At 52.2% G+C, this 70,267-nt stretch overlaps 3 protein-coding genes across 3 annotated transcripts; all 3 read left to right on the top strand.

The window, feature by feature from the left end:
• Positions 1-55,113: 55,113 nt before the first annotated feature.
• OTOS (otospiralin) lies at positions 55,114-56,456 on the top strand. The gene is made up of 3 exons (XM_002813063.5): positions 55,114-55,289; positions 55,470-55,496; positions 56,205-56,456. Exons 1-3 carry the CDS (start codon positions 55,157-55,159, stop codon positions 56,387-56,389), a joined length of 345 nt encoding a protein of 114 aa, XP_002813109.1. The 5' UTR covers positions 55,114-55,156; the 3' UTR covers positions 56,390-56,456.
• A 2,739-nt stretch (positions 56,457-59,195) lies between these two features.
• Positions 59,196-64,718, top strand: COPS9 (COP9 signalosome subunit 9). The gene is made up of 3 exons (XM_024243836.3): positions 59,196-59,336; positions 61,556-61,628; positions 64,457-64,718. The coding sequence occupies exons 1-3, from the start codon at positions 59,211-59,213 to the stop codon at positions 64,492-64,494; spliced, it is 237 nt and encodes a 78-aa protein (XP_024099604.1). The 5' UTR covers positions 59,196-59,210; the 3' UTR covers positions 64,495-64,718.
• LOC100442987 (uncharacterized) lies at positions 59,343-61,549 on the top strand. Its single transcript, XM_054550103.1, has 2 exons — positions 59,343-59,688; positions 60,993-61,549. Exons 1-2 carry the CDS (start codon positions 59,447-59,449, stop codon positions 61,012-61,014), a joined length of 264 nt encoding a protein of 87 aa, XP_054406078.1. The 5' UTR covers positions 59,343-59,446; the 3' UTR covers positions 61,015-61,549.
• Positions 64,719-70,267: the final 5,549 nt, after the last annotated feature.

Here is a 70,267-nt window from a genome sequence, read left to right as displayed (position 1 = left end):
GAACAGAGGCAGGCAGGGGCAGGGGAGGTCCTAGAGCGGCCAGCCAGTTCCTATTTCATCCTCCCTGAAGCCCCATCCTCAGTCCCAGCTGGTCCAGCAGAGGACCAGACAGCTGAAGACGTCAGCAAGCTCAAAGCCAGCATGAGTGGAAGGGGCTTCCACACAGGCTCCTCCAACCTTGTGGGCTCTCCCCTGTGGGATCCTTGTGGGATCTCCCTTATGGGATTCTCACCCCTAGGAGTGGCTGATCATTGTTGCAAGGTATTCTGTGCACCTGAACTGCCCAGTGTGAGCCAGATGCCCTGCCCTGCAGTTGACAACATCAGAGGCTGGGAGCAGAGCCAGAACCAGCTCCTGACCCCTGCACTTCAACCTGGAGACAGAGACAGGCAGGTGGGCTGCAGGGGTTCACAGTAGGGTGTGGAAAGCTCCAGAACAGATTCAGGCATTATCCTCCCACCATTCTGGAGGCCACAAGTCCGAAATCAAGGTGCCAGCAGGGCTGTGCTCCCTCCAGAAGCTCTAAGGGAGGAGCTTTCCTGCCTCTTCCAGGTTCTGGTGGCCCCTGGCTTCCTTGGCTTGTGGCTGTGTTGCTCTAAACTCTGCTTCTGTCTTCACATGGCGTCTCCTCTGTGTGTCTGCATCTCTCCCCATCTTATAAGGACACTCGCCATTGGATCTAGGGACCACCCTAAATCTAAGATGATTTTGTCTCAATATTCTTCACTAAGTACATCTACAAAGACCCTATTCCAAATACAGTTGCACCCTGGGGTTCTGGGTAAATGCTGCTATTCAACCCACTTCTGGCCATGCAGAAGAGCATAGGCAGGAGGAATGGCCTGGCCAGGGGCAGGGCTCAGGCCCTATGCTCTCTGCTTATGCCTGAAGAGGCAGCACGCGAAGAGGGAGCTTTTCTCTTCCATCAGAGACAATTTTAAAAAAGAAAATCAGAAGGGATGTGAATAACTTCCGAAATTTATCAAATTAATAGGCACGTGGAAGCCCAGCTTGCAAAAAAATTCATTTCAAATCCCCTAAATCTTAACTGTCACATTCATTGAGTTTCCAGGGGCTAAATGCTGAATGCTAATACCATTTCCAGTATTCGCAATCCAATCTTAATTAAATCTGCACCACACTGAATTACTTTAACTATGATTTTCCAGTGGAAGGTATTGTGAGAAGTGTATTCTCTCTTATTTTAATCAGATTTCATAATTTTCAAGTGGACATGCTGGTGGAAAGACTGTTTGTTTAGAGATTGAGTTGGGAGGAGTCTCTCCAAATCTCATCAGTGGCTTTCATAAAGAAAGAGGAGGGTGTCTTTAATAAGACCGACTCCTACTGGTTAAAAAGTCAACAGTACGCCAAAGTGTGGGAGAAGATATTTGAAATGCACATAATGACAAAAGATATTCAAAGACAAATAATAAACATAAACATAAAGCCAGACAACCCAATGGAAAGATGGGGAAATGCCTGAACAGACACTTCATGGAGAACAAGTCCAAAGGCAGATGGATCATGGGGCATGTGCCCCCTCAATGGCAATCACAGAATTGCACCCTGCAGTAGCTACTGCCATGCTCAGCTCAGATTCACTTAACTGGCTGCCATTTCCACCCCTGGCAGCAGCTTGTACTGGCCAACAACTCACAGCTGACACTCCTGTAAATAATTGCCCTTGGCCCAGCAGAAGCCACTTCATCAAGGGGCTGTGTCCCGCACCCAGGGCAGACCAAGGACAAGGACTAGCTGGCATGAGGATGCTACAGGGCAGCCCCTGCCTCACAGCAGGGCCAAGTCCCGGGTGCGTTCACACTCCAGAGCTCCCATGGAATTGGGCTTGAGGTGAACTCCAGCTGAGGTCAGTTTCTGCCCCTTATTGCTTAATTCATCTGCTGTCTCCTGAGAGTCACTTGAATAAGAACCCTCATCTCAGGTTTTGCTTACAGGGACACCAGTCCCGGGACACCGATTAGGATGACTACTGTTAAAAACAATAACAACAACAACAAACCCTCAAAAACAAACAAGCCCAGAAAGTAACAAGCATTGGCAAGAATGTGGAGACATGGGAACCCAGTACACTGTGGGCGAGAATGTAAAATGGTGCAGCAACTGTAAAAAAAGTTCCTCAAACAATTAATCAGAGAACTACCATATGACCATCAGTCCCACTTCTGGACACATACTAAAAAATATGAAACAGGAGCTCAAACAGATATTTGTACACCCATGTTCACAGCAGCGTTACTCACAGCACCCAAAAGATGAAAGTAACCCGCTTGTCCACTGAGGAATGAGTGGATAGATGTGGAGCACTCATACAATGCTGTCCCAGTCCGTTTTGTATTGCCATCACAAAATACCCGAGGCTGGGTAATTTACAAAGAACAGAGGTTTATTTGGCTCATGATTCTGGTGGCTCCAAAGCCTAAAATTAGGCAGATGCATCTGGTAGGGGCTCATGCTGCTTCCTCTCATGATGGAAAGTGGAAAGAGGGGTGAGCAAAGAGATCACCTGGTGAGAGAGGAAGCAAGAGGGAGCTGAGGAAGCCAGACTCGCTTTGACCACAGCCCGCTCTCTGGTAACTAATCCAGTTTTGGAAGGGCAAGCACTCACACACTCCTGAGAGAGAGCGTTAATCTATTTATGCGAGATCTGCCCCCATGACCTAAACACCCCCCACTACGCTCCACCTCCTAACACTGCCTCACAGTGGATGCAGTTTCAACACTACGCTCCACCTCCCAACACTGCCCCACAGCAGATTAAATTTCAACATGACTTTTGGTGGAAACAAGCCACATCCAAGCCATAGCAAATGGGGTATTCGTCAGCCTGCAAAAGGATGGAAATTCACACAACATGGATGAAACTTGAAGAATTACGCTAAATGAAATAAGCCATTTATAAAAGGACATTTACCGCTGCATGGTTTCGTTGATGATATTCCTAGAGTAGTTACATTCATGGAGAAAGAAAGTGGAATGGTGAGTGCCAGGGGCTGTGTTTAGTGGCTGCAGAGTTTCAGCTTTTCAAGATGAAGAGTTCTGGAGATGGAGGGTGATGGCTGCACAGCACTGTGAATGTACTTAGTGCCACCAAAGTGTACACTTAAAAATGGTTAAAATGAGGCTGGGTGTGGTGGCTCATGCCTGTAATCCCAGCACTTTGGGAGGCTGAGGCAGGCAGATCACAAGGTCAGGAGATCAAGACCATCCTGGCTAACACAGTGAAACCCCATCTCTACTAAAAATACAAAAATTAGCCAGGCGTGGTGGCACGCAACTGTAATCCCAGCTACTCGGGAGGTTGAGACAGGAGAATCGCTTGAACCAGGGAGTCAGAGGTTGCAGAGAGCCAAGATCGCCCCACTGCACTCCAGCCTGGTGACAGAGCGAGACTCCTCAAAAAAAAAAAAAAAAAAAAAAAAAAGGTTAAAATGGTAAATTTTATTTTAGGTGCATTTTACCTCAATGGAAAATGTTTTAAATGAAAACAAAACAAAAATTCACCTCCAGCCAATCTACTGAATGGCTAGAATTTGAAAGGCCAACACATGAGCTGCTGCAAGGCTGGAGAAAGGAAGTTTCAGACACCACGGGTGAGGGCACATCACTTTGGCTTTATCTAGAAAATTGAGGTTACACCGGCTCTATGGCCCTGTAATGGCACTGCTGACCATCCACCTACAGAGACACATGCCCTGAGCCCGGGGTACATTTACAGGAATGCTTGCGGCTGTACTGTGTGCAATTATCAAAAATGGGAATCTCAAACAGAGTGAATATCCAGTTCTGGTAAGGTGGGCGCATATTCAATTGAATATTATACTGCAGTAAAAACAAACAGCTATAATCACATGCTTCCACATAGACACATCTCCCAAACGTATCTATGAGAGTAAGAAGAAAGACACAAAAGATTAAATAAGGAAAGAAGCTTTTTTTTTTTTTCTTGAGACAGAGTCTCGCTCTGTCACCCAGGCTGGAGTGCCGTGGTAAAATCTCGGCTCATTGCAACCTCCGCCTCCCGGGTTCAAACAATTTTCATGCCTCAGCCTCCTGAGTAGCTGGGATTACAGGCGTGTGCCACCATGCCCAGCTAATTTTTGTGTTTTTAGTAGAGACGGGGTTTCACCATGTTGGTCAGCCTGTTCTCAAACTCCTGACCTAGTGATCCACCCACCTTAGCCTCCCAAAGTGCTGGGATGACAGATGTGAGGAAATGAAGCTTTTCATATAAAGTTTCTGCCACATTGTTTCAGGATGCACATAGAAGTGGAAAAACTTTAGAAAAACAATGACGTGGTTGTTCCAAAAGTTAAAGGACAGCTGCCGCCAGGCACAGGGTGCGGCTGTGAATTGAGAGAGGCAGGCAGTGGAGAAGGAGGGCATCTGGGGAGATGGACCGGCGGATTCTGAGATTCTGGCCATGTTCCAGGACTTGACCTGGGAGGTAGGCTCGTGGGTGTTTATTTATAATCATTGTGTACAATTATGCAATATAAACTTCTCAGTGTTTGTCAACAACAATAAACAATGATCAATTTTATTCCAAACCATTTCCCTTGTTTACAGCTTATCTTTTACAAATAGTTTCCATTAAAGAAATCCATGCAGATCCTTCTTAGTCGGCTGTGTCATATGAGAACAAATATTCAGACGATTGCTCCAATCTGATGCTAGTTTGCCACACGGTGCAAAGCACACACGCCCGTGTGGTCCATAAAGGATGCACAGGTGGTGCCTGAAGGTCATTCGCAGTCTTGAGTGTTGGCCACTCCGATGTCTTGGCTTTGAGGAAAAGGATCATGATTGTATTCGTCAGTTCTTGCACTGCTATAAATAAATACCTCTGACTGGGTAATTTATAAAGAAAAGAAGTGTAACTGGATCAGAGTTCTGCAGGCTGTAAGGAAGCATGACAGCTTCTGGGGAGGCCTCAGGAAACTTTCAATCATGGTAGAAGGCAAAGAGAAAGCAGGCACGTCTTACGTGGCCAGAGCAGGAGGTGGTCGAGGGTGGATGCCACACACATTTAAATGACCAGATCTCATGAGAACTCATTCACTGTGATGGGAACGCACCCAAGGGCATGGTGTTAAACCATTAGAAACCACCCCTCTAATCCAATCACCTCCCACCACACCCCATCTCCAGCACTGAGGATTACAACTGAACACAAGGTTTGGGTGGACGCAGAGCCAAACTGTATCAGCTACTGAATCCTCACCATTGTCCATTTAAAAAATAGTCTATTTCCAGTAAAACAGGCATAAGATAAAACTAGAATTTGCAAGGAAATAAAATAACATCATTCTCCAAACTTGTTTCTAGGAGAAAGCAGAAGACTTTGGCAGCTGGTGGAGAGACACGTGTAGACATGCAGTGGCTTCCGGGTCTCTCCTCAAAGGACAACAGGTGCAGAGGGGCCGGCACTTGGGAACTTTGCCTTCGCATTGACCTGGGCAAAGGGCTGCCCACAGCCCTATTCTGATGCCTGCTGTGCATGACAGAGATGGAGAAAGAAGGAAGAAGGGGAAGGGGAGAAAGGGGAGAAAGTGTTTTCTGTTGACAAATTCTGTTCACAGGTGGGAAAAGAGGAGAGAGGAGCTTCGATGCGGCTGCCGTCATGAGTGATAGATACAGGGATGACCAGGGCTGGAATAAACTGAGATGAGAATGACAAATAACAGAGGTGGCTGTGCACAGGTACCTCTGGAAAGGAGAAAGGGCTTGGTGTGGAGCAGGCCTATCAGCTATGGCTTCGGACTTCGGCGAGGGGAGGTCTTTGCAGGTCTGTTTCCTCCTCTGGGCCCTTCTCCCGCATCCTCTTCCCTCTCCTCTCTTTGCTGAATTCCACTCCAGCTCTCAGCTTGGACACCACCCCTTAGGGAGCCTTTCTTACCTTCCCCATGGCACCCATGCTTGACACGCTAATTTCTATCTTCCCTGAAGCTGCCTTCTTGTCCCTGCTGCTCTGCAGGCCGCTAGCAACCAGCATGGACTGGAACCACTGCTCCAACGCCAAGGCGGTGCTCAGCAAGTATCAGCTGAATGAGGGGATGAGGAATGGTGTGCTTGAATGACTGTGGGTCCTGGGTGGGCCGCCAGCGATCCAATAAACCTAGAATCCCTGGGTGACCCCTCCTATGTTGGGTGGGCTGGTCCCAGAGCCACCCAGATGCCCCAGGCCCCAACCCCTGACTTTGGGGGATGGGAGGGAATGGGAAGGGTGGGGAATGGGGGCCGTGGACTCCACCTTATATCCATGGGTAAAATGTTCTCAAGGAACAGTTTGTTCTCATTTCAAAGGCTCATCCAATATATCGGGTCAAGGTTTGTCAGAAAAGTTTCCGAGATCTTACTGTTTTCCCTATATCGGAAAGAATTTCCAAAAAATATTGTTTTAAAGATGTGTAATTGTTACTGGAGTGAGGTGGAGTCATGTCCAGGAGGGCGGGTGGCAGTTTCCAGGCAGAAGTCAGGGCCTCAGCCTGGATGCATTCTTGCCTTCCCCAAGATGCTGAAATGCCTGCCCATTCCACAGGACTCCAGCCTCCGAAGGAAAACAGGAGACCCACAGGAAGGGTGGCTCCCCGCCTGCCCTCCAACACCTCCCTGCTATAAACAAAAAGGTCTCAATCAATTTAGGAAGTTTATTTTGCCAAGGTTAGGGACACGCCTGTGACACAGCCTCAGGAGATCCTGACGACATGCACCCAAGTTGATGGGGCACAGCTTGGTTTGATGCATTTTAGGGAGATGTGAGACATCAATCAACATATGTAAGATGAACATTGGTTTAGTCTGGAAAGGTGGGACAACTCAAAACAGGGAGGAGGCTTCCAGGTCATAGGAAGATAAAGAGAAACGGTTGCATTCTTTTGAATTTCTGATCAGCCTTTCTAAAGGAAGCAATCAGATACGCATTTGTCTCAGTGAGCAGAGGGGTGACTTTTGAGTTCTGTCTATCCTCTGTCTGCAAGGAACTTCCTTGTGGACAAATTGTGAGGGAGGTGCGTAGCTTTTTTATCTTAGTAGCTATCTTTTTTAGGAATAGAACGGGAGGCAGGTTTGCCTTAACCAGTTCCCATCTTGACCTTTCCCTTTGGCTTAGTGATTTGGGGAGTCCCAAGATTTATTTTCCTTTCACACTGGCCTGCCCTGTCTTCCTCAGAACTGGCCTGCCTCCACCCCCAACCCAGCACACCTGTCTCCTCTCCTCTTCTGGCCAGAGGGTATGGTGGGAATGTGAACCCTGGCCCAGGTCAGGCCCAACCAGGCCCTGGTGGCCTCTCCAGGGACAGGTTCCCTGTACAGGGAACTGGGGAATGCTGGCCCGGCAGACAAGCCCGTCCGTGCTGTGCACTTTTATGGAGCATTGAAGGAGCTAGCTCTGAGTGAAGCTCTCCCTGGCCCCAGCCATCCCTACCACCTGTCCTACCACCCCTGAACTGCCCACATTCCCAAGCCCTGATCCTCCACCCTGGACTTGGCCTTGACTGGTGAATAAATCGCAGGCTGTGCAGAGTCTGCCTGACCACCATACCCTGAGATGGAGGAGTTGGACTGCTCTCACAGGCTTTGCACGACAAAGATTCTACTCCTCTTTGATTTTATTGAGAAGATTGTGAGCTGAGATTTAAGTTAGAAATGGGTTGAGAAAACTGTATCCCATCAGTAGTTAAAAAAAGAAAAGCAATGTAAGAGTGGTAGGTGCCAAAAGACATTTGCAAAAAAATCAACATTTATTTTGAATAAACAAATATATAAAGAAAAAAAACTTACTAAACCAGGAAGAGAAAGAACATCGTGTTGGGGTGTGAGGCACGAGAGAGCCCCTCCCAGAGCCATTTCGGAAGATAATTTTTTCAAATCTGCTGGAAAACATTAGTTCTCCAAAGATCTGGGAAAAAATGGGGCAAATGGGAAAAACAGTATCAAGACCAGTGAACGTGAAAAAAAGGTTTTAAGACAACAATGGCGTAGGTTTCTGTCTCTCATGTACAGCCAGAGTATAAGGTGCACTCAGAAATGGTCGTCACGTGCTGCTCCTAGGAGGAAAAGTTGGCACATGCTTTCTGGAAGACCACCTGACAGTACAAGAGGAAAAAATAAAAGTGGCTTTTCTCAGCCATTTCTCTTTTAAGAAATCATAAAAGAGAATCACTCAGACAATGGTCAAAGATAGACATAGCGTTGTTCACTACAACCAAAGCTTGAAAACAACCTAAATGAGGAATGAAATGAACCATGGACTAATCAATGAATAAATCCAAGGATGCCCAAAAACCCAAGGACTGTGGATGGGAAGGGGGACTCATTGACTTAGGATGTTGTTCACAATCTATCCTAAGAGGAAAGAAAGGCTATTTCAAAACAAAATATGGGGTAAGTAATTGAAGTGTATGGAGTATCTATGAACAATTTGTAAAAAAAGAATATAAATAAAAGCCTGGGTAAATACACATGAAAAATCATTGGGGATTATCTCTGGCAGATGGGATTACAGGTGTTGTATTATCATTTTATTCTTTTTTCCTTATGTATTATTCTAATTTTCCCACCATGATCATGTTATGTTGTAATTAAAATATAGATATTGCAATTTTACTTATACTGGAAGTTCTTGGCATTGGCACATTTCGTGAGCAAACACATTTTCCAAAACTGATTCAGCAGGAAATTTCAGCTCTGACCAGACAGGAATGGAGGAAGAACAAGCCCCTACTTGGAGGTTGCAGTGGCGATTTTCAGAATCAATTTGCGTGGCAAACAGACAGAGCATCCTTTACCCCCACCACGTGCTCCTGGCACTTCCACTGCGAGACAGACGTGAGGGGACAGGGCCGCCTGTTCTCACAGTGCAGGTCCATCTCCAGCACACACAAAGTGGAGGACTGCCCAGCCCAAGCCAAGGAAAGAGAGTTAGATGAAGACTGTATTAGTCTGTTTTCATGTTGCTGATAAAGACATACCCGAGACCCAGTAATTTATAAAGAAAAAGAGGCTTAAAGGGCTCACAGTTCCGCGTGGCTGGGGATGCCTCACAGTCATGGCAGAAGGCTAAAGGCAAGTCTTACATGGTGGCAGACAAGAGAGAACTTGTGCAGGGAAACTCCCCTTTATAAAACCAGCAGATCTTGTGAGACCCATTCACTAACCTAAGAACAGCACAGGAAAGACCTGCCCCCATGATTCAACCACCTCCCACTGGGTCCCTCACATGACACACAGGAGCTGTGGGAGCTACAGTTCAAGATGAGATTTGGGTGGGGACACAGTCAAACCACATCGAGGACTGAGACAAATCTCATGCATGAACTTAGGTGAAGAGTTTAAATTATGAACTAGGGATCCAAAAATCAGATGTTCAACCTCACCAATATCCAGAACAAAACAAAATGAAACCCAGCGGTGACCACCACCCATCAACTGATATGGCCCCAGAACCACCACCCACCCATCAAAGTGGCCCTGTAAAATGTCCAGCAGCAAACCCCAGCTGGTGAGATGAGTGTGGAACAGCGGGGACTGGCAGTGTGGCATCACTGGCATGGCCACTGGGAAAACCTTTCAGCCACATCTATAAGCCTAATAAATGTAAATCCTCAATCCAGGAACCCCATGCCTAGGAACTCGGACAACGATAATGTGTTCATGCACGAACCAAGGACATTCAGAATTCAACAGTACAGCGGGGAGTGACTTCCCTCCCATTGAAGCAGGGATTATTCCTTACAAAAGAGTCACAGGGCACTTGCCTCACGTGCAAAAGACATCAGGAATATCACTTTTTCTCCAAGTTTTGTTTTTTGTGCACATTGATTTGAGTACTTGATACGTTTTTTAAAAGTTCCTCTTCTCGGTGTCATGTTTTCTGTAAGTATTTGTCTCCAGGCCTCATTTGGGACTAATAAATGAGAAATACATTTTATTGCCACCAACCAGTCTGCTACCCTGCAGTAATTGCAGGCGCGTGTCTCCTTTTGAAGGTCTGCCTGCCTTCCCTCCTTCCTCCCAGTTTCCTCCCTCCCACCCTGCTTCCTCCACCTTGGGCATGCCCTGGAACCCTTCCTTTGGTAGCTAGGTTGACTGTATTTTTTCTTCTGCTTTTTTTTCCCTGCAAAACTCTGTGAGGGGAAGGAAATCTAATTTCAAATTTTGTTTCCAACAATTAACCAGTCGTCTCAGTAACATTTATTGACTAAATCTCTGCCCCATTGATTTGTGGTGCCTTCCATACCAGAAGTTCAGTGTCGGCTTCCAGTCGGCTCCTGGACTGTCTACCACATCCTGCTGGTCTCGCAGTTAATCACATACAAACGCTACACACGTCTAATTACTGCATTATGAAAATGCTCCAATATCTACTGGGGCTGGTGCTTCCTCACGACCCTTTTCAAAGAAGGAATTGTGGTTTCATAACACGCCTGCTTACGCTTCACAACATTGCTTAGAAGTCCACCTGAAAGTTCACTGGAATTACAGTAGAATTTTATTAAAATGCCATAAATTAATTCAGAAAAGAGTTTATATTTTTATTCATTTTGCTATTTCAACTTGGAACATCCCATGCCTCTATGTTTATCTAAGATGTCTTCCATATCTCCAGACTGTTCTGTACCTTTTTGCATATGATCTTGTTTCTCCTGACGGTTCCTGGGGGCATCAGGACCTGGGGTGCTGGGAGCTCCCGGCCTCTGCACCCTCAAGGCTGTTCCTCCCACAGTAGGCAGCGGGCTGCCCTGGGAGGCTGTTGCGGGCTGGGGACCTGATCTAACCTGCATCCCAGGTCACTCTAGGATGAGGCTGCATGAGAACAGACTGCAAAGCCAACTGAGACTAAGACCTCTTTCCACTGCCTCACCTGCCTGAGCAGAGACCCTGCCTACTGCCAACACTGCATGGTGTATCTGCTTCTAATATAGGAGGCTGGAGTGTAAAGGACCCTCCACCAGCCCCTCCGTGCTGTGGATGGAGAGAAGAAATGCCCAGGCCACAAGGCCCCACTTCCTTCCAGTCTGCAGCCTGTGAGCAGTGGGCCCCAGGACCCCGTGAGCCAGGTCATCACTGTGCGGCCATATCTCCAACCCCCTTCTCCTCCACCAACTCCCATGAGGCCCTGCTTACTTCTCACAGCTCCAACCCACTGCACCCCTCAACCTTTGCACTTTCCTTCTGCAGCCCCACATGAACAGCCAAAACCCACAGTCTCATCAGGGGTGCCACCCTGAGTAGTAGGAGGAAGGAGCCAAGTGCCAGTCATTTCTGGAAAGGCAGTTTGGGCTTCATCTAAGAATGGACTGGGTAACCGTGCAACTCACCCTTCATCTAGGAAAGGACTGGGTAACCTTGCAACTCACCCTTCACCCAGGAATGGACTGGGTAAATGTGCAACCCACCTTCCATTTAGGAAAGGACTGGGTAAATGTGCAACTTCACCCACCCTTCACCTAGGAGTGGACTGGGTAAACTTGCAACTCACTCTTCCTCTAGGAAAGAGCTGGGTAACCATGCAATTCACCCTTCATCTAGGAAAGGACTGGGTAACCATGCAACCCACCCTTCATCTTAGAATGGACTGGGTAACCTTGCAACTCACCCTTCCTCTAGGAAAGAACTAGGTAACTGTGCAACTCACCCTTCATCTAGGAAAGGACTGGGTAACCTTGCAACTCACCCTTCATCTAGGAAAGGACTGGGTAACCTTGCAACTCACCTTTCCTCTAGGAAAGAACTAGGTAACCGTGCAACTCACCCTTCATCTAGGAAAGGACTGGGTAACCTTGCAACTCATCCTTCCTCTAGGAAGAAACTAGGTAACTGTGCAACTCACCCTTCATCTAGGAAAGGACTGGGCAACCTTGCAACTGACCCTTCCTCTAGGACAGGACTGGGTAACCTTGCAACTCACCTTTCCTCTAGGAAAGAACTAGGTAACTGTGCAACTCACCCTTCATCTAGGAAAGGACTGGGTAACCTTGCAACTCACCCTTTCTCTAGGAAAGAACTAGGTAACTGTGCAACTCACCCTTCATCTAGGAAAGGACTGGGCAACCTTGCAACTCACCCTTCCTCTAGGAAAGAACTAGGTAACTGTGCACCTCACCCTTCATCTAGGAAAGGACTGGGCAACCTTGCAACTCACCCTTCCTCTAGGAAAGGACTGGGTAACCTTGCAACTCACCCTTCATCTAGGAAAGAACTAGGTAACCATGCACTCACCCTTCATCTAGGAAAGGACTTGGCAACCTTGCAACTCACCCTTCATCTAGGAAAGGACTGGGTAACCATGCAACTCACACTTCATGTAGGAAAGGACTGGGTAACTTTGCAACTCACCCTTTATCCAGTAAAGGACTGGGTAACAGTGCAACCTCCCTTCTATTTAGGAATGGACTGGGTAAATGTGCAACTCACTCTTCCTCTAGGAAAGGACTGGATAACAACGAAACTCACCCTCCATGGAGCAGTTGCTCCCTGGGCACTGGGGCCAAGGTGTCCCTAAGGGAGTGTCTATGTTAAGAGACCTGGAAATACAGGGCTTGAAGCCTCTCACATCCATCCACACCATGTCTCCCTCACTCAAGGGGGCTCCCTGACACCCTTCCCCATTTTCAGGTCTCAGAATCTATGTATTTATTTCTACATAATAAAGTGTTCCAAAATGTGGCAGCATAAAATGATAAGCATCTCTTACCTTGCTGCCTCTGCGGGGTGAGGATCTGGACACAGCTGTGTGGGTGCCTTTGGCTCCAGGGCCCTCCTCAGGCTTCAGTGGAGTTGTTGGCCAGGGCTATGCTCTCATCAGAAAGCTCAACCGGGAGGTAATGACTTCCAAGTTCACACATGGTTCTCAGCAGGAATTTGTTCTTTGTGAGCTGTTGGTTGGAGTCCTCCTCCATTTCCCCACCTGTGGGTCTCTCCATGGGGCAGCTCACAGCATGGCAGCAGCACCATTAGAATGAACAAGGAAAAGCACTAACAAGGGCAAATGGGACAGAACCCAGGGTCGTTAAATGTATCTTGGAAGTGGCATCCCATCGCCATGGCCAAACTGTCTTGCTAGAGGCAAGTCCCAGGTCCAGACACGCTAGGGAAGAAGGTAGGGGATGGACACCGGGAAGGCATCATCAGGGGCCTTTGTCACTTGGTCACCCTCTCAAACAAGTGGCTCCTCCAGGCAGTAAACCCCGGCACGGGCATCGTTCCAGAGGTGCTACCACAGGGGTCCTTCATCTGGGGAAGCGGACAGGATGGGCAAATGCTTTCCCCTCGGTCCTCAGCATGACTCAGTCAAGGCAGGCCCCGCATGCCCTCCCATCTTCAGGGTCGGCACTGTTTCAAGGCCTGCTGCCTACGGGGCTGTCTGAGATGTGACTTTGGGGAATTGGGGCGGAAAGATTTCCGGGGCTCTCATCCCTTACAAAGGCAAGGCAGGTGTGGAGATTTTCAATTTTCTTTTTAATCAGGGTGGCACCCACTGGAAAATACCTGCCCGGTTATTCTGCAGAGCACTTGCCAAAGCTGAGTCCTGGGGAGACTTCGTTAAACCTGTGAAAGCTGCCAGGGCCCACAGAGTAGCAGCTCCCTGACCAGGACCACTCAGCACAGTGTCTCAGCCACAGCAGCCATGTATCCCCTCCCGGCTCCCCTTTCTTCCCTCTTCGTTCTCCCTTCCCTCACACACCCTACTCTCCTACCCACCCAAGGACCCTCCATTCTAGCCCTGCTCCCCCAACCCCCTTCCTGGCTGGGCAGTTGGCCCTCTTCTTCCTGGCAGCTTCTTCCAGGTTTGGAAATTGTCTTTGCTCCGTCACCTCTGAAGGCCAAGGACACATGCTCGGGGCTCTTGTTGGCTGCACCCAGGCAGAGCTTGACTTAGAATGGCCCGGGATGCAGTGAGAGAGAGGATGTGCCTGGTCTGCCCAGGGCAGAGAGGTGGGCAAGGGCTGCATGGTACAGCCCAGGTGCTGGGCTGGTACGAGAAGCTGGAGGGGAGTGCGTGGGGAAGGTTGGCTGGGCAGGATTAGGCAGCAGAGGTGGGGAGGGCAGCCCCGGGAGAGGCTGCGGGCAGAAGTACTCACTGGAGGCACCATATGGTCCAAATGGAGCCAGAGCACTGACTCTGCAGTCACCAGCAAAGACTTCGGTGTGGCCCTCGGGAACATTGTTTCTCGAAGGAGTCGGGAGGAGAAGAAAGTCACGTTTTCCAGTGTTTGCTGAGAACCTCCCAGGCTCCCATCCTGCAGAAGCTGGAGGAGCTGCTGTGTCTGTGATTAAAGAGCTCAGGGCTCCTCTGGGAGGTGACAGTAGGGACACGTGGCCAGGCTTGATTACTTTCCAGGATGGCGTGGAGGCCCAGGCCTTGTCCTCGGCCAGAGAGGGAGAAGTGTACCAGTACCCACAGCCACCGAGCCACTGCTGCCCTCTGATTCCCTCCTGGGTCCTCAGGTTGCTTAGCATTGCTGCCCAATAGAAGCCCAGTGTCCTGCAGGGAGGCCAGTCACAGATTATTTCCACCCAACTGCTAACCACAGCCCATGTGGGAAGCCACTGGAAATCATGCATGGTGAGAAGCATACAGTATTCCCAGGGCAGCCCCAGATTGGAGAAGAAAACTAGAAATCTCAGCTCCACAGTGCACAGCACCTGCCCCCTCAGGGCCTCCCAGGTGAGGCTGTGACATGAATCCCACTGGGCTTCAGACCCTGCCTAGACCTGGCCCTTCCTTCTCCCAGGAGAGTCCCCATCCAGCCCCAGCCAGGCCCTTCCCTCCGTGAAGCCTGTTTTCTGGAAGGAGTTGCAACTCACTCCCATCTCAGTGAGATCTGGGCCTGCAGTTTAGATGGGAGATAGGCTCATGGCAGAGTATGGGGCACTGGCTGAGCCCCTGAAGCCCCCAGACACTCAGCAGTGCTGTGGCAGAGAAGCTCCAGCTGTTGATGTGTGGGGTCTTCCCAGGTGACCTGGCACTTCACAGACTGAGTCCCCTAAGCCTGTGGAAAGACCCCAGCCCAGGTCAGATGGCCAGGGAGGAATCTGATTATTCCCACATGACAGGCATGGAAACTGAGAGTCAGGGAGAAGAGCCGGCCTTCCCACAGTCACAGTGATGACAGGGAGAGGAGAAGGGATGTGAGCGCCAACATTCTCAGACCCAGACCAGGATGCTCTCCACCGTGGCATCCCTCTGCATGTCTTTCCCTTCCAGCAGGAATTCCACCTGTACCTCCAGGGTGGGCATCGGGGTCTACTCACAAGTCACATTATCACACTGCACTTCTGCCCACTCTCAGTGAGCACAGCAGGGGAGACAGTCAAGAAGGAAAACCATAACAGGGACAGATGCTCTCAGGATGCAAGGTTGGGGGCCCTTGAGGGAGAACACATGGGCCCTCCAGAGGCGTAGGAGATGCTAGGAGAGGCTGGCATTGGGGCTGGATGTGGAAGAAGAGTGCACTTTCGAACAGCAAGAAAGTACAATGTGCTGGGGCCAAGCAGGCCATCTCCCCAGGGGTCAGGTCATGGGGCACACCTGAAGGCAGGGTAATGACAGAAGATAAAGGCAGGCTGAACAGGGCCCCGTGATTGGTCCCTGAATGCTGTACTGGGTTGAATGTCCCTCAAATTTATGTCTACCTGGATCCTGTGACCATAACCTCATCTGGAAACAGGGTCTGATATGGTTTGGCTTTGTGTCCCCACCCAAATCTCAGTGTTGGAGGAGGGGCCTGGTGGGAGGTGATTGGAGCAGTGGGGTGGATTTCTCCCTTGCTGTTCTTTTGATAGTGAGTGAGTTCTCATGAGATCTGGTTGTTTAAGTATGTGGCACCTTCCCCTTTGCTGTCTTCCTCCTGCTCCAGCCATGTAAGACATGCCTGCTTCCCCTTCACTTTCTGCCATGATTGTAAGTTTCCTGAGGCCTCCCTCAGCCATGCTTTGTGTACAGTCTGCAGAATTGTGTCAGTTGAACCTCTTTCCTTTACAAGTTACCGAATTTCAGGTATTTCTTCATAGCAGTGTGAGAACAGACTAACACAGGGCCATTGCAGATATAATTAGTTAACATGAGGTCATACTGAATTAGTGTGGCCCATTAGTGTGGTGTCCTTGTAAACAGGGAAATTTGGACACAGGCATACAGAGGGAAGACAGCCATGTGAAGACGGAGGCAGAGATTGGAGTGATGCTGCCACAAACCAAGGAACACTGAAAACTGCTGGGAATCACCAGAAGCTGGAAGAATCAAGGAAAGATTCTCCCCTAGAGCCGCTGGTGGGAGCATGTCAATGTTCCATTAGTATCAGAAAGAAGAGGAGCAGGTGTGCAGTGGCTGCATGGTCCTCGGGGATCTTCCAGAGGAGAGTTTCAGGAGGGAAGCAGGAGGACATGGCCAGGTTGAAGGTGATCAAGGAGGGTGGATGGAGGGAAATCAAGGCAGCAAAACAGACTTCTCTGAAGTGTGAAGGAATGATGTAAAACACAGCAGAGTTAGGGAAGTTTCATTTTGTGTATTAGTTATCTATGGCTGTGTAACAAATTACCCCAAAATGTAGCAGCTTAAAACTTTGTTCTTTGAGATAGGGTCTTGCACTGTTGCCAAGGCTGCAGTGCAGTAGCCTGATCTCAGCTCACTACAACCTCAGCCTCCAGGGCTCAAGCCATCCTCCCACCTCAGCCTCCTGAGTAGCTGGGACCACAAGCAAGCACCATCATGCCTGGCTATTTTTTGTATTTTTTGTAGAGGTGGGGTTTTGCCATGTTATCTAGGCTGGTCTCAGACTCCTGGGCTCAAGCAATCTATCTGCCTTGGCCACCCAAAGTGCTGAGATTACAGGCATGAGCCACTGTGCCAGACCCAGCACATACCCATAAGCTTAGAGTTCCTGTGGGTCTGGAATCTGAGCGCAGCTTAGCTTGGTGCCTCTTGCTGTCTGTCAAGGCTGTAATCCAGGCATCGGCTGCTGCTGCAGTCATCACAGGGCTGGTATGGGGGCATCTGCTTCTGAGCTCACATCCATGGCTGCTGCCAGGATCTGGATTCTTGCGGGCTGTGGCCAGAGGCACCTGTTCCTTTCCGTGTGGACCTCTCCATAAGGCTGCTCACAATGTGGCTACTGGCTACCGTCAGAGGGAGTGAGGGAGAAAGAGGGAGAGGAGAGGATAAGAGAGCACTTGGAGGGCCAGCAAGACAGAACCTGTCTTCTTGTAACCTAATCCAGGAAGTGACATATTCTGCTCTTTAGAAGTGAGTTACTAGGTCCAGCTCACACCCCAGGGGTGGGGATTACACGAGGGCCTGGGATACCACAGGGCAGGGGCTTAAGACCCCATCTCAGTGGTGGGCTCAGGAGGCTCTGGGGAGTTGGGGAGGTGGGGAAGGGAGGAGAAGCACAGGCCTGGATGGGAGGGGGTGCCTTTAGGGAGGAGGAGACGTTCGGCTTCTTGGATAGGAATCAAAAAATGAGAACATGCGCATGGAAAAGAGAATCGATGTAAATCTGTCTGCAATCTTATTTTTTCACTCAATATTTTATGGATCCTGTTTTTATGTGGTCTTCACTGGTGGAAACAGCTTTTCATAAATCTCTGTCTGGGCTTCCCAACAGACTGTCAGCAGTTCCATCCTAGGGCTGGCACGGGTGGGGCCAAGACAAATCTTCCCCTGGGCTGGAGTGCAGCAGGAGCCCTCCCAGGGCACGGGGCTGGGAGAGATCTTTCTCATCCTGCACTGGATCCTCCTGGGCTGCAGGGGGCGCCACAGAAAGTCAGGTGGGGTGGGTGCTCCTGTGTCCATCTGCGCTTCGGTTTCTGGTGTGTGCGGCTGTTTCCAGAGCGCTCCCGCCCTTGTGCTGGCCCAGGGCCCCTGGCCAGAAGGACCCCTCCTTGCCATGGAGCGCTGATGCGGGGTCTGGGCCTGCATCACCCAGCCAAGGGCCCTGGGGCCAGTAGCCTTGGGAAGATGCCTGGGCCTCGAGACCCACCTGGACGTGGGAGTTGTTTCGTGGCCTGGTCCAAGCCTGACTCCAAGTCTAAACCGGATCTAAACCTTTGCCAAGAGCTGGCGAGATGGAACATCCCAGTATTTACCCAGCCTTCTCCTAGAGCTCCATCCCGTGGCCCCATCACCATGACAGCCTCCTAACAAAGGAGGAAACACTTCCAGGGGGTCCCACCTCCTCTCACGGCTGCCGAGTTGGCCTCGTGATTTGAAGAACACAGTGCATTTTATTCTAAGGTTGGGTCTTATTACCCAGGGAAGCTGCTGGACATACAGAGCTATTTTAAAGGAGCAGAAATAGAACAGAAGAAACAGTCTTCCTGCACATTTCTTGCTATTCATAATATTACCCTCTGCGAAGCTTTGATGGTGGAAAGGTTGAAGATGCTGGCTGGTTTGAAATACTGGACCTCCCTGGAGGGACCCTCTGACCCCATGTGTTGATTAATCTTATTCTGGAACATCCATGGCGCTGACTCCACTCCCCTTGGTGGATGTGGCCACACAGGCTCCCATACCCAGTTTTCTCTCAGAATGTAGTTTCTTTGCCCAGAGTTGCTTCTCTCTCTCCTTGAGGCTTCTGCAGTGAAAATGGACATCTCCCTGGCCACTCACTCGAGCCCTACTGCAGTGGCTGAAAACACTTTCAAGGAACCAGCCAACAGCCCCAAGAGAGGAGCCACTTGCGGCCATCAGCAGGGATTAGGAAGCTCACACCTGGACAAGTCAAGCGCTCCCCAGTGGTTGCAGAGAGACAAGAGCTCTTGGGCCATTTTTGTCACAGCTCACTACTCACACAGAGAGATGTGAAACCATGACCTTCCAGAAGACTCTGCCTAGTCATTGATGGAGGCTTGGGCACTGTGAACACATCTGTTATATATTTCCATCCAACAGCTGGTGAGAAAAGGAGAGATTTGTTTTATTCCAACATATAGACTCTTCCCAGGGAAGATTAGGGATCTTCTAATCCCTGCTGATGGCTGCAAGTGCCTCCTCTCTTGGGGCTGTTAGCTGGTGCCTTCATCTGTGCCCTCATCTGCCCCTCCAGGCTTCTTAATTGCAAGGCCAGGCTGTCACATCCTCAGCCTCTAGACCATGAGCTCCTGGCGTTCCTCTTCATGATGCCTGCAGAGAGGGTCCCAGACACTGACAGACACCAGGGGAGCATTGTGAGTACAGGATGCATTGAAAGCTGAAGAAGCTGCTCTCTAAAGGGGAGAGTAGAGCTGGAGACCTTCCACATGTCTGATTTGCTCTTCTGCCCATAAGGGGATGTGAGATAAGAAGGCAGGACAGAGTAAGGATGAGAATCAATGAGCCAGGATGGGATCGATGTCATGGAAGAGCATCCATAAGACCCAGCAGAAGCTTTGTAACGGGAATGCCTCATCTCCCCTGAAGGTGCCCAGACCAGGTTACTCAGCCCAGCATTTCGGCAACTCTAAAGCAGAGGGATTCCTATTCAGAGACCTCACAATCTGGAGATACTGGAAAGGTGGAGAATAAAGAGGTGCCCAGAATAGAGATTGTTCAAGGCAGCACATAATACGGACAGAAAACATGAGCTTTCCTGGTGGGATGTTAAAGGGGGAGAGGTCGGGGAGATGGCATGCTCACACACTGTTGGCAGAAACATGAAGTGAAACAAGCTTTCTGGAAGATAAGCTCTGTAACAAAGTGGAAGGGCTTATAGAAATGCACCTGAGTGAAATAGATGCCAGGCAAATGTATGAAGATGGTCACTGCAGCATTGTTCAGAATACTGATATAAGTGAAAATGTCTAATAGGCATTTCAGTGCTCCCTTCCCTAAAAAAAAATAAAAAATAAACATAAATAAAAAACTACAAGTAAACAGAAAACCAGTAAGGACATAGAAGACTTGAATACACTTATCAAAAAACCTGACAACTAACATTTGGAGACCCCTCCACCCAACAACAGCAGAATGCATATTCTTTTCAAGTGCACATTTTAACCAATATAGGCCATATTCTGAACTGTAAGAAAATGGCATGAATTTGAAAGCATTCAAGGAATACAAAGCATGTTCCTTAGCAAAAATGGAATTAAAATATAATTCAATAACAGAAGGATATCTGGAAATTCACAAGTATTTGGAAACTAAATAACATACCTTTTAATACCCCATGATTCAAAGATGAAATCAAAGGAAAACAACAAAAAAGTCTGAACTAAGTGAAAGTGAAAACACAGCATGTCAAATTGTGTAGGTGCTGCTAATGTAGTATTTATATAGCACTAAATGCCTGTATTAGAAAAGAAGAAAGGTTTCAGATCAATGACCTAATCTTCCACTTTAAAAAACTAGAAAAGAAGACTGAACTAACCCAGTGTAAATAGAAGAAAAAGACTCATGATTATAGTGGAAATCAATGAAATAGAAAACAGAAAAAAATAGAGAAAAATCGATGAAACCAAAAGCTAGTTCTTAGAGTAGGTCAGTAAAAATGACAAATCTCTGGCCAGATTTATCAGGAAAAAAGAGAGAAGACACAAATTACCAATATCAGGAATGAGGAGATGACGTCATGACAGATTCTACAGATACCAAAAGGATAATAAGGGAATTTGATGAAAAGCTTTATGCTAATAAATCTGACACCTTAGATAAAATGAACAAATTCCCGAAATTACAAAAGCTCACTCAAACAGAAATACGTACCTTTATAACCATATATCTGTTAAAGAAATTGAATTTATAGTTAAAAGCCTCCCTACCAACATAACTTCAGGTCCAGAAGTCTTCACCGAAGAATTCAACCAAATATGAAAAGAGGAACTCAAGCCTTTCTACACCAACTCCCCAGAATATTGAAAAGGAGAGAGCATTTCCCCACTCATCCTATGAAACCAACATTACCCTGTTACTAAAATCTGACAAAGACAGATACAGTGGCTCACATCTGTAATCCCAGCACTTTGGGAGGCCAAGGCAAGCTAATCACTTGGGCCCAGGAATTCAAGACCAGCCTGGACAACGTGGCAAAACCTTGCCTCTACAAAAAACACAAAAAAATTATCCTGGCATGGTGGTGCATATCTGTAGTCCCAGCTACTTGGAAGGCAGAGGTGGAAGGGTCACCTGGGCCTGGGAAGTTGAGGCTGTAGTGAACCAGAGGTGGCACCGCTGCACTCCAGCCTGGGCCACAGAGTAAGACCCTGTCTCAAAAAAAAAAAAAAAACAACAACAACAAAAAAGAAAACGAAAACAAAACAAGAAAACTACAAACTGCTATCTACAAACTGCTAGGTCATTATAGACGTCACAGTTCTTAGCCAAATTTTAGTCAACTGGACTCAATAATATATAAAAAGGATAACTCATTATTACCAAGTATGGTTTACCCCAGGCATGCTAGTTTGGTTTAACATTTGAAAATTAATATTAAACTAAAAAAGGGAAAAAAACAAACCATATGACTACCTTAATAGATGCTGAAAATGCATTTGACGGAATTCAATATTCATCTCTGATTAAAAAAAAAAGCTCTGAGCAAGTTAGTAGTGAAATAGAACGCTCACAACCTATAAAGCACATCTATGAACAACCCATAGCTAACATCACACTTAGATAGGGAAGAACAATGTTTTCTCTATAAAATCAGAAAAAAGGCAAGGACACCTGCTCTCATTCTGTCTATTCAACATTACACTGGAGGTTCTTGTCTGTCTAATAAGTCAAGAAAGAGAAATTAAAGGGATCTAGATTGGAAAAGAAGTTAAACTGTCTTTCTTTGTAGACAACCTGATCATCTCTGTAGAAAATCCAAGGGAGACTATGAAAAAGTCACTATAACAAGTAATTAAGTCATCAAAGTTGCAGGATAGAAAATCGACATATCAAAATTAACTGGATTTCTATATCCTGGAAACAAATAATTGGAACTTGAAATTTTAAAATTTCATTTTCAATAGCGTCAAAATATGAAATGTTTAGGGACAAATCTGACAAACAATGTATAAAACCTGTACTCTGAAACCACAAAACATTGCTGAGAGACATTTGAAAACTAAAAAATGGAGTGAGACCCCATGTTCATGGGCCAGAAGACTCAGTATTGTCAAGATGCTGATCCTCCTCATTTAGATATGTATTGTCAGTGCAATCTTAATCAGAGGTCCCATCGGGATCATTTGAAGAAGTTGACAAGCTGATTCATTTGGAAGCATAAAGGGACCAGGATGGCCAAAACAACATAGAAAAAGAAGAATGAAATTGGAGGACCAACACTACCTGGCTTCAAGACTTATTATAAAGCTACAGTAACCAAGACTGTGATATTACTGTAAAGATAGACAAACAGATCGATAAAACCGAATAGTGTAAAAAATAAACCCACATATATATGATCAGCTGACTTATGACAAAGATGCAGAGATCATTCAGTTTATCAGGTTTATCAGTTTATCAGAATTTAGTTATTCAATTTTGAGAGAAAAGCTTAAAATGATGCTGGAATTAATTGATATTTATTTGAATTTTTAAAAATCTATTTCAGGCAGGAAGGGTGGGAGGAAAGGGTTACTAAACACAAGGAAACTTATGGTGGTAACAGACACATCCGTCGTCTTGTTTGTGGTGCTGACTTTATGGGTCGTGCGTGGGTCAAACATCATCAAGGTATTTTTAAATACGAGCAGTTCATTGTATGTCAAAAATTGCCTTTAAGACCCTAATGGATCACTCCTCCATTTACCCCCTGACCTTAATGCCTATGACTCTGTCGCTTGCTCAGTCCGCTGGATCAGAGAGGACTCTTTGCTGTGTGTTGACCATGCCCTCACCTCAGGGCCTTTGTGTGTGCTGTTCCCTGTGCCTGGAATGCTTTTCTCCTAACATTTGCTTCAGGGGTTCTCTCCCCAACACCTCCTTAGGTCTTGCCTCACATATGACCACTCAGAAGGTTTTTCTGACCACCATCCTATTTAAAATCCCTATTCACCTTCCCAAAACACACACACACGCACGCACACACAGTCACTCCTGATTCACTTTTCTGCTTTATTTTCATCCATGGCACCCACTAATGTTCTACGTGTTATATTCATTCCTTAGCTGTCATCCCCTACACACACACGCACACATGCACACACACACACACTCATAAAAGCTCCACAAGGTGAAACACCTTCATCCTGTTTGTTCCCTCTGCATTCCTAACACCTGAAACAGAGCTTATCACCTTTTAGACATCTGGTATACATGTGTTGAATGAGTGAACAGAATAACTGACTAAATGCTTCTTGACCATCCTTAAAGATGTACCTTGACGCAGGGGGATATTATATAACTGTTAAGAAAGGATGAAATGGGTTTATTTATATTGACCTTCCTGTCAGCATGAATGAGGCTCAAGGTTGTCTTTATTTCAACGTCTGCTGGACTCCATGCATGGGTTCCCATGGCCCCATCCTAGGGAGGCCTCATGAAGGACAGGGCATCCTACTGACAGGTCGAAATGTCTGCACCTGCAGCAGCCCCAGTCTGTCCCGGGGCCTTGAGCAGACAGGAAGCAGAACACCAGCAGTGCCTCCCCATGTGTGAGCCTGAAGCAGAGCCCACCCTTTATCCCATTGCCCCTTCCTTTCTTCCAAAGCTGTTAGGTCAGAAATGGAGGTGGCGAGTGAAGCATGGGAAGGGGCCCATTAATCATTATATTAGTTTCCACTAGTCTTTAAAATTTAATCAGAAAATTTAATATATCAGAAATTTTTCTGGCTCACTGGTGATGCATTTTTAGTAAAACTGTACTCTCTCTCCAAACCTGAACGTTAGTAAGAGGGAAAAAAAATCAAAAGGAAAGAATTTACTCAATCAGGTTAAAAATCCACTTTCCTAAATTTATTTCAACCCCAAGTTTAGTTGAGGCCAAAACAAACCCTAAAATGCTGTCTCTACACATGTGAAGATATCTAAGGTGTACTAAGTAAATTATACAGGTTAGAGAGCAAATACAGACAGCAGGTTTCAGGTACATAAAATAAATTGTACAAGCACAAAAGAACACATTGATAATTGTAATAGTGATTAACTAGATGAGAGTGGAAATTGTGGAGGACTTTCTTTTTTATGATATACACCTCTGTAAAGTTTGAACGTTTAACTTCAAACATGTATTACATTTATAATCGCTGAATAGTAACAGTATTTCCATCTTGGGGGAAAACCCCACACACCAAATTGGGGAAGGAAACATTTGCAGTTATTCTGGGCCTACTGAATATTCCAAGTAGGCAACTGATAAGGTTTGGCTGTGTCCCTACCCAAATCTCATCTTGAATTATAGCTCCCATAATTCCCATGTGTGATGGGCGGGAACTGGTGGGAGATACTTGAATCATGGAGGCAGTTTCCCCCACACTGTCCTCGTGGTAGTGAATAAGTCTAAAGAGACCTGATGTTTTTATAAGGGGTTTCCTCTTTGACTTGTCTCTCATTCTCTTTTGCCTGCCACCATGTAAGGCATGCCTTTCACCTTCCACCATGATTGTGAGGCCTCCCCAGCCACGTGGAACTGTGAGTTCATTAAACTTCTTTTTCCTTATAAATTACCTAGTCTTGGGTGTGTCTTTATCAGGAGCATGAAAACGGACTAATACAGCAGCTTATCTGAATAAACTAAGAACTAGAAGATTACTTTGTTGTTGTTTCTCAGACCTCTGTTATTTTAAGAATGCTTGAAAACTAAGTGTTCAAATTATCTCAGTCTCCCCTGAACATCCCATTTGGCAGGTATTCTCTCCCTCTTGGCAAACACTAGTTTGCACAGTGCTAGCCAGGACAGGACAAACACGTGTGCCAAAGACAAGCTCAGAATCAGAAAGAACGCCTGTTCTTCCACAGGGCACCCAGGAGAGAAGTGTGAAAATTCCAGAGCCCTCCTCCCAGCGTGGCCTTGTAACCACAGGATGCTTTGTTTAACGGAAGTTGTCCTTGCAGGTAACGCCAGCCCAGGGGGAGCCAGGAGTCCAAGGCAGCTGACTGTGGTGTGATGGAAATTTCTGGAAGCCCCATTCACCTAAACACTTCCACGGCAGGGATGCTTGAAATTCTATGACAGAAGCCTCACTTGGGCAAATGAAAAGGCTCTATGCCAGAAGGGCTAGGATGTGCAGCTGCCACAGCCTGCTCAGCTCATTCTCCCTAAGGTTTGGACCACTCGGAGAATTTGAAGCCATAGGCACTGCCACAACATGATTACCCAAGGAAGTGGCCAGGCCAGGACGCTGGTGAGAACTGTCCAGTGGATGTCAGGCCGCTGCACGGGCCTGACTGGAGATGGGGCAGGGGTGGGGACTACCCTTTAGAGGTTCTATAAGCTGACGAAAGTCAAGGGGTCAGCCCGGTCCCATTATCCACCTACCTACATGTCAATATTCAAATAAAAAAAGCAACTTCAGAAACAATGATTGTCTCCCACTGTTTATAACATCAAGTCAAAATTCCTTTACCTTGAGCTTTCAGCTCTGCTCACCACTGCCCTCCAGACCCCTCTCCCTCCACCTCCCAGCCACTTTTTTCATGGCTGGTGTTAAATTCTGCCTGTCCTTCCTGGCTAAAAATGCCTCTTTATTTTAATCACTGCATGTCACACAGCCTAAAGTGACCCCCAGTGAGTGATAACTTGTATAATATGCTCCTCTTGAGAGTGGTGGAGACTGTGACTTGCTTCTAGGTCACACAATATGACATGGGTGCTGGGCGTCACTCTGCAATTGTGTTGTGTAAGACTCCAGAGTCTTAGCAGAGTAGAGTGAGAGATTCTCCTGTGGCTTTAAAAGAGCAGCTTCCAGGAAGTCCACAGTACAGGAGGTGAATCCTGTTGACAACCCGCAGGAGTTGGAAGCACGTCCTTCCTGAGTTGAGCCTGCAGATGAGAACACAGCCCAGGTGACCCCAGACTGCATCCTGTGAGACCCTCCACAGAGGACCTTGCTAAGCCGTGCCTGGAATGTCTACTTACAGAAATGAAGAGAATAAGTGGTGTTGTTATAAGTACCACATTTGTGGTCATTTGTTTACAGCATGGAAAGCTGACCCCTCTTGCCTCCCATGGGGGCTGTTAAGGGCACAACCCAACTCAAATAAGCCCAGGGTACAGTGGAGCCAGGGACTCAGTCCCCAGCAGTCTCCCACAGTGCTGGAACCTCAGCCAAGGCTTGGTCAGCTGATGTGTCCTACAGAACAGACTCTCCTACAAGAGGACATCACAGGAAGGGATGGAAGAAATATATTTAAGATGCAAGAAGATTGGTAGGTAAAGACTGAAATGGTCAATGCCTGTGTTAGGGGAGCAGCCCTTATCTTCCTATCATGAAAGTTTGTTCTCTGAAACAGACATCGATTCCATGGCAGCCTGGCCCGTGGAAAACACACAGAGGTCTCCACAAACTCAACCTTGGATCAAGCAGCCGGTCTGTTCTCTGCACAGGATAGAGGCCCCTGGCAGCCACCCTTTGCTAAGTCAAAGAGGACTTCTTATTTCCTGCACAATCCAATTAACAGCATAGTTTTCTTTTAATAATCTAATTGAGGCACCAGTATTTGAAATAATGTGGCATGATTAAAGGAACTACTACCAAAACCCAAGCCAGCAACAAGAAAGTAATTTGATCATAGTGGCGTCTTTAATCTTTTAAAAAAACTAAGTTAAAATATATTAACCACTGATTCATTTTTTCATGATTTTCTTAGTTGTATAAACAAGCTTTTGCATCAGCCCTGAAAATCAAATTCTCAATGGACTCAATCATGTTGACTTAATAAACTGGTAAAATAAATCTCAACTTAATAAACAACCTTGTAATCGCATCTTTAACCACTGGCCACTTGAGACTAAGGGAAACAAAACACTGCCTCCCCAGAAGATCTCTTCAATCTCCCTGCATTTCTGTGAGAGCAGGAGAGAGAAAACAGGCACTTGGTCCCTGGCTGACATGCCCACCGGTAGAGCTTGTCCAAGAGGCAGAAAGTCCCCATGCCTACCCACTTGGGTCCTGATGGATCCTTTCAGAAACTGGAGCTTGCTTCCCAGGAGGATGGAGTCTGGAACTCTGCACTGAGGAAGGAGAGTGAAGGGACAGCTGGCTGTGTCGAGCTTCCTGGCCTCTCCCCTAAATTCCACATCCCACCCACTAGGGACACCTTTAACTGATCACCTGCCCCCCACACTTCCGAAAGTGAAAGGGGCTGTTAGTAAACGTGTAGGGCCACAGGCCTGCACGTGCTGCCTCACACAGGGGGATGCAGAGCCACCCTTCCCTGCCAGCCAAGGGATCCCTGTTTCCACGGCGCCCCCCCACCTTTGTTCTTGTGTCCCCTGACCCCTGTTCCCTGACCCCTGGGCTCCTGACCCTGGACCACCTTCGTTCCTATGTCTCAAGCCAGCAGCTGGCAGGGACTGGTCTCATGGCTGGGGCAGAGGTGGGAGATGGGAGTGGGTCCTCCTTCACTCAGGGCCCCAGGAAGCCTCCGAGATCAGCCACAGCAGGGGTTTCAGGGCCCAGCGTGGATGTGTTCTTGATGGCAGCTGGAGCTCCCTGTTTCCAGGTCACTGTGCCCAAATCCTCTGGCTACAGGTGGTGAATCCCCGAACAGACAGGAGTGAGTGTGCCCAGGCCCCAGGAGGGCACAGGCCACACACTTCACAGGCCAGGGTGGTGGGCCCAGACCCGCAACCCCATTATGTGGCCACAGCGCACTGTGGCCAGGTGGACTCGTGTCCTGGGGAAGCCCTGGGGTCTCTCCAGGAACTTGGACTAACCTAAGTGAGATCAGTCATCTTTCAGCCACAGAGCTGGGAGGCCTCATAAAGTCACCACCCCAGGGCTGGTCACTGCTGTGCCCTGCTCAGTGGCAGAGACAAAGCTTGGGGCAGGGCAGCGGGTTTCAGGGAAGAGGGGAGAGGAGGCACAGAGAAGCAGAGGCCAGAGATGGAGCCCAGGGGTGTCTTAGAAACAGCTGATGTTTCTAAAGTGCTCACCGAAGGCTCCAGGAGCACCACCATTGCACACTCCCATGGCACTTCAGGGGCCACCTCCTTACCTGGGGTCAGGGGAGGACAGGCTCAGAGACGGCCAATAACCTGCCAGAGGTCGCAACACTGACCGATAGAGGAGGCTGGACTGCAGCTCCGGCTGCCCTTCCAGAGGGAGCCCACACCTCGGCCAGGAGCCCTCTGGGCCTGACCCTCCTGCCCAGGCAGGTCACCAGCGGGCCCTTCAGCCAGTCTCCACAGGGTCAGCTTCTGCTGCACCCCAGCTGTGCCAGTGACTCATTCCCCAAAATCGCTGCATCCACAGGACCCCATCAGAGGTCCAGACCATGCCCAGGAGGCCATGCTGGGAGCTGCTTATGTGAGAGACCAGGCCTGATGGGGGGTGCCAGGACCACGTGTGGAGCCACAGCCGGTCCTGGGGTGCCTACATCACGGTACCCCTGTGGGTCTTAAGGGTCACCTTGGCCCCAAGCTACTCCTGACCCCAAGGCCCCCACAGCTGGAGAAGTAATTAGGAGAGCCCTGCTCGGGCCCCTGGGACTGTGCTCTGGGCTCCAAGGACCAGATGGGGTGGGGCTGGCTAAGCACTTGATCCTGTAAACCAGGGGTTTGGGCTGAGGACCAGTGTGGGTCCATGGCCTGTTAAGAACCCAGCCTGAGCTCCGCCTCCTGTCAGATCAGCAGCAGCATTAGATTCTCAGAGGAGTGCGAATCCTGTTGAGAACTGATCAGGTAAGGATCTCAGTTGCCCGCTCCTTATGGGAATCTAACTAATGCCTGATGATCTGAGGTGGAACACTTTTATCCTAAAACCTTTCCCACTCCACCATCCATGGAAAAATTGTCTTCCATGAAACCAGTCCCTGGTGCCAAAAAGGTTGGGGACCCGTGCTGTAAATCGTTTGGCAGCTTCTCGCCTGGGGACTGCACGATTCACACTAGGAGAGATCGTCTTCATGGAGGCCACTATCTGTTGGATGTTGTCAACAAGGGACAGGCGGAAGTCGAGAAGCCACCCTGACTGGCTATGAGATGCTGGACATACCCCTCTGGCTGTTCTGTGACCAGTTCTGGGGCTGCAGCCTCAGACCCTGGGCAAGGTCGTGCAGGCCGCCCCGTGCAGGCCCCTTCCTTGCCGGCCATGGCCCGGCCTTGCCCTATTTGCCACCCCTGTGCAATGGGTCAGCAGGGACTGACCCTGTGGGAACAGCCTCGGTCCCAGGAGGTCACTGAGGAGGGGGCCTTGCTGACCACGGTGGCCCCGAGTGCCTCAGTGCACTGTGGCCTCTGCTTGCGTCCTTGTGAGTGGTGCAGTTTCGAGGCTCATTCAGATTGAGTGAGTAATGAATTGAGAAAAGCAGGATCATATTCGGTGGGGTTTGGTGCCATCTGTTTTAGAAGCACCTGCTTGATGCATCCTTGGTCTCTCACCCCTCAGCCTGGGCATCACAGCCGCCTGGAGTGGCACATGCCATGCAGCCACTCAGCTATTAGCAGAGAGCAGTCTTCAGTCCTCATCCCTCTGCAGAGCCTCCTGCCCCTGAACTCTGGATTTATGGGCTTCATCCCTGCGCTGGACCAGGGCCACGAGAGCAATTTCACCCTGGCGGTGTTTGTTGAGACTGGAGGAAGCTTTGGAGACATGCACCCTCAGCCCCAGTGTGTTCCTCAGCTGCTGCAGAGGCCGCCCCAGGGGCTCTAGAATTGTGGGGGAAGGGGTCAGCCCAGGGCCAACTGAGGCCCACGGAGACTGGGACTGCCTCTGGCCACACAGCTGGGGCACCCTCATCGGCTTCCTGCAGCCTGCAGCCACCAGGCAAGGCGTGGAGGCCGCCACTGCCCAGGGCGAGGAAGTCCAGGATGAGGATTTCCTGAGACTCCAGGAGTCCAAGGAGGGACCCAGAGGGGCTGTCCCTGAGAGAACCTGGTCACCCTCCCCTCCCAGAGAGGTCTCAGTGGGGCGACTGGAGCCAGGAGCCGACAGGAGGGTTCTGGGGCTGAATTTCCACCTGCCTTGGGGTCAGGGGATGGCGGCAGATGTCTGTACAGCTCAGGGTCCACCAGGCGGCTGCGCCTGCACACACTAACTGTTGGAAAGGCTGTGAGGGCCGAGAACCTCCCAAGTCCCCACCAGGCATCTCTGTGAATGTTTCCCCCTCCAGGAAAAATGTAGTCACTGTGAGAGTCCCTGCAGATCCATGAAGCTCTCCAGATGCTGCGGCTGTGCACTCCTGGGACAGCGGCGCGTGTTTCCGGGAGCTTTTGGGGACAGCCCTTCCCTCGGCTGTGCCCAGAGGTTCCAACTCTCATGGTCTGAAGCCCAGCTACAGACCCCTCTGGCTTCATCCTCCCTCCCAGCCCCCAGACTGGACTCAGTGTTTGGCTGTCTGTGACACATCGCGGTGAGGGTGGGGGGTGGCAACGCCCACAGCATCGCTGGGCTGATGGCAGCCCAGGCAAAGGACCTTTGCGTGGACGCCCTGGTCTGCCCTCTTCTCCACCCCTGCCTGGCCTCCCCAGGAGGAGGCTTGGCATCACGCTTCATCAGGAAATGAGAGTGCCAGCCACTGGGCCACCCAGCAACTCCAGGCAAATCCTCCAAAAATCCATGCCTAGAAAGCCAGTCTGCTGAGACCCCCTCAGAACCTCCCCTGAGACCCTGCTCTGTTATTGCATGGAAGGGGGTGGGGGATACAAGGCAGAGGAAGATGAGAGGCAGAAAGCTGGCTGCAGACAGAGCCCGCCCACCACATACCGGCAGGGAGAATTGGGGGCACTGGCGTGCAGTAGGTGGGCCTCCACACGGTGAGCCTGGCTGAGAAAAACCACAGGGCCATGAAGAGGCTGCCTTTAGAGGCCTGGGAATTTCAGCCCTTCAGCAAAGAGGCACCTGGATGCAGGAGGCAGATTTGCAGGAAACCCCGTCCCCACCTGCCCCTGCCTGGAGCTTCTCTCAGTAAGAGGCAGAGCAGGGGGTGGCTCACCCCACCCTCACTTCCTCCAGCCCAGCCCGAGCTCCGGCCACATGCCTTCCCATCCTGTCCCCAGGCCCCCTCCAGGAATCCCCCATGTCAGCGTCTACCCCCCGTGTTAGTCCATTTTCACGCTGCTATAAAGAAATACCTGAGTGGGTATTTTAGAAAGTGGGTAATTTATAAAGGACAGAGGTTTAATTGACTCACAGTTCCACAAGGCTGGGGAAGCCTCAGGAGACATGATCAGGGCAGAAGGCAAAAGGGAAGCAGGCACCTTCTTCACAAGGCAGCAGGAAGGAGAAGGGCTAGCAAGTGAGGAAGTGCCACATTTTTTAAACCATCAGATCTCGTGAGAACTTCCTCATTATCACGAGACCAGCATGGGAAAACCACCCCCATGATCCAGTCACCTCCCTCCCTCCACACATGGGGATTATGGGTCCCTTCCTTGACACATGGGAATTACAATTTGAGATGGGATTTGGGTGGGGACACTGAGCCAAACCATATTATCACCCACACCCTGTGACACAAACACATGCCACCTCCTGCCTGGACTCAGGCACCCTGTCTCCCACATGTCCACCTCCCAACTCCCACCCTCCCCTCCACCCCCTCATTCGGAAGGGGGGATCCTGGGGTCTTCCTGCAGCCTCACCTCTGGAGCACTCTGCCCTGCCTGCTGCCTGCTGTGCTCCTTGAAACTGGTCCTAGAGCTGAGGGCCCCTCCCTGGACACTCCCTTCCTTTCCCCACCCCAGCCGCTTCCTTTCCCCACTCCAGCCCCTTCCTTTCCCCTCACTGCACCCTCAAGGCTGCTTCCTCAAGGACCCCTCCTTAGCCTGGCCCTGCTCTTTCCATCCTCCTTCCGCTTCCCAGGAAAGCTCTCCATAAAGGCTGACACCCCCAGTCTCCCCTAAGCCTGGGACTCCCACCCAGTTTCTTCTGCAGTGAGCTGAGTTCCAGTGGCAGCACCTTCCCAACCGAGGCCGGTGTTCCAATAGCTGACCCCGCTCTGTGATCCAGCACCGACAAGATGAGAGGGCCTGGGCATCTCCCTCCTGGCTGCACAGGCTGGGCATCAGCTGCTCCACCCAGCAGGCAGCAGGGCTGGCCTGGGCCAAATGCACAGCCCTGATGCAGGGTCTGTGGGCTAGAGGCCCAGGCTGCCACACCTGCAGGCAGGTGTGGATGGGGTGGAGGGTTGGCAGAGGGGCACGCAGAGGCCTTAGTACCCTGACCCTAAGCCACCCGGATCCACCCTGGTCCCTGCCTAGCTCCACCACTGTCCCACCCTTCCAGCTGAGACCTTCCTCGGTGCTGAGACCCACGTGCCACTCTGCCTGAGGACCCAGGACCCAAGCACCGCATCAGCTGAGCATCTGCACTAGTGAGGGTGCATGGGGTGGTGCTGAGGGTGTGCACAGGCTCAAAGACTGCAGATTTTTTTTCTTTCTTTAAACTTGACTCCGTCTTTGACCCACGGCTCCCTTCTTCCTCTGTCCAGGGAACCCCAGGTCATTTGTCCATTCATGGAACCAGAGCTGAGTGAGCCACCCTGCTCTGTGCCCTGTGCCCAGCCCTGTGCTGGGGAGGCCCTGCAGGCCCGAGTGGGCTGTGCTCACACTGGGGGCTGTAGCTGAGACCATGCCTGGCTCCCACTGCATGGAAAAGCAGAGCCTTTGTTTTGTTCTTTGCTTAAAAAGATGGCCAGGCACATTGTGGGTGATGGATGAATGTTTCAGAGTCACCCAATAAATGAATCAACAGATGCAGGAAAATGGTCAGCTCACCTTGAGGGACATGTGGGATGAGGGCATGTGTGTGTATGTGCATGTGTGTGTGTATGTGTATGCATGTATGTGTGTGTGCATATGTGTGCATGTATATGTGTGTATATGTGTGTATGTGTATGCATGTATATGTGTGCATGTGTGTGCATGCATGTGTGTGCATGTGTGTATATGTATGTGCCTGTGCATGTGTGCATGTGTGTGTGTGTTCATGTGCATGTGTGCATATGTGTATGTGTGTGTTCATGTGCATGTGTGCATATGTGTGTATGTGTGTGTTCATGTGCATGTGTGCATATGTGTGCATATGTGTGTATATGTGCATGTGTATGTGTGCATGTGTATATGTATGTTATGTGCATGCATGCATGCATAAGTGCACGTGTGTGCTAATGTGCACATGTGCACAAAAGTGTAGGTGTGCACATGTGTATGTGTGTGTGGTTGTGTATGTGTGTATGCATGTGTGTGTGCACATGCAGGCACATCAATGTGTAGGTGTGTGCATGTGTGCATGTATAAATCTCTGCATGTATGTGTGTGGCTGTGCACATGTATGTGGGTACATATGCACCCCAGGCCAGGCCTCTGGAGGGCAGGCTGGTTCCCTGCAGCAGAGATCTCCAGCCATGGCCACTGAGGACTTCTCCTTTCCTTGTCCTGTGTGAGCCCCTTCTCTGAAAGAGTCCATCATCTGAGAACACACCCGATAGTGATGACTGCAGTGTTCTCCCTTTACTTCTCAAAGGCCCGCACAAGTGCTCATCCCATCAGTGTGGCTGCCAGGAGCTCATCTTTTCCTTCTGAAGATTAAGAAATGGCCCCTTGGGTTGGCCTGCGTGGCCATAGCTCATGCATGTAGCATTTCTTGAATGTTTGGGTGCATGGGTGTTACTGACCAGAGGAGCACAGAGAAAGCCTGTGGTGCAGAAGGCAGTAGTGTTTCTTTCCTTAGCTGTGAACACTGGGTTCCCACCCCAGCTGCCCTGGAGGTATGAGATGGGAGGAGGCGAGAGAGAGAGGTGCTGGCTTTCACTAAGGCACAGGAAACTTTATCCTCACAACAGTAACAAGATGAAGAGTCAAAGCCATCCATCCTGCAGAGCCCTGGCTCGGGAATGTGCCTGGTGGTTTTCTGTTGCTTCCTTGCTAACCTTGTCATTTTCTGTGACCTGCACTTGCTTCCCCCACCCCCAAGGGAAGGAAAAAATGATGTGTCTGAGAAGTAAACAGTCATTACCCAGAGGTCCCATTTAGAATGGGATGGAAGGCTGGCGACCCCCACACTGCACAGCCCTATGCTGGGGCTCTGGGGATGTGGGAGAGAGACAAGGCTGGCTCCCTCACTGTGACCCCCTCCCACAGCTGTGCCAGCCCCTACCCCACCCACTGGGGGCACATACTCAAGGAGGGGATGACAAGGGAGGGAGAAGTGAGGGATGCCTGGCAGAGGAAGGATTTCTCTGGGCCTGGAATGATGGATGTGGTATGGATGGACAGGAAGGTGGGGAGGGGGATTCTTGGGAGAGGAGCAGCCAATTCTGGAGTGGAGGCAGGCACCTGCCTGGCACAGGAGAGGAGCGGGGAGGGGAGGAGGCAGCTGGAGGAGGAGGCCGCTGGGTCACATCACAGTGAGGCCCTGGAGTATGGGAGGAAGTACATCGCTCCAGCAGGAGCCTGGGGACATTGAGAGATGGGCAGCACCCTCCATAGACACCTCCATGTGAGTCCAGAGTGGCTCCAGAAGCCAGGGCCGGCACAAAGCAGGTGCTCAGGGAGTAATGGCTAGGAGGCGCTTCTGGGAAGGAGCCGCGGGCAGAGGACTCTGGGTGCTGCCGCCCACCTCCCTCCACCTGCCCTGAGACACTGCCTGTCCCCCCTAAGTCATGAGTTCATCTTGGTATTTCCAATTCAAATTGTTGATGGCATGTATGTCCTTCTATGCCAGAGTCTCTTTTATCCTTTGTGGAAAATCTTGGTTCCAAACAACGTTAACATAATTTTAAAATTGCATTGTCCCACAACATACATATAATAATGTCAAAATAGTAATGCCAATATTATCACTAATGTTACTAATAGTTACCCACGCTCTTTATCCTCTTCCCCATGCCCTCCAGGCCAGCAGGCTGAGTAAGGTGCCTGCAGGGCCACGCTCGCCGCAGAGGCTCCAGGGAGAGTCCTTTCTGCCTCCTCCAGGGTCAGGGGGTGGCTAGTCCTTGGCTTGTGGCTGCATCGCCCTGACCCCAGCCTCTGCAGCAGGTGGTCTCCTGTATATCCACTCTCCCTCTGCCTCTCTCCTACAGGAACACCCATGATGGCATCCAGAGCCCACCCAACTAATCCACGGTCACCTCCTGTCTCAAAATCCTTAATGCAATAACATCTGCAAAGTCCCCTTTGCCATCTAAAGTGGCATTCACAGGGTCCAAACATTAGGACGTGGACCTCGGGGCTGTGATCACATGAGGAAAATCACATGAGGCAAGGGAGAGAAAGCACTCTGCCTTCAGACGTGGGAGCCTGTTACTCTGCACCTCGCAAGGCAGGATGGATGCTGTTTTCTGGGCTGACTTGTGTCCCCAAAATTCACATGCTGAAGTCCTAATGCCCAGCGCTTCTCCTAGTGACCTTATTTGGAGATGGGGTCTTTACACAAGTAATGAGGTTAAGATGAGGTCACTGGGGTGAACCCTAATCCAAATGTCCCCTTTTTGGACACAGAGAAAAGCACCAAGGGAAGACGATGTGAAGAGACACAGGGAGAAGACAGCCATCTACAAGCCGAGGAGAGGGACCTGGGACAGTTCCTTCCCACAGCCACAGAAGGAGCCAGCCCTGCCCACACCTTGATTCCAGACTTGCAGCCTCCAGAACTGTGAGGGAGTCATTCTGTTGTCTAAGCTGCCCAGCCTGCATGCCTTTGCAGTGGCAGCCGGGACAGGAATTAAGATGCATTCCTTGGCAGCACTAAGGTGGTTTTCAGGGGGCAAGGGTGAAGAGTAGACCCCTCCCTCTGATGTGCATACAGGCAGCAGAGGCAGCTGGCATTCAAGTTCCCATGAGGCCCAGGGGTCACAGCTCCCATGTCCTTGCGGTGCCTGAGGGTCTGGCCTCCTGAGAAGCCTGGTGGTGGGGCATGGGCCACGGCCCTCCTCTCTCACGCAGGGATGACATCAAACCACGGGGGCCACAGCCCTCCTCTCTCACACAGGGATGACGTCACACCACACTACGGGGGTCACGGCCCTCCTCTCTCGCGCAGGGATGACGTCACACCACAGGGGCCACGGCCCTCCTGTCTCACGCAGGGATGATGTCACACCACGGGAGCCAGAGGCCCGGGTCAAGATGTCCAGGAGGTGGCAAGGCCAAGAAGGCCACAGAGCAATGCCTCGCTACACCTGCCGGGCCCACACCAAGGTTGCCTGCTGCTCCTGTGTCCCATCACCCTAGGTCCACCCAGGCCACCATCTCTGCTGCAATCCATCCACTCACTCCACCCTGCCCCCTGGTCACTGTGATGAGCTGGGTGCCAGGTCAAACATGGGACACAGTGGGGGACAAGCCAGACCCGGTCCTGCTCCCAGAGCAGACACTCTAGTTGGGGGTCAGACAGTGGACAAATGTGAACACGGAGAACCAGAGACAAGCTGTGAGCTAACACTACAGGACCACTAGGCAGTATAGGACCATGAGGCCACACAGGACCATGAGGCTGCACAGGACCACGAGGTGGTATAGGACCACGAGGCCACACAAGACCATGAGGCCGCACAGGACCATGAGGCCACACAGGACCACGAGGCCGCACAGGACCACGAGGCCACACAGGACCACAAGGCCATACAGGACCATGAGGTGGTATAGGACCACGAGGCCACACAGGACCATGAGGCTGCACAGGACCACGAGGCCACACAGGACCACAAGGTGGTATAGGACCACGAGGCCACACAAGACCATGAGGCCGCACAGGACCACGAGGCCGCACAGGACCACAAGGCCATACAGGACCATGAGGTGGTATAGGACCACGAGGCCACACAGGACCATGAGACCACACAGGACCACGAGGCCTCACAGGACCACGAGGCCACACAGGACCACGAGGCCACACAGGACCACGAGGCCACACAGGACCACAAGGCTGCATAGAACCACGAGGCTGCACAGGACCACAAGGCTGCACAGGACCACAAGGCTGCACAGGACCATGAGGCCACATAGGACCACGCATGGACCACGAGGCCACAGAGGACCATGAGGCTGCACAGGACCACAAGGCTGCACAGGACCACGAGGCCACACAGGACCGCGGGGATGCACAGGACCACAAGGTGGTACAGGGCCCCAAGGCCACACAGAACCATGAGGCCACACAGGACCACGAGACCATGCAGAATGATGAGGTTGCACAGGACCACGAGGTGGTGCAGGGCCACGAGGCCACACAGGACTACAAGGCCTCAAAGGACCAGGCACAGGACCACAAGGCTGCACAGGGCCAAGAGACCGCACAGGACCACAAGGCAGTGCAGCAGGTGGCCAGAGCCTGGGCGGGAGGCAGGGGTCCTTGGTGAACACTGCACTTTTGTGGCTGTCCATGGTCTCTGCACAGTGGAAGGGTTGGTGGTCTCTCCTGGCTTGAACTGAACAGGAGCTGGCCCACGTTCCCGAAAAACAGCAGAAGCGACGGTTACCGTGGTGCCCTATGAACGTTATCTCTAAAGCGGCCAATGAAGGGTGAGTTTCAGTGCCCAGTGGCGTGAACTTCAACTACCATGGCCTTCAGCTTCGTGCAAAAGGGAAGGAAAAACAAAACAAAACAAAATCCAGTGACCAAAAGCAAGCAGAGGCTGGGCACAGTGGCTCATGCCTGTATTCCCAGCATTTTGGGAGGCTGAGAGGGCGGATCACCTGAGGTCAGGAGTTCGAGACCAGCCTGGCCAACATGACCAAACCCCATCTCTACTAAAAAATACAAAAATTAGTCAGGTGTGGTGATGCATGCCTGTAATCCCAGCTGCTCGGGAGGGTGAGGCAAGAGAATCGTTTGAACGTGGGGAGGCGAGGTTGCAGTAAGCCAAGATTGCGCCATGGCACTCCAGCCTGGGCGATAGAGTGAGACTTTGTGTCAAAAAACATAATAATAATAATAAATAAAAATAAAAATAAAAAAGCAAGCAGAGCCGGCAGACCTGATATTACCCCTAGGTTTCTGATGCTTCAGCTGAGATATCGGGCAGGTGGGCATCAGGCAGGGGCAGGCAGAGGAGTGTCCGGCAGAGGGAACTGCTGGACAAAGGCTGGGGATCAGGAAAGGACCCTGGTGCTGAGGGACTGAGGGAAGACCAGCGAGGCCCTAGAGGCAGGCAGGGCTGAGGTTCGGGGTTTTGTCCCAGGCCGTCAGAAGCCCCATCAGAAGCCCTGCAGGGGTTTGGGGAAGGGTAGGAGTGTCTGAGTGTCACTCAGCGGCTGCTGGGTAAATTGATCTGGGGTGCTCCCAGGGTGGGCATGGGGTGGGGCGGCAGCAGGAGGGCCATGAGCCGACTGGGTTGGGGAATATCCTGGGGGTAGAAGTGTGAGGCTTGACTGAGTGACTCTCCAAGAAGCCTCACAGATTCTCCAACGGGGTATGCCTCGTGTGGCTTGATCAGTGACCTCACATCACTCTATGAACTTTGCTTCTCTTGTGTCTGGAAGCCCCAGACCTATTCAGGCCAAGATGCGTCAGGATGTGGTACCGTTGGGGGGCTGCGTGTGACGTGTACCTCACATTCAGGTGCGTCAGGATGTGGTACCGTGGGGGGCTGTGTGTGACGTGTACCCCACATTCAGGTGTCCTGGACTTTGCCATGTCACTGCAGGTTTCTGCCCTACAAACACAGGGATTCTATTTTCCCCATTTGTCATTTTTTGAAAAGGTGGGGAAAAGCGTATTGTGAGTTTCTAATTGTGCACCTGGCCTGTGGCAGAAGACAACTGCCTTTTGCTAATGTACTGATAAGAACTGCACCCTCCCTCCACTGCAGACCCTTTCCCAGAGTGGCTTCCAGCTCCTTGTGTGCACAGCCAGCCCTCCTTACGCGGACACTTCTGGTACCGCGAGCTGCGGAACACCTTCATTGCGTGATGTGACCTCAGGCCCGCTCCTTCATGTCACCATCCCCAGCCAGCCAGCATAGTGGGTGGGACCTGGGACAGCTTACAGTGGCTTGGCTCTGCCCAGAAGTGATTGCAAACCTCATAAAGATGTTCCACCAAACCCACAGTAAAGAGCCCCACACAGTCAGCCCACCACACAGCCATGCCAGGGAGGGCAGAGCAAAGACAATGGGCTTAAATGGCTGCCTGAAAACATTAAGGTTTGGTCTGATTTGTTTTGCAAAAATCTATCAAACCACGTGACTGTGAACACACTGCTGGGCTTTCCAGATCACGGGGGCAGCTTTGCACAAGTCCTGCAGCTTAGGCGTTGTGACAAGGTAAGTCTGCCTTTCCGCAGCAGGTTGACTGGGAGGGATCAATTGTATGAAAGTAAAATCATGAATGTCAGGTATATTTCAAGATGTTTCCAGCATCGTCGCTTACAGCTGCGAAGTCCTGGAAGTAACCTGGGCCCTCACTTGCAGAGATTCACCGCTTAGAGCTGCGAGGTCCTGGAAGCCTGGGCACGCACCCACAGAGATTCGCTGAATGCATGTGGGTGTGTGCACACAATTGAGCAGGGCCCCAGGGGGGTGTGACGCTGTCTGGAGACCATTTGGGTTGTCTAGACTGGAGAGTGCTCCTGGACATCGTGGGCGGAGGCCGGAGATGCTGTTGAACGCCCCGCAGGGCACAGGACGGCCCCACCACAGAGACTTGGTCCACCCCAAGTGTCTACAGTGCTGAGGCCGAGAAGCCCTGTACTAATGTTTATCAGCTGTCAGAAATATCAGGAGACAAAATGACAACACATCTGCTTATAGATCTAATTGGCTTTTATTCACTCTTCATGAATCGGGGCAGAGCTCCGATTCTGTTTCTACAAAACAGAATGAGAACTCCCACCGGGCAATGGCAGAACAGCAGGTTTTGTAAGGTGGGAACAAAGAATCAGAACAAGAGGCAGACGGTGATGGCTTTTTGTGTAAGGGGTAGAGCGGAGGACACGTACTTGTCACCTGACTCAGGCTTAGACTGGAATCTCCTGTTTTCAGGAAATACTGGTCTGCTTGGGACCTATCTGCTTCTTTAAAGTTTCAGTTTCATTATGTGGCATTTAGTTTGAGTGCCTTCGTTTTGGTTTGATCTGGTCTGTTGGGGCCTCATGCGGGAGCTCTATCCACAATGATGACCAACCTCACCCCAATTTTCTTCCTAACAAAATGAATGGATGAGTCTAATATATATTGACCTGGCAGATGTCCAGAATGTATCCTTGAATGAGAAAATGCAGCTGTGGATGAATGTGTGTGGTCTGATCTGCCTGCAGTGCCCAGCCCGGCCCAGGAGGGAAGGGGACAGGGTCTGTCCACACTGGGCCATTAGCACTGAGCGTTTGCTCAGAGAGGGGACCTGGAGGGGAAATGAGAAGCAATTGTCTTTTTCTCATTAAAAAAAAAAAAATCTCTCCTTTTGCAATGTGTTCAATCATTTGGCCTGCCTGTGGGGTAAGTGGCTGGCATCTCCCTGGGAACAGAGCAGGGGTCAAGGTTCTGCCTTCAAGGCCAGTGGGCTGGAGAGCTGCCTCCCAGCTATCCAGAGTGATTCAGCACACATTTCAAAGGCATCTCCATCCCTTTAATTCCGAGATGCGGTTCTTGGCCCAGCAAGCGCCTCTGACTCCCCACCCTGTGGGCTCACAATACCTGCTTCTGGGATGAATCAACGAATCTAGGACAAGCAGCCAGAAGCGAAACAGGCAACCTGCTCTTTTATCTCCCCGTTTCCAACAACATCAGGGAGGGGAGAGCCAAAAAGTCAGAGGGAGGAGGGCGATGGGCTGGTGCCCGACTCCCAGCAGAGACCCTCAAAGGCTGCAGAGCCCAGGGGGGCCCCAACGGCGGCATGATGGGGCCACATCGCCCGGATGCCTCAGCCAGGCTGAGAAACACACTGAGCCCTGGTTCCCATAAATTCGGCTTTTATGTGGCGGTGAATAGGGGTGAACAATGGATCTATTGCAGGCTGCACAGAATTGGCCCAGCCTGGGTCTCCCTCCCGCAATTAGGAGGCTTGGCAAGGCAGGGTTCTGGAGCCCCTGGCCTGCCTGTAAGCCTCATAAACGCCACCGGCTGCTTGAATTTGGGGGAGGAGATTCCACCATCCCCTGGGGTCTGTTGCTGGCCAGACCCCCTCCCTGGCACAGGAGGAAGTTCTCTGGCATCCCCAGCTGCCTGCAACCCAGATGGTGGCTGCTGCACCATTCCCATTGCCGTGGGCTCAGGCTCGGCCCGCAGCTTTCGGTCATGTCTTCTGGTTTCCCTCAGGATGGGACCCCCTACTCCCCTTCCACACCGTAGCTCCCGCTCTTCAAACCCTTTTCCTCCTGCTGGCATCTGGGGCATCACCTCCAGCAGGGGCTGGGCGTCCAGAAGAATCTCAGCCCCACCCTGCACTTCCTGAGCCCAGGGCCTCACCGGCTCATCTGTGCCCGCTCAGCCCCCAGCGCTCTGCACCTACAGCACAGGGTCAATGCTGTGGTCCCACCCTCCACAATGCCCACCCCACCTCCTGAAAGCACCCACTCTCACCTCTGCTAGCTGTTCTCCTAGTTTTCACCTACATGCAGTATTTCCAAACAACACCTTTAATGGCATTAATTTTATGTGTCAACTGGGCAAGTCTGTGGTACCCAGTTGTTTGGCCAAACCCATGTCTGGATGTCAACGCAAAGGCATTTTAAAAATGAGATTGTCCAGGTGCGGTGGCTCACGCGTGTAATCCCAGCACTTTGGGAGGCTGAGGTGGGCGGATCACGAGGCCAGGAGATCAAGACCAGCCTGGCCAACATGGCCAAATTCCGTCTCTACTAAAAATACAAAAATTACCTGGGCGTGGTGGCACATGCCTGTAATCCCAGCTACTCGGTAGGCTGAGGCAGGAGAATCTCTTGAATCAGGGAGTCAGAGGTTGCAGCGAGCCGAGATCGCGCCACTGCACTCCAGCCTGGGTGAGAGAGCGAGACTCCGTCTAAAAAAAAAAAATGAGATTAACATTCACATCAGTTGACTGATTAAAACAGATCACTCTTTATAATAGGAGTGGCCCTCATCCAATTAGTTGAAGGCTTTAAGAGAAAAGACTGAGTCTCCCCAAAGAAGGAATTCTGCCTCCAAACAGTCTTTAGACCCAAGATGGCAACATCAGCTCTTCCCTGGGTCTCCAGCCTGCTGCCTGCTCTATGGACTTTGAGTTTGCCAGCCTCACAGTTGCAGGGATTAGTTCCTTAAATAAGTCTCTCTCTCTCCACACACACACACATATCCTACTGATATTCTATTTGTTCTGTTTCTCTGGAAAACCCTGACCAATACACATCTCCAGTGAAGGGAACCTTTGCAATGGTCCCCACTGATCTCTGGCTCCTGGTGTCCACACCCTTGTATAGTTCTCTCCCCTTGAGTGAGAGCAAGGCGTCATGATGGGTCAATTGTGTGGAGTATGGCAAATGTAACGGGTTACAAAAAGACTTCCATCTTGCTCTCCCTCTCTTGTCTCTCTCTGAAGTCAGAACCCTCACTCTGGGAGAGGCCAGTGGCCCTGGTGGGAGCTGCCCTATGGCGAAGCCGTGTGGCAAGGAGGCCACCAGGCATTAGGGATCTGAATCCTGGTGACAGGCATGTAAGTGAAATGGATCTTTCCCCAGTCGTGCCTTCAGGTGACTGTCCTCCAGCTGATAACTTGCAAGAGACACTGAGTCAGAAGACCCAGTGGTCTTGCGCCTGGATTCCTGACCCACTCATGAAATAATAAACATTTGTGATTTGGGGTCTGTTATCTTGAGCCAATGTGTTTTGGGAGTAATTTGTTACTCTGAAATAGGTAACTAATGCACCGCTCTCTCTTTGTCATCTTAGACCTTATCTATTGAATTGTTGCTGTCTCACAATAATTTTCCTTTCATCTTCCTCCCAAAATAGCCATATCATGGTTTGGGTTAAATCAATATTCATGCCTCATGGGATCTTGATCATGTAAGTAAAACATAACACTGAGCTAGGTAGTGCATTCTAATGGTATTTCTTTCTCAGCACATTTTTATTTTCCTGGAGTTAGTTATTGCCTTGCTTTTATTTAAAAACAAAAAGTTAGCTTTCTATATGCCTATTAATATTCCAGATGTTCTAACAGAATTCTCAAATGCCAGGAATACATTTTCAAACGCTGAAATACACCAGATAATCCATAGTTTCCATTTTCCTTTTCTCCTGGCGATTTCCCTCTTCAGACCTTTGCCCTTTCCTCTGGAGTCTTGATTCTCTGGACCCGAGTTGTACCTGCCACTCTGGGGGACTCCCTTCACCTCTCTTCTGAGTTGTGCAACCTGTTTTCTGTATCCTATAGTTTCTCTGTACACTACATCACCCAAACATAGTTCTAGTAGAGTCTTAAGAAAGGGAACATGGGAAATAAAATGTTGAGTCCCAGGAGGTCTGAAAATACCCTTTTCAATCCTAATGGTGGACTGGTCACTTTTTAGGTGTGATATTCTAGGTTCTCTCCGAAGTACTCAGGGCATCTTGTCGTATGTCCCAGCTTCCAGTGTAACCATAGAGGGATCTGATGCTTTTTGAGTTCCTGCCCTTTTTATATGATCTGCGCTTGTAGGTTGGATCCCTGTAAGCTTTTATTTGGTCTCCAGTGTCCTGAAATGTCCAAAGCTGTGCCTTCTTGTGGGTTTTTTCCTCTTCTGGCCTCTCCCAGAGTGAGGGTTCTGACTTCAGAGACAGAGCAAGAGAGAAAGGAAGAGAGGAAAAGGGCAGAGAGTGAGCCTGGGCATCAGAGACAGTCTTCTCCTTCACCGGAAGGAGACTTGCTATATTTTCATGATTGCTGTGGACATCGGCTCTGCTGAGTTGAGCCTCTAATGTTTCTACTTTTCTCAGCAATTTTCCATATTTTGTCTTTTTGTTCTATTTTAGGAGAGACTTTTGCTGTCTTCTTACCTTTCTGCTAATTTTTAAAATTTAGATTATTGCATTTTCAATGGCCAGTAATGTTCCTTGTTTCAGAATGCAGCTCTCATTGTGGCCTCCAATTTTGTTCCATGGACACAACGTCTGTCTAACCCCAGTGCCGTCTCAGCCGACGCTGTCTAACCCCAGTGCCGTCTCAGCCGACGCTGTCTAACCCCAGTGCCGTCTCAGCCGATGCTGTCTAACCCCAGTGCCGTCTCAGCCGATGCTGTCTAACGCCAGGGCTTTCTAACCCCGATCCTGCCACCGTGTTTCCCCCGTCCTCCCTAAATGCAGGGTCGTACCTTGAACCTTGTGGATATCACTGAGAGCTAATGCCACATGCCAGGAACTTCCTGGACACAATCGTATCGTTTTACTCTTCTCAGATATGGAAGCTGAGGTATGGAGATGGTGAGTGTCCTGCCCAGTCGCACAGCCTGTCACAGCCTGGGCCAGACTCACCGGTAGGGATCCCTTCCAAGCCTGGGGCATGAGCCAGCCTAGGAGGCTCAGCCCCTCCCTCCCTGCACGTCCGCCTGGTGTCTCTCACACGTCTTCTTGGTGGGGTGGAAGAACCGTCGCATTTCTCCCTGCAAGGATCCTTCTGAGGCCCCCTCTCCTCGAGGCTCATGCCCCACCCCATCGGAGTACAAGTCACAAGTCCTTCTACCCACCCCAGCTAGGGGCAGACCCCGAGCTGTGACCCAGTGGAGTGTCCCCCGCCTCTGAGAGGTGGCAGTGACTCCTCTCAGAAGCATCATAGGGCTGGGAAGAACCCCAAGTCCCAGTCTCCACTGGCCACTGCAGGGCCTCGTGTGTCACTGCCTGGGAAGTGGAGGTGATATGAGCTGCACATGGTGAGCTCTGACAACAATGAGGCTAATCTTTGTTGAGGGCTTCTTGTGTGCCAGGGACCCCTCCTCTTTAGTTTCCTTCACAACCCAGGGTCACTACCATTTAACACATGGGGAAACTGAGGCACGGAGGTGTTAAGTAACTTGCCCAGGGTCCCACAGCTAGTAAGAGGCAGGCCCAGAAGCCAAGATGCTCTCACATGAGACACCTGTGGCCTCAGCGCAGCTCAGGGGCTGAAGTGGCAGCAGCTGGGAAGGAGCTGGCCAGATGTGGGAGGGTGCTCTGGCAAAGTCCCAGCCCAGGGCTCCTTCCACCCCTGCATTTCGAGGCCTCAGAGTCAGGCGCAGAGGGCTCCTGCCACCCCTGTGTTCTAGGGACTCAGAGTCAGGCGCAGAGGGCTCCTGCCACCCCTGTGTTCTAGGGACTCAGAGTCAGGTGCAGAGGGTTCCTGCCACCCCTGTGTTCTAGGGACTCAGAGTCAGGTGCAGAGGGCTCCTGCCACCCCTGTGTTCTGGAGACTCAGAGTCAGGTGCAGAGGGCTCCTGCCACCCCTGTGTTCTGGAGACTCAGAGACAGGTGCGGTTTTCCAGGGTGTGAGCTCTGGGTGGGCAGGAGTGATGCAGCCTGGGTAGGATGAGCCTGGCCATTTGTTACCTGCTTGCCAGACCCCAGGAACTGGCCTGAGATCTCACAAGAAACCAGGGCACTCCAAGATCCTGAACTGGAAATGGTTTAGAGCACTTCTTTGGGTCTGGCTGAGTTACCCCAGTGGGAAAATGGCCTGGAAGGGCTGGGTTTGAGGGGCTGGGGTCAAAGTTGGAGAGTGCCTCTCCCAGAGGAGGGACCTAGCCGGGGGGACCTCCAGAGCTCTCGTCCATCGGGTTTTCACCCCTCTGAGCCTCCATTCTCATCTGCAAGGTGGGACCAGTTAGTGCACGGCCCCAGGAGCTGGGCAACAGACCTGGATAGGGACGCCTGGACCCCCACCCCTTACCTGCAGGCAGCGCAGCACCACAAGTGCCCCAGGGAGCTTGCAGCCCCCCCTCCCCACCTCACCTGCCCACCCACTGGGACCTGTGGCCTTGGGCAGAGGCTGCCTGCCCAGGGCTGCCCTCTCCTGGTTCTGGTGTGCCGGTGCACTTCCATCCCCATTCAGGACTTTCTGTTTCCTGAAAGCCCAGATAATCAGAACCTGGAAAGACCTTAGCAGGGGTTTGACCCAGCCCCTCCTTCCCCCAGGGGAGACAGGGATGGGTGGAAGAGGTCTCGTTCGGTCCAGGTGTCCGCTGACTGCGAGTCCGCTGAGCTCTCTCCAAAGGCAGACATGGATGTCACCAGGCGGGGGCCACCTGCCCTGCTCCCCTGGTTTTCTATGTCTCCAGGCATCCTGCCCCGGACTGGGACCCACATCGGCAGGTTCAGGAGGGGATGGCAGGAGCCAGTGGGCACACAGGGCGGCTGTGGGGATGGTCAGGGGATGCGTGTCCAGTGACAGAGGATGACAGTCCTTCCAGGCTGGGTCTGGAACTAGCCCTTCCTCACCTGTGTCCCTCGGGAATCTTTTTCCAGGTGGTAAACTAACTCAGGGAGAAAAGTTTGTCTTAGACAAATCCATATGGGTTGTGCGATAGGAATTTCTCCTTTTTTGGAGATCCCAAATGCCCATTTGCTAAATGTCCAGGGATGGGTGATCCCACCCCAAGGGCTGCCCATGAGCTTTGGCCTTATGCTTGGCCAGCTGTGAAGGAGGCAAGGAGCTGGGATGAGAGCACCTCCCTTCCCTTCCAACCGAGTCCTTACGGGCTCCTCTGCCTTCCCCTCTTCCTGGAAGTGGGCGTCCTGGCCCCATGGTCGAGGACCCAGAGTGTGAGCAAATTTAGAATCGAGTATCCCTGGTAAGCTGCTGCAGTTGTCTTGCCACTGTTTATCTTCAAGAGCCAGGGCTTAGAGAGCCCCCCAGACATTCTTATGGACAGACACCTGGACGGACAGAGCCCCAGACCCCTGCACCGCAGTGAGGAAGCAGCAGCACTCGCAGAGTTGGCCTCACAGGATGGGCCGCACAGTTCCGTCTGGGAGGCCTCGGGAGACATCAGCAACCTGCAGTCCCAGGGCTCTCAGAGGACCAGGGCATCTGTGCAGAAGCTCGGGCCCCGCCCAGGGCTCTCAGAGGACCAGGGCATCCGTGCAGAAACTCAGGCCCTGCCCAGGCCTTCTGAGTGGGCCTCTGTGCAGGTGACAGAGGGGCACACCTGGAGTGTCTTGGAAGAGGCAGGAAGGGTGGTCTGACCTTACCTGCTGGGGCCGTCCTGAGACTGGGCTTATTATCCCACTCCAGTCTTTGCTGTGCACTCTGGGCTGGTGCCTCCCCTTGCAGACCCTGTTTCCTCTCCATGGAGATGCAGACGATAAGAACAGCGCTGACCCTGTTGGGAGCTGATGATTTCCATGGAGGGGTGTGGCACAGAGCAGCTGCTGGGGACGTGAGCTGGAATGGCGCAGACCTTTCTCACCAAGCAGTGATGCTGTTGTGGGAAGAGACCCACCTCCCGCCTCCTGCCCAGGGGTGGGTCACCTGAAGCAAGTATCTGCCTATTTGATCAAACAAGGAGGTAACTGATGGCCTTCTGAGGGTCACGCTCTGCCTTCTGGCAGGCAAGTCTCTTGTGCTCTATCTTTGGCTTGGCTCTGGGTCCCCATTGGAGCTGGCCCCTGTGTCCCCAGAGACCCGTATGTCAGGAGGACGGAGGGATGCACGGATCGGGGTACCTCCTCGTCCACCTCACTCCTCATGGTCCCTCTAACTCCAGCCTCAGCTGCAGCAACGCGCTCTGCCCAGGCCTCACCTGCCCTGCGGCACAGTCCTAACCTCACCTGCAGCTCCTGCTCCTACTTCCTGCTTCCTCTCTGACTTCTCTGAGATCACTGCTCTGGAAGCCTGCAGGGGCCCAGTGGGCAGCCCCAACATGAAGTGGGGGAATTTATCCCATGGGGCAGCCCCCAGCCAGTGGAGATGGGAGACAGTGGAGTGGATACACATGCCTCTTTCTAGGCTGAGGATCAGAAGCCCCGGGGCGTGCCCCCACTGCCCGCAGCAGCACCAAAACCGCGACTCACCCTGTTTCTCCTTCCCTGCTGTCTTGCTCCCAGTACTACATTCCCACTGCCTGGGTCACTTCCCAGGTAGAGCACATGCCCATGCACACAAACCACACACGCCACACACATGCACACGGGCACACACATGCACACGGACACACACATGCTCACACACACCACACACACATAGCACACACCACACACATGCACAGGAACACACACACGCACACAAACACAGTACACACACATAGCACACACCACACACATGCACAGGAACACACACATGCACACAAACACAGTACACACACACCCCACACCCACCCGCTTAACACACACCACACACATGCACACAGACACAGTACACACACAACCCCCCCCACACACAACCTACACCCCACCCACAGAGCACATAGCACACACATGGACACAGTACACATGCATGCACACATACACACACTCCACCCATGTGTGCACAGAGCACACATATGCAGGCCCCCACACACACACAATACACAGACATACACCCATGCACATGCCACACTCACATACCCCACACATGCATCCAAGCACACAAACACAAATACACATGCACACACGTGTGCACAGACATACACCACCCCACACATGCACACGCACACGCACACACACACACGCACACACACACACATCCTTTAGGCTAAGACAACACTGGCTAAATCTTGATGCAGTGTCTGGTGTGGCTGTTGGAAGCTCTGGGTCCTCTGGAAAGAGGAAGATGAGTGGGCGTCTCCCACCTTCTGTTGCTCCAAGGGTGTGGGGGCCATGGGCCTTTCCCTTTCCCAGGTCCCTTTCCTCTGGTGCAGCCAGGCCAGGCCACCCCAGCCCAGCCCTGTGCCCATGGAGATTCTTCCTGCTTCACCAAGGCGCTGGGGCCCTGGCTGGCCTCTCAGGTGATGTTTCCACCAAGAAGCGCCGGGCCCTTAGGTGCCTGTATCATGGCATGTGGAATATAGGTCCTGTCATGGGATTCAGGCACCTGTCACAGCCCACCTGGAAAGCTGGTGCTTCTCTCCCTGAGTCATGGGAGGGCTCCCTCTGCCCTGTGTCCCCATCCCTGGCTCCAAGCCTGAGAGAAGGAGGCTCTGCCTGAGAGAGGCAGTGACCTGCCTGCCTCTCTGGCTCTATCAGCTTCTCTCTGTGATGAGCCCAGCCCAGGCCAGCTCCAGACAGCCATAAGTCCCTGGGCCAGGGGCCTCAGCTGACAGGGAGGTTCAGGGCTGCAGCCCATCTGCTCACATCGTGTAATGACCATGACCCTAGAGTTCCAAGAGGAAGAATCTCAGAAAAGACCCTCGTGGGCGTGGGGAGCTGCTTGCCTTGCCCCCAGGGCTAAGGCCACGCTGGTTGTCGGGAGCCTGGAGCCCCTTTTCCCCTCCAGCCTGTGTTCGAAGCCTTGGCTTTTGGCCAGACTTGAGCATGGAGCCAGGGGCCAGGCGGGTCCACATGCTTCTGTCCTGCACAGGGTTACCAGATTTGGCAAAAAAAAATGAAAAGAAAAGGAAAGAAAAACAGGTAAAATTGGAATTTCAGTTAAACAAGGATGCTTATCAGTATAAATATGTCCCTGGCAATATTTGGGACACACTTATACTAAAAAAAGTATTCATTGATTATTTGAAATTTACATCTAACATGGCATCCTGTATTTTTTTTCAGGACAACTAGGGTCCCAAGGGTCCCCCACAACCCCAGCCCTACTGGACCCCAGGCCAGGTTCCACTTTATTTCAGGAGAAGCCTCTCAGGCCCTGAACTGGGACCTGGTCAGGAATTCTGAGTTGGTTAGAGGAAGGAATTATATCTTTTTTTAAAAGAAGAAGCAAATGGGCCTTAAACAGTTTAGCTTTCAAATCTGCCACCTTTACGGGACAGTCTTGTGACTTGGTGGGGGCTTTTCTCTGACTGTCTCCTGCCATACATGGTACCCAGGAGGCCCAGCCGTGCAGAATCCGGCGACAACAGTGCCCCTGGGGTGCACCTCTGCCACGCCCCCTCCTCATTCCCAGCTTGGTTTCCTGAGAACGGAGCCTTCGGATGCCCGTGATCTGCAATCCAAAGTCAGGTCCAGCTGGATTTTCACTACTTTGGTTCTAATCTTTTAAAGCCATCACACCTGCATCTAATTTGACAGTTTTTAGTGATTTTCACTGTAAGTAGGCCTCTCCAAATCAACTTAGTTTTAATCCAAAAGCTCTTTCTTTTCGTGTTCATTAGAATTCAAGACATTTAGTTATTTTATTTAAATAACAAGGACAATCAGCACCGGTGGGGTTGGGAACCCACGTAGGTGACTGTCAGAGGGCGCCCTTATCCTCACTTCTTGGGTACCTGGGCTCTGTCCTCGGGTTTATGGAGGGGACAGAAGACAGCAGCTGAGAAGCAAGTGGGCAGTAAGGGTGGGGAGGGCCATGTTCCCTGTGGCTCAGTGAGGACAGCAGGGTGGCCGGCCTGCAGGCATTGTGGGCTCTGACACTGATTGGCTGGGTGGACCTGGACCAGGCACTAACACAGGCTCGGAGAGGAGGCAGGCAGGACACAGCCAGGCAGGAGGCTGCATCCCTTGCTGAGACCAAGGACACCAAGGACACGGGCCAGGGGGATGGGGGTGAGGTGGGCTGTGAGGAGGCCACGTCCCCCACTGAGACCGAGGATGCCAAGGACATGGGACAGGGTGACAGGAGCTGGGATGGGCTGTGAGGAGGCTGTGTCCCCTCCTGGGACTGAGGACATGGGACAGGGTGATGGGGGCAGGGGTGGGCTGTGAGGAGGTTGTGTTCCCTGCTGGGACTGAGGACAACGAGGACAGGGACAGAGGGATGGGGGCTGGGGTGGGCTGCCGAGGAGGCTGCCTGAGGGTCCTGGGCTCTGGGAGGGGTGGACAGGTTCCAGGCAGCGAGCAGAGCCCCAGTGACGAAGCAGGGGGCACGTTCCTGGGGCCCTGACCGCAGGCTGGCGAGAGAGGAGCTGGGAAGCCAGTCAGCAGCAGGAGCCTGGGCTCTGAGGCCAGATGTGGGAGCAGCATGGACTTTCCAGATGCCTCCCTGGCAGCCGAGGGGAGAGTGGTTTGAATATGGCCTGTCTGCTCTGGAACACAGGTCCAAATCTGGTCACCATTATGGTGGTGTCATGATGGGGCCTTTGGGAGGGGTTTGTCGGTGAAGAGGGTCTGGTGCTTCCTGTCGGGAGTGGGTCGACCCTCTCGGGAGCACCGCCGTTATAAAGGCAAGCTCAGCTTCCTCTCGCCACTGGGCCCCTTTGATTCCCAGCCATGCTGTGGAGCAGCACGAGGCCCTCCGCCGAGGTGGCTGCCCAGGCTTGGACGCTCTAGACTCCAGAAGCGTGAGCTGAACAAACCCCTGTCCTTTATAAATGCCCAGTCTGTGGCATTCAGTGAAGACCAAGACAAGGGGACAGGGAGGAGCACGCAGGAGGCACAGCCCTCCAGAGCCCATGTCCAGGGAGACTGTGTCTTTAGGACTTTAAATCATGAACAGGTGTCTGTGCTTGGCCTGTTCCTCCAGGAAACAGAGGTGGGCTGGGCACAGGCCTGGGCACCCCAGGCTCAGTGACATCCGCAATAGCCCAGGTTTGGTGTTCCCAGGCTGGACAGCAGGGGGCACCAGAGACCGCCCGATCTCTGCACCGCCAGCGGCGCCCGCAGCCTGGCTCTGCCTGGTTGGCTTGGGACCCACCAGTGCCCACCAAGATAGTCTTGGCATGTGAGCATGTTCTCGCCCCAGGCAGACGAGACTTCCAGAGGCCTCCGATGCATCCACGATGGGTGGGGACTGTGCGGGGCAGGAGCAGGGGCTGGGGCCGGGGAGCAGAGACCCTGCAGAGTAACCTGGAGAAATTTCAAAACCACCGAGACCTGGACCCATTAAATCAGAATCTCACGTTAGGAGGCTGGAAATCCTGACTATTCAAAAGCTCCCAGGTGGTCCCAATGTGCCGCCAGGGTTAAGAGCCACTGCTTGAGATGGTGGCCCTGGACCTGCCCAGCACCACCTAGAGACGTGTTGGAAATGCAGATTCCCAGGTCCCTCAAGCGTGTGAATCAGAAGTCTGAGTGGGAGGGGGCCAGAAAGAGACCTGCATTTTAACAAGCACTCCAGGGACTCTGAGGTCAGGCCCCCAGGGGACTCTGACCCCCTCAGGCTGAGAACCGCTGCCTGTGCCTCGCTGCCTAAAGTGTGCTGGGGGACCAGTAGTATCCTCAGCTCTTGGGAGCTGGTTAGGGATGCAGAGTCCCAGGCCCCCCACCTGTTGAATTAAACCTGCATTTTAACAGGACCCCTGGGGAATTCTTACAGTTTGAGAACCATTGCTCTAGGGGCTGTCACTGAACAAGAACAATATACACAATATACACGGCTCGGTGTGCAAACCCCTACAGAGGGCATTCCGGGTGGGCTGCAAGACAGCAGGTGAGAGAGGAATGATGAGTGGGTGGCCAGGGTGGCGCCCTCCAGGGTGCAGGGGAGCCGGGGCCCTCCGGGTAGGGCCAGGGAAGGCTGTGTCCTGGCCAGCGAGGGACAGTGACCCTGCAGGACCCAGGAAGCGTCTTCTCAAGAGAGTGGCCCTGCAGGACCTGGGAAGCGGGACTGTGCATGGCGGTGGGGCAGTGCGAGTGGCAAGATGGACCAGGACAGCCTGAGTGATCAGCAGCTATTGGTGGTGCTGGGTGGTTTCTTTTCAAGATTTTTTTCCTTACATAAAAATAATACATTAAGGAACATACATATACCCAGAATGAAGAAAAACCACATATATACGCCCATAGGTCCACCGTCCAACACCATCACTGCTTACTACTTCTAGAGTTTTTCCACGTATAGTCTTTTATTCAGTCATTATAAAGATACAGTACATGCTATCATATCTCATCTTTCCTAACACCATAGGCGTATTTTCACGTCATCTTCAGACATGTGGTTATTAACAGAAGGATGATGGGCCCATCCTCTCTGGCGGCCCAATCGCGGTAAGAGGCTGCAGCAGGGCCTGGCCCACCCTCACCCTCCTCCCCTCTGCATCTAGCTCCCACCTTCCCTGCTGGACATGGAGGTCCTGGGTCCACCGCCGATGCTGGGCTGTGCATTTTCAGACAGGGCCTCCCAGACTGTTTCCCGGCTCGCCCTCCCAGGCCCTCCCTTCTTCAGCACCTCCCACAGTCGCAGAAGGCCCATGCCTGTAGCAAGCTCACTCCGTGTCTGTCCACACTCCCCCCAACCCAGCTGGACACAGTATTGGTGCTGGGAGAAGGACCCAGGGATGGGAATGCTCAGGGTGGAATCTGGAATTGGATCTCTGGCTTGACTAGATCAAAGACTAGTTCCATTTCCCATGGAAAAGAAGGCACTGTCACCCACCCGGTGCAAAACAGAACTGTAGAGGGCAGGACTTTGGGTGACCGAGCAGCTGATGCTGCCATGGAAATAAGGACCGTGGGCTTGGTTGGTAACTGGAAAAGTGTGCTGCCGAATCTGGGAAAAGACAGTGATGAGCGCAGAGCTTAAATTCCCAGCTCAGCGGGCAGGTAAGGAACCAGAAATCTTCTGTGCTGTGCAGGGAAGGGCGACAAGCAGGCCTGGGTGCTCACCTTGGCACCTGGACTTCAGAGGGGCCACTGCCCGTAAGCTCTACGTGCAAACAAATCGTTGTGCTGAGCACCTGCTTCCTCCTGGGGGTCGGAGATCTGCACATGCATGAGGCAGAAGGGGCTGCACGACCAGCCCTGGGCTCTGAGGTTCTGAAGGGCTCCCCTCGTGGGGAGATTTCACAGGTGTCACCACAACGCGGTGCTGGGGAATGGAGTGCATCCCGTGGGGTCCTCGAGAGGATGCTGAGTCCCATGAGTCCTCCTAGGGCATCTTCCTAGTGAATCATTGACCTGGGTGCTCTTGGGGACCCCGAATACAACTGCCCTGAAAGAATCCATTGCCTCCTGTAGCCACAGGCTCCAGATTTCTGAAAAGGAAACCCAAAATCTAATCTGTGGGCAGCTGCCTTACAATCTGAATTAAATTAACCACCTCTCTGGGTAGCTTTGGTTAAATGTATGGCATTGTGTGGGAAAAAATGAGCCCTTAATCATTTGGATGGGGACATGTGGGCAGACTGTGATGAACTCCAGAACCATGGGACACATGGGTGAGGAGCTTCCCAGAGTCCTTAAACAGCCCCCAGGGTAACCAGGAATGACAGGGGAGACTGCCACAGCAAATTCGGCCCCTGATTCAGTGGTGTGGTGGGACCCCAAGGAGCAGGACCAGGAGGAGGCTGTACTTACTGGAGAGAAAGGTGAGCACAGGAACTGATGTGGTCAGTGGGGCAGCTGTGTAGTCAGAACGGCCTGACCCACAGAGACCCTTGGTGCTGGCTGCTGGTGTCCCAGGGTGGGGACAGCCTCCTGCCCACCTACAGACTGACACTTTGGATCGAAGGGAAGCTCCCACCTGGAGACGGAAGTCCATCTTGACCCCACACTTCCTGCTGTGACTCTGCTCAATGGACGTCCTGCAGGCAGGTCCTGCTGACCTGGGGCTCCTCCTGCCTGCTGGTTTAAGTGGAAGCAGCACTGGAATTATTCAGCTCCTTCTCACGAGGGAGGAAATCTCAGCCAGCCCCAGTATTGGATGTAGAATCTCCCCTTGCGGAGAGGAAATTGGGTTTGTTTCAATTACCAATGTTGAATTCAGTCCTAACAATTTCAGAAATGGCCTAGCCAAGATGTTTTTCTCTCAGTTTGAACTTTGGATCAGATTCCCAGAAGCTGACACCCTGATTCCGCCTGCCAGCAGGGCGACAGGAGCCCACAGTCCTCTGGTGGGGATGAAATATTCAGTATGACTGTTCAGGCAGGTGACGTGTCCTTCCTCATCTGCAGCCCTTCTATAAAGAGGACCCTTGAGCTGGCAGCAGAGCCAATCCAGGCAGCACGGCCGGCTGAGCAGAGACAAGGTAAGCTCTGGAGAGGCCAGGCAGAGTGGAGGGGTGTGCGATTTCTTAGGTCATGGAAATTGAGGCCAGTTGAGGCAGGGATTTCACCTCCAAATAGTGGTTTGAAACCACTGAAATGGAAATTGCTAGGAAAACAGTAAGAATTTTTTTTTTTTAAATCCATGTCATTTTCCCCAGGGCTGCCCACACTGGGGCTGGTAGAGGAAGCCGGCCCTGACGGATGGGTGGTCTCGCCCTTCCTGGGTTCATCCTGCTGCAGGTGGGCCTGAGTCGCAGATCAGGAAGCACCGGGAAGATGCAGGCCTGCATGGTGCCGGGGCTGGCCCTCTGCCTCCTGCTGGGGCCTCTCGCAGGTGAGGGGCCGCTCTGGAGGGAGGCAGCCACCAGGACCCCCAACAGCCCTCCTGTTCTCTCCCCTCCTGCATGCATCCCCAGGCTGCTGGGAAACCTCAGAGCCCTGCAGCTGGTGTCGGGTGGGCCCAACTGGCACCTGGGTGGTCCTCCTGGGTGACAGCTCTTCTCTTCCTTTGCAGGGGCCAAGCCTGTGCAGGAGGAAGGAGGTACCGTTCTCCGATTTCTTTCCTTTCACTTGCATAAGTAACTAGTGTGCAGCGGGGAGAAACTGCTGGGGAGGGCAGCAGCTTCTTATCCCAAGCAGACGCATCAGGGGCCCTGGCTCAGCTCAGGCCCAAGCATGGAAAACATGGCCCTCGAGAGCCAGCTTGGAGCTGTGCAAGCAGAGGGTCTATGAGCTCCTTCCAGCTGGGACCCTGCCCTCCAGCTACCAGGGAACACACTGGGCAGGGGGAGCCAGGGCCCTATGACCCCTGACATTCTCACCCTCAGACCTGGGTTCCAGCCCCCAGGCCCTCCCAACTCTGAGCCCTAGCTCAGTCCAGTATCTTCATGGCTGCCCTTGCCCAAGCTTTAGGACAGGTTATACCGGGGGTAGCGGAGGGGGGTGTCTGTGCTCCGTTCTGAAATCCCAGCAGGTGGCTGCTGGTGCCCCACACCATCCCTACACAACTCCTTCCTCAAACAGGACAGGCCTTCCCCTCCCTCTCTTCCCCTTCTTCTTCTTCCTCTGTCTCCCAGACCAGATATCCCCAAGGACCTAAGAGGGGACGGGCTCAGGCCCCCACTCTGGGAAGGTTGTATCACTGTGGGCACAGCTGGGAACCATCCACTTGCCTTGAGACCTCTGAGGATGGTGTCTCCAGGCAGGACCATGGGGACAGCCCCCAAGGCAGGTGTCATGTGTCTTTCAGACCCTTACGCGGAGCTGCCGGCCATGCCCTACTGGCCTTTCTCCACCTCTGACTTCTGGAACTATGTGCAGCACTTCCAGGCCCTGGGGGCCTACCCCCAGATCGAGGACATGGCCCGCACCTTCTTTGCGCACTTCCCCCTGGGGAGCACCCTGGGCTTCCATGTTCCCTATCAGGAGGACTGAATGGTGTCCAGCCTGGTGCCCGCCCGCCCCACCAGGCTGCACTCAGTTGGGCCTCTGCAGGCATGGAGTCCCCGCAAAAACCTGGCCCCTGCAGGAGTCAGATCTGGTCTCATGCTCAATAAACTCCAGACTGAAGATGCACAACCAGGGTTGTGGGTTGTCTTTCAAGGACAGCTGCACTCAGGCCCCATTTACTTTATTTCACAAATGAAGCTGGTTTTATTTTGATTCCTGGGGAGCACTTTCATAAACTCTTTCATAAATGTGCAACATTTCCATCCACCTTGGCATCAACAAGGGATCTTATATCCTGGGCAGGCTCAGGACTGGCTTTCTGTGTCTCTCACTCATCCATTTCCCACAATGATCCTGGGGGGTGCTGCAGTTCCCCCAGATTACAGGTGAGGAAACTGAGGCAGAGACATAAGGTCACTGCCTGACTTGTTAAGGTCACACAGCTGGTTAGTGGGGAGCTAGAGTCCAGTCCAGGCAGCCTCGCTCTGGGCCACTAAGCTGGGCAGCAGGCAAACCCACAGTCAGGGCTGGGCTGACTCCACACCACGACACACCCCTGGGAGCAGTACCCAGGAGGCAGCAGGAAACGGAACTGAGAAACCCCATCTATATCTGTCATCAGTCAGGGACAGTGGGGCCTGGGCAGGCTCTGTCTTCCAGGGACGGCTCTAGGCTTTGAGGATGCTGGGAGGAAGGGGGCTTCACCTGGGCACCCTGGGGCACCGGAAGGCTGGGCAGGCAGCACGATGGCGTCTCAGGGATGGGCCTCCAGCAATAGGATGGCCTCTGCACAGGTGGTGAGCCCCCATCCCTGTAGGGTGTACAAGCAGACAGTGGAGACCCACAGCTCCACCCCTTAGCCAGTAAAGACCTTGACTTAATGGGTCACTCTTCTTGGTCACTGCCAAGCCCCTGTTCCATCGGACTGACTTTCACTTGGGTCCTTCAGGGTGACGCACATTGGCATGGCATGAGGCTCACCCCATGTCCACTGCCAGCTTCTCCCTGCATCCCACACTGTCCACTCAGGCCAGGCGGCCCCTTTTCAGGCCACACACACCCCTCACATTTCAGCTCAATTCCTGTCCCTGGAACTACCCTCCTCCATGCCGCCCCCCGCTCCCCTTCTCTACAGCCTAACCCCCAAACCCACCTCCTCTAAGCCCTGTTAAATAAAGCATTGGAAATTTTCAGAAGTTGTTCTGAACCCTGGAGACGCGTGTGGGGACCACTGCGACGGGATCTTGCAGTGGGGGAGGGAGACCACGCTCAGCTCCGAACAGCACAGGCAGTGGGGTTTTGCGGCTGAGGAGCAGGTGGGGTCGCGGGTGGAAAATGACTAGGAGGAACACAGTGTGAGACGGGATGCTGGCTCGGCCGACCCTGCAGGGCTCTTGCTGAAGACAGGCCTGGGCCATCAGACATCCTGGGGATGCTGGGGGACCAGGAACCCGATCCAATATCCACGGTGGGGGGCTCTGGCTAAACCAACTCAGCAGGGCTCTCTGCGAAAACTGAACCTGACAATGCAGTGCACAGATGCGCCTGGGAGGAGGTCAGGAGGCCACCGAAGTCTGGCTGAGCAAAGAATTTTTGGCAAAGTCTAGTTCCAGGACCTCTTGCTCTCTCTCCTTCCCTCCCCTGTTCTTCCTCTCTCCCTCTCTTCCTCCAACCTTCTCCCTCCTCTTACCCCTTTCCTTCTCCTTCCCCTCGCTTTTCTGTCACATTTTTTTCTTTTTTTCATTAAGGTAAAACTTCACAAATTGTTTCCATCTTAACCACATTTCAGTGACATTAAGCACATTCACGGAACTGTGCAGCCGTCACCACCAGCCCTCTACAGACCCTTTTCATCTTTCAAGGCTGAAACTCTGTCCCCACTAAACACGAACTCCCCATTTCCCCTTCCCCAGACCCTGATAACCCCCTTCTACTTTCCGTCTCTATGACTTTGACTCCTCTAGGGGCCTCGGCCGAGTGGAATCATGCGGTGTTTGTCTTAGGACTGGCTCGTTTCCCTCGGCAGAGCGGCCTCAATATTCACGCGCGTGGCAGCAGATGTTGGCATTCCCTTCCTTTTAAAGGCTGAGTAATGTTCCACAGTGTGCATGGACCACATTTGCTTATGCACGTATCCATCGATGGGCAGGGACAGCGGGGCACGCGTCCATTTTTCATTCATTATAAATAATGCTGCTGTGAACGTGGGGTAAAGACGCCCCTTGGAGCCTCGGCTTTCGGTCCTCTGGGCTTGTGCCCGGAAGGGGAGTGCTGGGCCACGTGGGTGTCCGTGTTTGATTTTCTGGGACCTGCCCCCCTGTCTCCCGCCCCGGCTGCCGCGTCTCACTCCCCGCTGCGTTGCGAGGGGCCCCGTGCCCCACACCCTTCCCCTGGTGTTTTGCTGTTTTTTGACTCTGGGCGTCCCAGGGGTGCAGCGGCCCCTCCGTGGGGCCCTAGTTTGCTTGCACCTCTTCGTCTGCTCACTGGCCGCGAGTGTGTCTTCTGCAGACAAACGTCTGAAAGTCAAGCCCTGGGCTCCTGTGAACCCGGCCGTCTTTGCGGCAGTCTGAGGCTCCCTCTTTATTCTGGATCTGGCCCCTTGTCGGAGGCGTGCTCTGCAGGCACTGCTCCCACTGCTGGCGGCCTTTTCCCTCCGTGGCCGCCCGGCCGCCCATCAGAGGCGTTGCAGACGCCCGCCCTCGCCAGCGCAAAGTCAAACGCCGGCGGCCGCGGACGCGCCAGCGGTCAGGAGCACCCCGGCTGGCGGGCACCACAGAGGCGCGGTCCTCCGGCGTCTAGATCTGCCATGTGGCGCGCGCCGGAAGCGGCCCTGAGGCCGGAAGTGGGCCTAGAGCGCCGCGGCCCCGAGATGAAGCCGGCGGTGGACGAGATGTTCCCTGAGGGCGCCGGGCCGTACGTGGACCTGGACGAGGTGGCACGGGCCCGGCGGGAGTCTCCGAGCGTGGGGAGCGGGGAAGGGGGAGCGGAAGGGCGGCGTCCTGGTGCGCGGGTCCCGGGGAGGGGAGGCCGGGCGGGTGGGCGATGGGCCCGGCTCCCAGGCTCCCTGCCCCGCGGAGAGCAAATCCCGGTTTCTCCAAGCACCTGGTGAAAGGCGGCGACCGACCGCGGCGGGAAGCGTGTGCCCTAGCCCGGGGAACCAGGAGGCGCAGCCTGAGGGTTGAGTGCCTGCTGGGTGCCCCCAAGGCCCCCGGGAACACACCCGTGGTCAGAGGAGTTGCGTTTGCTGCTCTTCGATGGCTGCAGCACCCCCATGGGGGCCCGCGGTGCGTCTCCATAACGCGGGTGGGGAATCAACCTCGTGTGGGATTTGAGCTCGTGTTAGGGGATTTGGGGGAAGAAAGTGGGCTTTGCTGTGCCTTGGAAGCGAGGATAAGTCTCCGACTGGGCCTCTTAATCTTAACTAGAATGAGGGAAGACTGGAGCAGCCGTCATTCCTGTCGGAGCGGAAAAGGAGACGTCTGGCGTTTATGTGCTTTGCGTAGTGGCCTCGTTCTTCTTTTTAATTATACAGGATTATGCAGTCGTCTTGGGGTTTTTTTGGTCTCTATTGTGTTCACAGAGTGACCTTGTCTGATGTGAGCGTTCTGAGATGGTTTATGGTAAGCAGGAGAGCACCACAGCCTAGCTCAGAGTGGCAGGCCAGCTCCTGCAGGTCAGGGCCTCATGTGCTCTTTCTCAAAGCTTAGGGGGTACAGAGGTGGTCAGAGGCAGCCCTTGTGCCTGTGGAGGTAATAGCATGGCAGAGAGGCTGATTGCAAATACCAGGTGTCATAGAAAGCCGAAGGCGCACCGACAGATGGGCGCTCAGGGCTTTGAGGGGGCTCAGCAAAGGTACAGCCGAGGAGTCGACTCTGTGGCCAAATGCTGGGGGACTCATTGGTGTTTGCCAGGTAGGCGGGGATGAAGGCCCGGCAGGAGCAGAGTCCTGGTTGGGGGATGCCGACTGGCTCACCAAGGGAAGGGAATGTTGTGGCGTTTAACATGGTTGAGCGTGCAGTGCCGGAGAGACGGGAGAAAGTGGGCAGGGACCAGATCATGAAACCATCTGGAACCATGCTAAAGAGGGTGGCTCTGTGCACCCCACTCCCGAAGCACTTCCACTAAACCCAGGCTTCTCTGTCCTGTTTTAAAGTCACAGCCCTAGGCGATGTGGAGCCACCGGAGGGCTTTACAGTGGGGAGTGAGAGGCCCCGACTTGCTCTGTAGGATGGCGGCATTTAGGGGTGAGAGGGTCGAAAAATGGGAGCAGGGAGAACAGGAGAGTTGAAGAGGGTGTGAATGAGGCAGATGGAGGTAGCGACAAGCTCAGCCCAGTGTTTAAGTGTAGAATGCGCGTGGCTTACTGTGGTGATGGGGACAGGGAGGGAGGCTGAGAAGCCAGGGGAGGAGGCTGAGCGTCCTGGCTTTTCTGAGAGTGTCTGAAAGGGAACAAGGGCATGCAGCTACGGGGGGATCAGGGCAGGGCTGAGCAAGCGGCCTTGTGAATGCTGGGACCAGGGCAGCAGCAGGACCTGTGGCCAGCTGTCCAGGGTGCTGCTGTCAGAGGAATCTGCTCCCTCTGTCGCAGGTTGACTCTAAATAGGATCTAAAATCCTGAGGGCTTCAGATTGCCCAGCTTGGGTTGCGACATGATTTTTCCACTGCCGTGGAGTTGTGGCAGTGGATGGTCCATGATGGCAGCCCGGCACCAGAACCTCAGAGGCAGAGCAGGTTAGTTTCCTCGGGGAAGTGGTTTCATTCCCAGAAGAGAGAGGGAAGGGATCCTGAGCGGAGGCGATGGGCTCAGTTTCGCATGTTTGTGGCCTCTGGCGATGTCCAGTGGGGGATGGGAAACCTCTCCTTGAGGGTCACTGAGAGGTAGTGGTGCTTAGGGCAGTAGCAGGTTTCTTTTTTAAAGGCAGAGAGGAATCAAGGAACAGAAGCCCTTGAGAGGCCTTAAAAATCATTCCTTTGAATTCCTTCCCCTCCCCCCAATACACATTCCTGTGTCTGGAACTAAAATGTTGACTCCAACTTGAGCCTGTTTCCCCTCATCCGTCTTTTTTTGTGGGGGTGGCGGCCCTGCAATGCACTTATCACCTGTTCTTTCGGAAAACGCAGCTGACATAACCTTGCCTTTCCATTCCCCAGGCGGGAGGCAGCACCGGGCTCTTGATGGACTTGGCAGCCAATGAGAAGGCCGTTCATGCAGACTTTTTTAATGGTAAGGATGCTTGGAATGGGATGCCAGATTTAATCTGAATATTTCTTCTCTCGGTTAAGGCAGTGAAGCAACTTGGTGACATGAATAATGTGGATCATAAGGTGGTAGAGCCCCTGCTCTCCTCTCAGAATGCAGTGCAGCCTCTATGGAGCGATGACACAGGCTGCGGCCACTGGCAGGCAGCCTTATTTTTCAGGAGAAAGTAGCATGAAATTGTTCCCAGCTTGCAGCCCAGTAATTGAGTTTGAGCTCTGGCATGCGTGTTACACGTGCTTGCGGACACCTCAGACTGTAGCCAGGTCTGGCCCCTTATCCCACACACGGCCATAGGAACCCTGTCTGACTCCCTGTCTCCGCCCTCTCCGGGTAGCCGGTTTCCTTTCCTCTCCCAGCCCACCTGTGTTTGCCTGCCTGGGTTCTCGTGCCCTCAGCTGCCTTTGCAGAGGGACAGCCATACTCCAGCTCTTGCCCAGCTCTGAAATCAGGACGCAGGATGCGTTTCCCTCTTGAATTAAGGGCTTCAGTGCTAGTTACCAAAAACATGGGTACACCAAATAAACAGTGAAAAGCAAATTTTCTGTTAACATCTTCCGACCTGCTAGAGGGAATATTTCTCATTCTCTTCTGATTTCTTCAGGCCTTGTTCCTATAGATTATATTAACGTTTACTGAGGGTTCAAATAATAAGTAAACAGATAGGTTTCTTACTCCAGAGAGTGAGGTGGCATTTTTCATCCTGGTTGAATCCATGCTGCTTGCCTCTACAGAAAGCTCTTATTACTAGTGAACAGCTAGGATGTGACCTTGCCACATGGGTTTCTAACTCACCAAAGACCCTGCCATCCTGGGTCCCTGCTGCTTCCTCAGGCTTACTGTCAGCCAGCCATTGCCTGAGGGGGCAGCCAAGCTGCTGAGTTGGGGTGCAGGCTTTCCCAGGGTGCCTGGCCATGCCCCTGAGGCAGCATTCTTGCTACCAGCTGGAGTCAGAACTGGGGCAGGTGACATTTGAGACGAGCCTGGAGAACTGAATAGCATTTATTTCAATTCTTTATGCCAGAGCGAGGTGGGAGAAGGGTGTTGCCTTCAGAGGGAACAAATTGTACAGAGCTGCAGAGCGCTCTCCAAAGCTGCTTTGTGAAAACACCGGCTCACCAGGGCGACTTTGAAGCTTCTTCACGTGGGCAGGATTGGGCAGTTGCTAATGCTGGCACCACACGCTTGCATTTTGATGATCTCCTTCAAAGTCCCATTTATCCTCTGCCAGCCCATTGGTTAGAGGCGACTGCTGTGTTCTAGTGTTTGAGTTCACATGACTTCCAGAGTCAGCCCTTGAATCCTGACGGGAAAGCATCTCTGAGTGGGACCCAGGCCCTACCCGTCAGGTGAGCGCCCAGCAACCTGAGCATTGTGGGTGCGTGTCTGCCTTTGAGCCACGGCCGGTCAGGGAGGGAACGCAGGAGAGCTCTGTGTCCCCTGCCTGCCCACCCACTAAGTTCACAAAGCACTCACTGTCCTGTCAGGTTGTGACAACCCCATGTGTTCAAGAAGCCATTTACATTGAGAGACCTCTGTGGGCTGTGGATGGGGCTTCTGCTAAGTCCTTTTTACTTGTCAAACAGATGGGTTTTGCTGGGCTGTTATACCCTGGGCACCAGGGTTCTAGCCATGAAAGAGACTCACTCTCTTCCCTCGCCGTGTCTTACAAAATTGTGGGTCCAGACAGGTCAGCAGGCAGGGGCTGGACTGTGACAAGAGCCCTGGCAAAGCGTGGACGGCATTGTTTCTGGGAGCACAGCAGAGGGAGGTTTCTCCAGAGGGGGCAGCAGAGCAGCGATCGGAAGGTGTGGAGTCAGCCAGGCCCGGGACTGTGCAAAAGTGCTGCTAGCGGCAGTTCGAACCACAGCCAGCAGTCGGGAGGCAGTGAGGACATGGGGGTGCATCAGTGTGGCTGGGGAGAGTCGGGACCTTCTGCAGTATCCAGAGATGCCTCAGGGATGCCACCCTCCCCAGGAAGGCTGGATGCCGTGGTGCCAGCAGGCTCCTGGCTCTTCGCTCTGACCCTCCAGGAGTTGAACCTTCTCTTTCTAGTTCATAATTCATACCGCACATTTTCAGTGCACAGTACATGTGGGTGGGCTTTTAGTTGTATTTTCACCTCCCATTGTGAAAGTGATGATTGCCTGTAGTAGGGAATTTGAAGAACACAGAAAACTAAACAGAAGGACAAAATCTTTCCTGGGGGGCCTGATTTTGATCACCCAAAGCAGGGCACTACATGTTTGCTGCGTTTCTTCCAGCGGGAATGGGCCTTAGCGGGTGTTTCTCAGGCTTGACTATCATTCACTCTCCCTTACTGGAGGCTTCACCTTTCTGCAGCCCAGCCCGACTTTCTCATGCTCACAGCGGCAGCCAGCCGGTTTCCCTCTGCTCCCAAGGACCCAGCACGTGCCTCCCAGCTTCATCTCTCCCCGGCCCTGGCAGCGAGGGCAGCATCTTGGGCGCCGTGCACTCGTGGGTGTGTGTCCCGAGTGCTGAGTTGTGGCTGTGTGGTGGTGTCCGTGGGACTCAGAACAGCTCTGCATGCATTTTCTTAGGATTGTCTTTTAAATGAAAGCAAGAAAGTACTCTAGCCAACACTCTCCCCTTGGACTACATGTACGAGCCCTGGTTGGCTGAAACTGAAAGTCTGTTACGGGAAAAGTCTTTTATTTCATTAGGTCATTGACGGTTATCTCTGTATTTTGGACTACCATATAATTCATTCTGAAGTGATTTCTTCAGCCCTTACCCTTGTATGTGTAAATACGTGGTTTTGCTTATTTCCTTAGATTTTGAAGATCTTTTTGATGATGATGACATCCAGTGAGATGCCCTCTGGCTGCAGGTGGGGCCAAGCCCTTGGTACAGAGCCGCAGTGTGAGCCTGCGCAGGACAGTTTCAGGTGGTTTTAAAGAACACGTGGCAATCCCTTGAATTTAGGACCTGGTTAACCAAGAAAGATAAGAATGTTCTTAACGACCTAGATGAGGCTGTTCGTCTCTGAATGTGATCAGGTTTTGTCCTCACTCCAATTAAAAGAAAGCAATGTCACATGCAGAGTGATCTCTTTCTTATACTTATGAGTGAATGTTGCAGTCCCTAAAAGTCTCTGTGTGTTTGTGTGTGCATGCATGTGTGTGCATGTGTCAGCACGCTGAGAGAACCACATTTGTCTGGTAGCAAATACCTTGTGTTAAGGTGCTGTATGTGCTGGAGCAGGAGGCAGTGCGGCCCGTGCACAGCTGGGCCTACTGACAGCACTTGGAGGACCTTGCCACGGGGCCACCCCTCCGCTTTGTGGGCAGGTTCGCACTGTGTGTGTCTGTCAGCACAGTGGTCCTTATGCTCTCCTCCGGCCTCTGCGTCAGGGCAGCTGCCCCACAAACGCAAGGCTTAAGAACTAGGACGACAGGATGCGACTTTGCAGGAGACGCCTTCTACGTGGAAATGCATGTTGGTCCATTTCAAAGGAGAGTGTAACACGCATGTGGGAAGAGGGGTCTTGTTTGCTGTAGGCCCAGCTCAGTCATCCGTACTGGCTGTAAAGCAGTGAAGTCGCTGTTTGACATCCATCTCGAAGTGAAGAGTGTTTCTGAGGCCAGGAGACGCCCAGGCCCAGGACTTCAGCAGTTCCCATTTTCAGAGTTAAAGCCCCTCCGCGGAGGGACCTGCTGCCCCCGCTACTGAGAACCCGCTGAAGGGTGTCACCTTGTCATGTTTCCAGAAGAGACATTTGTACTGGAGGCCCGGTGAGATTTTAAGCAGAACCGACTGTCAGCTCTGCCTCGTTTTCTCGTGAGTGGTGAGTGGATTTCCACCCTGTCATCCTGATGGAGCTCCTGTCCTTTGTTGGGGCTCAGCAGCTCGGGACTGCCCAGGACAAGCCAGCAGCCCTCTATGGTTCCCGCACTGCAGCGAGGGCAGTCAGAGCACAGGGTCTGTGGGAAGGCAGGAGAGCAGACTGCAGTGTCAGAAGACCCTCTGTCGGAAGGTCTGCACTGGGCTGCACGTTGAGGCTGCTGCTTTGTTTCTGAGACCCACGTGGCTTATCTGCAGGCGAGGAGCAGGGTTTCCGGCAGCCAGGCTACATGCTGTCTGCACGCCGTCTGCACTTTGAGAGGGTGGGGTTTTTCAGTGCTGTTTTCTTGTAATTCACTTCGTGAGAGTCGTTTTTACAGTTTCATAAGTGGATTCCTCAAAGCAGGTTAGAGGGCTCTGTGGGGGAACAACTAGGTATTTGGGTGAATTCTATCGTGATCAGGTGGTTACCCTGCAGTTCCCCCTCAGTTGAGGTTTATCGCAGTCCTACAGGGCCTGCAGTACACAGTGGTAAGGGCTGTGGCTACACTCAGACTGGCCAGTGGCAAACACCACTGCCAGCGAGCTGTAGGTTCCTGCTGAATCAGTTCCTTTCTTTGGAGGGCTAGGCACAGTGGCTCACTCCTGTAATCCCAGCTCTTGGGGAGGGTGAGGTGAGAGGATCACTTGAGGCCAGGAGTTTGAGACCAGCCTGGGCAACAGAACAAGACTCCCCCTCTCTATACAAAAATTAAAAAATTAGCTGAGCGTGGTGGCACGTGCCTATAGTCCTAGCTATTTGGGAGGCTGGGGCAGGAGGATCACTTCAGCCCAGGAGTTCAAGATTGCAGTGAGCTATGATTGCACCACTGCACTCCAGCCTGGGCCACAGAAACCCTGTCTCTAAACAAAACCAAAAATGTTTGTCTGGGCCTCTGTTTCCTCATAGGTGAATGGGGATATCAGCCTCTGGCCTTCAGCAGGAAGGAACGATCCCAGGTGAAGAAGAGAGCTGCTGACAGGAACTCAGGCAGAGTGGAGATGGGCACATCCCTTCTAGACCAAGGCCTGTGAGCCCCAGAAGCTCCTGTGTGGGCCGTAGAATTTCAGGCTGGCCTGGTCTAAGCCGCTCTGTGAATAGCAGTCTGCACATGTGTGCATGTCAGTGTCTTCTGCACATGTTTAGATCTGTGTGGGCTCTAGGAGGCCTCCCTTTGCCTTCACAGAATCCTACAGCTTCTTCAATACCATGAGGCCACGAACATTGCCACCTGTTTTTCTTCGTCATCTCCCCATGACTCGGCTGTCACTGTGAGGCTGTCAGGAAGGGTGATCACCCGGGTGATCGGACTGCAGCTGATGGGCCCAGCCATGCCCACTCCCGTGGCAAAACTCCAGCCATTGTCGGTGATGTGTCTTCATCTACACTGACAAAGAGGTATTTTCTCAGTTTTTACACCTGATCGCCTTCATCACAGAGACCTCTATACTGATCCCTGCCCCATTTAGAAAGCTGCTGGGGGACCGCAGGCTCAGCTGCCAGCCAGATAATGAACCTCAGCAAGGCAGCACAGCTCTGCGGGGAATGCCTGCCTGTGCCTTGGAGCAGAATCAGCCGAGGGCGAGGGAGCCTTCTGGGGTTTTGGAGAAGACCCTTCCATGAGAAAAGAAGGAAGCACTGTCCATTAAAATCCACGCAAGGGAGGAATTTGTTGGAAGGCTCACAGAAGGACAGCTGGCCCCAGGGCTCAAAGATCCCTGGACTTAACCACTTCCTGTTTCTGCCTGCCCGCTGGCTTCTTGGGCCTAGAAAATCTTTCTCCACAAGTTTCTTTCTCCACCATGGTTCCAGCAGTTTCCATACTACATCTCTGGTAACACGCCTCCCGGGGTGGCGAAGGGGACTGTGTCCCAAGGGAAAGGCTTGAGGAAGGCCTGTGATTGGCCCACCTTCCGTGAGCCGTGCGCTTTGCCCGCATCCAGCCCTGAATCAGCACCGGGGCTCTCAGCACACCTTGGTGGCATCGTCCTGGCCACACAGCTCAGGTTTTGTGTGAATAATCGTTGCCTCCAATTAGTCCCAAAATACTGCTCTCAAGTATGCCTTGAATGGCTTTTAATGGTTCCTGGGTGATTTTTGAGGGGGTGTGAGTGGCCTGCCATCAGAGATGGCTGTCACTTGGGGGGCAGTGAACCCAGGGAGGGTTGCTCAGCTGGCTGAGTAAGGCAGAGCAACCCTGATCAACGGATGCCTGGTCCCTTTGTCAAGGTGCTCAGCAGGCATTTGTTTAGTGTAAACAAGCAACAACAGAGGGACTCTGAAAATGACGGAATCCTGGGCTCCTTTGGGGAGGAGAGAAAGCTGCCCCGAGGGCGCTGAGCCGGTGACTCGTAGGTGGTGCCTCTCTGTGGAAGAGGCATGGGGTCTCTCTCAGATCTCTCCTATACGGACGCAGATCCCACTCATGAGGGCTCCACCACCATGACCTAATCACCCTCCAGAGGTCCCACCTCCTAACATCATTACCTGGGGGTGGGGGGTGAGGGTTCAATGTGAATTTTGAGGGGACACAAATTTCTGGACAGTAGCACCTTGGAATTGGAGGGTGAGCAGACATGGCCCAATGTGGGCAGTGCCACGCCACCCAAAAGCAGGAGCTTGAACACATCTGGGATGCACTACCTGGTCAGGAAGTGTGTGTTAGAGAGAGAGAGAGAGAGAGACTGGTTAACAGGGGCCCTGGGCTCAACCTAAGCCCAACTGCCTCTGGGTGGTTTGGAATTTCCCTGTGCCTGAGCTTGTAAAGTAGGGCACAGTGATGCCTTGTGGGGCTTCCTGGTAGGGGTGGGGGTGGGGGTCAGCGAGCTCCTATGGGAAATGCTCTGAAATGCTCTGGCAGCGCCCTGCACAGTAGTCCAAGCACTGCCTGAGTATTCGCTGTTAATTATTATTAGCAAGCTTGTGGGTCACAGGAACCCTGTGTCCTTGTACTTAGCCTTCCCCTCTCTGTCCTAAGTTCCTATATCTTGTAGAGATACTTGTCTTCTCATTGGACAGAGTGACTTGTCCCAGGTCACTCGGAATTCCAGAGGCAAATATACCAGACCTCGTTCTAGTGTCATGAGCTTCCTTCTCTTTCCCCAGAGATGTGAACTAAACGGGAGAGAAGTGGCAGCTTTGGACAGAGCGTTTGGGAGCACAGGCCGTGGGCAGGGTGCGGAAGCACTAATGTTTACCGGATGCAGAGAACGTCCGCTACATGGCACCAACAAAGCAACAAGTGAGGGGAAAATGGGCACAGGACGCTTAAGAAACGGTTTACAGAAGAACCAATCCAAGTGGCTGGGAAGTTATCTAGAGGTGCTCAGAACCACAAGAAGCAGGTGAGATGTCAGCTAAGACAGCAAAATACCAGTTTCTACTCACTGGAGGGGTAGACGTTTTAAGAGTGATGAAACACCATCCGTTGCTGGTGGAGAAGAAGGGAAGAAGACCACACAGCCATGTATAGATGTAAGGTAGGATGCAGAGAGGTGTGTGTTTCTGACATTATCTATTTACATACACATCAAATAGCCATTGTGTTCATGTGTGTGCAGAGATACATGCTTTTTAGATGAGTGACAATGTGGTGTATGCCTGTATCTATATGCCCCAACATCGGAACACCTACCTAGAGTCCTGTGTTGCTTAGTGACGGTGGTCCCTTCTGAGAAATGCCTCATTAGGTGATTCTGTCATTGTTCCAACATCACAGAGTGACTGACACAAACCTAGATGGCTTAGCCGGCCACACACCCAGGCTGGAGGCTGGAGCCTGTTGCTCCTAGGCCACACACCTGCACAGCTCATGATTACTGAATCCTGGAGACAACCGGAACACAGTGCTGAGCATTTGTGTGTAGTGAGACAAAGTGTCAAACCTAAGGAGCCTTGTTTGCTCATTTCTGCTTGCCAGTGTCATTTCACAAAGCCCCTGTGTGCAGCGCTCCAAAGATGCTTTGAAGGCAAAACAGGGCAGAGCACACGCCACCCCCACATCTCCCGCCCTAGTCGCTGCGTTCCGTGTCTTTCCTGCACAAGATAATGCCTGTGAGTTAGTGATTGTGCCTGTGTAATCTACAACCTGATGTCCTCCTGCACAAACACTGATGTGATTCTGCTCTCGGGTAACTTCTGAGCAGGTTCGACGTGACTGTGTCCTGAACCCCACCACCTGCATCTCTGCAGTGCACTGGCACCCTGTGTGGGGCAGTTGGACGCAGTGCACTGGCACCCTGTGTGGGGCAGTTGGACAGGACCTCGCGAAGGGGCCACTCCCGGGCTGGGGGACTCGGTCTGGAGTCCTCAGGAAGACTTCTGAATAACACTGATTTAAATGCCTTCAAAACTTGACTTCTTTTCTTCCATCAACAGTATCTAAACATATCTAAGCCTAGAAAAGGAATGGTTAAAATGTGCTGTTGTAATCTGATGAAGCCACTCGTGCATATGCCGTCTATTTTTGCCCAAAATGGCATTATGTGGTGCATGACTATAAAGCAAACATGGACAGATCCAGAGGGAGAAATAGAAAATGAAAATATAGGAGACTCCAGAACCCCACTGCAGTCACAGGCAGACCATCCAGACAGAAAGTCAATGAGGAAAAAGCCGACTTAAACACTGCTACGGACCCAGCGGACCTGACAAACACTCTTCCCCCAACCTGTGTGCTCTGCCACCAGCTCCTTGACGGCAATATGGTAACGGTGATGAAACTGACGATACACAAGAAAGTGGGGTTTGCAGCATGTTTTCC

Source organism: Pongo abelii, chromosome 11, assembly GCF_028885655.2.
Source record: "Pongo abelii isolate AG06213 chromosome 11, NHGRI_mPonAbe1-v2.0_pri, whole genome shotgun sequence".
Classification (NCBI taxonomy): Eukaryota; Metazoa; Chordata; class Mammalia; order Primates; family Hominidae; genus Pongo; species Pongo abelii.
Note: the sequence above shows the minus strand (reverse complement) of the source record. Positions and strands in the feature narration are given on the sequence as shown.

Bases quoted from the DNA above. Each gene is read 5' to 3' on its own strand.
- OTOS (XM_002813063.5), top strand. From the start codon at position 55,157: ATGGGTGGTCTCGCCCTTCCTGGGTTCATCCTGCTGCAGGTGGGCCTG. The intron at 55,290-55,469 runs GTGAGGGGCCGC...CTTCCTTTGCAG, and splicing joins CCTGCTGGGGCCTCTCGCAG to GGGCCAAGCCTGTGCAGGAG. The intron at 55,497-56,204 runs GTACCGTTCTCC...TGTGTCTTTCAG, and splicing joins GCCTGTGCAGGAGGAAGGAG to ACCCTTACGCGGAGCTGCCG.
- COPS9 (XM_024243836.3), top strand. From the start codon at position 59,211: ATGTGGCGCGCGCCGGAAGCGGCCCTGAGGCCGGAAGTGGGCCTAGAG. The intron at 59,337-61,555 runs GTGGCACGGGCC...TCCATTCCCCAG, and splicing joins CGTACGTGGACCTGGACGAG to GCGGGAGGCAGCACCGGGCT. The intron at 61,629-64,456 runs GTAAGGATGCTT...TTATTTCCTTAG, and splicing joins TCATGCAGACTTTTTTAATG to ATTTTGAAGATCTTTTTGAT.
- LOC100442987 (XM_054550103.1), top strand. From the start codon at position 59,447: ATGGGCCCGGCTCCCAGGCTCCCTGCCCCGCGGAGAGCAAATCCCGGT. The intron at 59,689-60,992 runs GTGCGTCTCCAT...CCTCTGTCGCAG, and splicing joins CACCCCCATGGGGGCCCGCG to GTTGACTCTAAATAGGATCT.